This window comes from Pholcus phalangioides, unplaced genomic scaffold, assembly GCF_987345545.1.
Source record: "Pholcus phalangioides strain wild (caught in Gottingen) unplaced genomic scaffold, Ppha-v1.0 ptg000007l_1, whole genome shotgun sequence".
In the NCBI taxonomy this organism is placed as follows: Eukaryota; Metazoa; Arthropoda; class Arachnida; order Araneae; family Pholcidae; genus Pholcus; species Pholcus phalangioides.
The window spans coordinates 48,858,015-48,913,660 of NW_028301600.1; the positions used below are offsets into that span (position 1 = coordinate 48,858,015).

General features: G+C 36.1%; 2 protein-coding genes and 2 non-coding genes across 4 annotated transcripts; 2 read left to right on the forward strand and 2 right to left on the reverse strand.

Annotated features, from left to right (window-relative positions):
* Nucleotides 1-3,246: 3,246 nt before the first annotated feature.
* LOC149085411 (uncharacterized) lies at nucleotides 3,247-5,429 on the forward strand. Its single transcript, XM_089233409.1, has 2 exons — nucleotides 3,247-3,339; nucleotides 3,950-5,429. The coding sequence occupies exon 2, from the start codon at nucleotides 3,954-3,956 to the stop codon at nucleotides 5,355-5,357; it is 1,404 nt and encodes a 467-aa protein (XP_089089535.1). The 5' UTR covers nucleotides 3,247-3,339; nucleotides 3,950-3,953; the 3' UTR covers nucleotides 5,358-5,429.
* Nucleotides 5,430-16,153: 10,724 nt separating this feature from the next.
* On the forward strand, nucleotides 16,154-48,946 carry LOC149085412 (glycerol-3-phosphate acyltransferase 4-like). Its single transcript, XM_089233410.1, has 15 exons — nucleotides 16,154-16,559; nucleotides 20,455-20,560; nucleotides 28,039-28,154; nucleotides 29,054-29,096; nucleotides 30,151-30,205; nucleotides 35,249-35,314; nucleotides 36,312-36,386; nucleotides 39,769-39,858; nucleotides 40,687-40,780; nucleotides 42,168-42,283; nucleotides 43,082-43,137; nucleotides 43,313-43,398; nucleotides 46,576-46,704; nucleotides 47,321-47,400; nucleotides 48,463-48,946. Exons 1-15 carry the CDS (start codon nucleotides 16,431-16,433, stop codon nucleotides 48,548-48,550), a joined length of 1,329 nt encoding a protein of 442 aa, XP_089089536.1. The 5' UTR covers nucleotides 16,154-16,430; the 3' UTR covers nucleotides 48,551-48,946.
* TRNAT-GGU (transfer RNA threonine (anticodon GGU)) lies at nucleotides 17,567-17,638 on the reverse strand. The gene has a single exon. It is a non-coding gene; the product is annotated as a tRNA-Thr (tRNA).
* TRNAT-GGU (transfer RNA threonine (anticodon GGU)) lies at nucleotides 17,865-17,936 on the reverse strand. The gene has a single exon. It is a non-coding gene; the product is annotated as a tRNA-Thr (tRNA).
* Nucleotides 48,947-55,646: the final 6,700 nt, after the last annotated feature.

Sequence of the window (55,646 nt, forward strand, 5' to 3'; positions counted from 1 at the left end):
AATTTTTTCTGAGTGCCCTCTTTGCGATTTCGGGACAGAAATCAGAGCTATTGGTAATTCGTCAACTTTCTTTTTCTTCTCTTTTTCTACTTCTTGAATTTTCGGTTCTGGTAACCGCGGTGGATTGTTCTCGGCGACGTTGATTCTCTTGTTCAGCAGATTCTGATAGAGTTTAATTTTTATAGCTTCGGGCTCCTTGCTTCGCAGTATTTTCAACATCTCGTTGTCCAACTCAGAAAGCTGCTCTTTTGTGGTCACATGACGCGATAACAATTGTTCTGGAACCAGAGCGAATTTCTGTGCGTGCTCCATTATCTCGTGAACAAAGTGGCGAGGGTTTGTATGGCGGCTGGGATTAACTGGAACAAAAAACCTCCTTTCTGAATCAGCACGCGCTTTTTCTCGTATAGCGGCGTCTTTTTGCAGGCGAGTTTGCGAAGTGTATTTCTGTGCCTTTTCAGTTTATTTTTCTGTTTTGAGGATAACGGTATGACACCCTTCAAAATATTGAGTGAGCACTCGCAGACTGTCTTTAATGCTGATTTCGGTAATTTCTTCAACAAATCCTTACGTTTATTCCTCGGACAGGCAGAGAGTAGACGAAGCACTTGTTGCTTCGTCTACTCTCTGCCTGTCCGAGGAATAAACGTAAGGATTTGTTGAAGAAATTACCGAAATCAGCATTAAAGACAGTCTGCGAGTGCTCACTCAATATTTTGAAGGGTGTCATACCGTTATCCTCAAAACAGAAAAATAAACTGAAAAGGCACAGAAATACACTTCGCAAACTCGCCTGCAAAAAGACGCCGCTATACGAGAAAAAGCGCGTGCTGATTCAGAAAGGAGGTTTTTTGTTCCAGTTAATCCCAGCCGCCATACAAACCCTCGCCACTTTGTTCACGAGATAATGGAGCACGCACAGAAATTCGCTCTGGTTCCAGAACAATTGTTATCGCGTCATGTGACCACAAAAGAGCAGCTTTCTGAGTTGGACAACGAGATGTTGAAAATACTGCGAAGCAAGGAGCCCGAAGCTATAAAAATTAAACTCTATCAGAATCTGCTGAACAAGAGAATCAACGTCGCCGAGAACAATCCACCGCGGTTACCAGAACCGAAAATTCAAGAAGTAGAAAAAGAGAAGAAAAAGAAAGTTGACGAATTACCAATAGCTCTGATTTCTGTCCCGAAATCGCAAAGAGGGCACTCAGAAAAAATTATCACGCATATAAATAAGCATCCGAACATATTAAAAATTAATTCTAACGGCTCGATCGTTTATAAGAGCAGACTCATCAAAGGAAGCGACATTCGCGATTTGATATCAAGTGTGGTCGGTCGGAGAAAATCACCCGTGGTGGGTCAAGAAATTTTCCTGAAAGCGCTAGAAGAAACCGGAGCTCCGAGAGATTATATAAAAAACCCATTTTTGAAACATATTTGGTTAGAGCTTTGAAATGCCAACAACAGTGGAAGCCGTGATCTACGATCAAAACAATAGAAAGCAGGGTATCGCATGGAAAACGGATGTACCGTCATTCGATTTACCGAGCTGCTGGTCCTACGAATTGGAGAGTAATGGAGAACTGATAAGACACAAGAGAATGTTCGCCATATTCACGATACTGATTGTTATATTATTTACTCTTATAGCAACAACATATAAAAATCAAATGGACTTTGAAAGATGTAATTCCTCTCTTCCGCTGGGAGGAAATATTTTTCTCACGTATTGTAATAAAACCTACGATATACGCTATTTTAGCGGAAATGCGCCCACTACGAAAGCCGTTAATCTCACCAGTGCGCAAATGTATAAATTGATTCACGAGTCTGCTGATGTACAATTGAATAAAAAAATTTCTATTTGAATTCTTGTGTCGTTTTGAAATTGTTTCGCGACATGAAATTCCCAGATGTTTCGCAGCTCTACCATTAAATAAAGTTTAAATACCTTACATGAAATAAATTTAACTTGAAATAAATTTACGCCTGAGAAATTGTTTCGCGACATGAAATACAACTGAATAATTTTTTTTTCGATGAATGAAAATTTAACTCGCGACATAAATAAATTTGATTTGAAATTAAATTTAACTCGGAATAAAATTTAACTTGTAATGAAATTCCCAGATGTTTCGCAGCTCTACCATTAAATAAAGTTTAAATACCTTACATGAAATAAATTTAACTTGAAATAAATTTACGCCTGAGAAATTGTTTCGCGACATGAAATACAACTGAATAATTTTTTTTTCGATGAATGAAAATTTAACTCGCGACATAAATAAATTTGATTTGAAATTAAATTTAACTCGAAATAAAATTTAACTTGTAATGAAATTCCCAGATGTTTCGCAGCTCTACCATTAAATAAATGAGTTTAAATACCTTACATGAAATAAATTCAACTCGAAATAAAATTTACTCCTGAAAATTAATTTGGAATAAAATTTAACGCGCGATAATTTAAAAAAACAACTAACCTCTTTCTTCTTCTTCTCTGACGGAGCATATCCACTTGGTCCAGCTTCTACTGGCGCAGGACGCTTCAGGCATTGCTGGATGAAATTCTCCTCATCCTCAATCATTAATTTTATATCGCGATCACTAACTAAATCCTCGTTGAGACATTCATTGACGAAATTATCGTCATTTTCCAACAATCTAACTAATTCTTCTTTACTTATACCGAAATCGATAAAACTAGCCATTGCGCGAACGTACGAAGCGAAAGCTAAAAAACTTGATGCTGTCTGGACAAAACTCAAAAACGAAGTGAGAGGATCTGCAAAGAAGATGATACTTTTAATGAGATAAAGGGTTAGGAAGCGATAACGAGTCTCGTGTGCTATGCGTCATTACTCGGGCAGACAGTACTCATATAGTTATCAGTGTCGCGTGCAGAATAATCGAAGCAACGCGAGTGATGCATACTCACGTCAATATCATTATCAGTGATTTATGTAACATTGGATAGTGTATCGTTAGATATTGGTACTGTATCAGTGATGCATGCTCACATGAATATATTGTATCAGTGATTCACGTGAATGAGATAGTGATGCTACTCACATCATTATCAGTGATTCATGTAACATTGGATAGTGTATCATTAGATATTGGTACTGTATCAGTGATGCATGCTCACATGAATATATTGTATTAGTGATTCACGTGAATGAGATAGTGATGCTACTGGGTGCACTTTGAGATTCACAGTATATTCCTATACTTATGCTTATCAACTGCAACTGCAGTATATAAACTGCGGGACAGACACAATTCCTTAACTTAGTTCTCTCGCTCGCTTGGATACACTTCTCTCTCCGCAACTTGGTAAGATTTTTTTTTTCTATGGCTTCTTGCGTGTTAGATTTTGAGGGATTCTTGCTTAAAAGTGGGATATATGTTGTTAAGGAAATGGCTTGCTTTGATTTAAGCACAGGGAGAGTATATCACTCTCTCTACAAGCCGCCATTCTCTAGCAAGGAGCTATCCGAAGAAGATTTCCCACAAATGCTCTGGGTTAGCAGAAATCTTCTTAATATTAGATGGGGGGAAGGGCTTTTCGATTATAATTTAATGAAAATTCATCTCACCACTGTTAATAACAGATATAGTTGCATTTATGTGAACTGCAGGCAAAAAAAAAAATTTCTAGAGCAACGATTCAACCTGGAGACAGTGAAAGTCTTAAACTTCCCAAAATCCTTGACTTCTTGCGGGTTTCACCCTCTGCAAAAAGGGCATTGCGCAAGAAGCAAGGTCGTAGCATGCGCTGAATGGTTAGATGCATAAAAATTTAATTTTGTAAAATAATAATAATAATAAAAATTTAAAAAACTTAAAAAAAAAAAAAACTTCTGTTAAAATATATATTTCGCAATTTTTTTTTTTTTCATCTTGAGAGTTGCGGAGAGAGACTGTATGCGTTGTTTTCATTTAGACAGATGGAAAGCCTCCGCTATGAATACGCTCGGAACGTACTGGATACTTCCGTTGCGATACTACACCAGCTCGAATCTGAAATCGTGTACCGTCCAGCAGAGGAATGCGTCTTCAAGTTTGGCGACAAGACTTATCCGATGCCCAGACAGCATGCTGGGTATGGTGACGCTGGCCTACACTACACCTTTTCCGGAATGACCCTCCAGGCCCAACCGTGGACACCTCTCCTCTTGGATTTGAAAGCCGTGGTCGAGAGCATCTCAGGCCATGACTACAACTTTGTTGTCGTCAACCGATACTCTGATGGAACCAAGAGCATCTCCCCGCATTCCGATGACGAATCACAGCTCGTCAAAGATTACCCCATCGCTTGCCTCTCCCTGGGCGCTGAAAGAAAGCTCGTGTTCTCTCGACGGGGGCACCAATCCGTGGACCGAATCCTGGAACACAACAGCCTGCTGACGATGCTACCTCCAACCAACCAGCTGTGGCGTCACGCGATACCTAAAGACCCAAAAGTAAAAGACGTCCGACTCAGCCTGACGTTCCGGAAAATGGTTTCGAGTAACAAGCGCCCATCACCGAACACTCAACCACCATCGGCTAAGAGATCTCGCAGCAGTGGATTCAATAAGGAAGCGCCGCCTCCCAACATCTTTCACGTGAAGGAGAACTTTTTCGTCAGCGTCGTGATCTTCAGTGGTGAAGTGCGCGTACATATTCGAGAATTTTTCGAACGCGATGGACTCATGCACCCAGCTAAAAATGGAGTGACTCTTTCGCCGTACGTGTGGGAATGTTTGAGAACCGAATTCTCTCGTCGTACTATGCTGCAACGCGTTGATAGAACTTTCCTAGTGTCGGAGAACCTGATCGTGGACTACAGCGGTGATGATGTGCTAATTCAAACTCTACATCGCGGGGACAACAAAATTTTCAAGTGCTCCGAAAACCCCCTCAAAATGACTTTCCAGGCAATCGAGGCACTCTTCTGGAGCGAGGATGATAAACCACTTCATACCGTGATCAGTGAGCTCGTGCAGAAAACGCTCTGCTTGGACTATCTGAAAGTGTGTGTGCGCGAAAACCAAACTAAAGGAACGAGTTCTATGGATATCACCGACATTTTGGCTAAATTGGTGAGTGAAAAACTTTTTGCTAGCATCGAAAAAATTGTTGACTGCCATGGGTGTTCCATGGGATATGCTAATCAGTTGGGTCATGAATGTCTGCAGTTGAATGATAATTTAATGTTTTATAAATATTTTGATCATGCTTTAACCCTGATTGACTTTCGCGAAGTCGCTAAAACTCTGGCGGAAAATTACGATGTAGCGGAAAAATGTTTTAATGCGATTGATTTTGATGTTTTGAAATCTAAGATAGAAGAAATTTATTTGAAATAAATGAAAATCATATAAAATGACTTTGTATTTTATTGCTCCTTTGGTTTATTTTTACTTTTCAGCTTGGACATACAAAAGTTTATTTGTGACTTGAAAAAAATTTTATTTTAAAATTAATGAAACGATTCATCTTTGTTTAGTTTAGAAAATAAAGTTTAATTTAGGAATGAAAAAATCATCAGAAAATAAAGTTTAATGTAGGAAAGATCCCCAAGTTAGAAAAAAAAAAAAAAGTCTGAAATTAAACGATAATTTGGGAAAGATCCTTCTCTTTGGTGATATCTTCGAAGTGACGTTATGGGAAAATCTTGGGATAGAAAAAAATTAAGTTAGAAAATGCATCCCTCCAAAAAATAACAAAGTCAGAAAATAAAGTTTAATTTAGGAATGACCCCTCTTTGAAATAATCTCATCACTTGGGATGGAAAAAAAAAATTTAGGAGCATCCCTCCAAAAAAAAAAAAAAACAAGTCAGGAAATAAAGTTTAATTTAGGAGCAAATTTTTTCTAAGTCAGAAAATGAATTCAAAAGTTTAATTTAGGAATGTTCCCTGAAAAAAATCATCACTTGGGAAATAAAGTTTAATTTAGGAATGACCCCCCTGAAAAACGATAATTTGGGAATGACATCATAGGCAAGAACGATAATTTAGGAATGACGTCATAGGAAGCGCCATCTAGCGAGCCTCAACAAGTGCGAAGCACCCATTTGTTTGATGCGCAGCAAGTGGGGAGCCCTATTGTTTGATGCGCAGCAAGTGGGGAGCCCTATTGTTTGATGCGCAGCAAATGCGCAGTCCTATTGTGCACCAAAACCGCTAAAATCACCCTACTCTTGTTGAATGAAATTGATCACAGTTACAAGTTGCCATGATAAAGTCCAACAAATACAGTTCTAAATTTTAACGGTATCTCATTTATAAGTGTGTGTATGAAACAATATTCGAAACCATACTTCGAAGAACAAACAGTAAAGAGATGGCTTTCAAATTTTTTTTTTTTTTTTTTTGAAAACTGAGAGCTGTGTGTGTGGGGAGGGGGGGGGGCATGATTTTTTCGGAAAAATAAACGAAATATAAGAGCATCTCAAAGGGCGAAAAAATTAGTAGTGCCTAGGACGGCGAAAGTCTGAAGTCCGTCTGTGCTAAAAGGGGTCCAGAGCAACCGCCCCCTTGTAAAGATGCTCCCGAATGAAACTTCATCTGAAAAAAATGACAAGTTCTGCGGAAATCATGCAGGCTAGAATAAATTTCGAAGTGGTAGCAAAATCTTTCAGGCAAAAATGTAAATTTATTAACATTTTAGCACGATCAAAATCAATTGCAGTCACAAGGAAATTAAAAAATCTTCGTTGCAACATTTATTAATCGGTATGAAAAATGACTTGATGATAATAGAAAAATTCCGAGAGAAACCCTTAATTATACTAAATGTCAATAAAATAATTAGTTTGATTAAAAGTTTCTGACTGAATCATTGTTATTATTTTACTGTTCTCAGCAGTGTGTCGCCTTCGTTAAACCACCATTTTTACATCTTTCATTGAACCTTTTTACATGTACAGATTCGATGAAAGTTAAAAATTGCTTAAAAAAATATTGTGCCCTGACCAACAATCGAAATCATGATCGAAAATATAATAAATGATATTGTAATTGCGTTTTAAACATTTCCAGTGGGTCAAAAATTATTGGTTTCTGTTCAGGTTCATTCAAATAAAGAGTTGAATGAATTAACAGAATGTAAAATTGTCCTATATTGAATTATAGGTCTTATTTTTAGATTAAAACCTTTAAAAAGTTAGTAATGTATACCCCAGTTATACATTATCTCTCTCCTTGTGTTTTTGCCCTGTCATCATAGGCGTAAATTTATTGAAAATATTGGGAGGACTTGAACGTTTTAAGGGGTCCGAACCCAATATTTCCAATATATAAAAAAAGGGCCTGTGTTCAAGTCCCCGGCAGAGGCCAGATGACTTTTCTTTTCAAGTTCATCTCGGCATAATATCCAGAAAATGTATGTTTCCTTGAATGGCCAATTCGTTTCTATTCCGTTCGGAAAAACTGTGATATTATTTTCAGTGCCCTGTTTCTGAGTACGATTTTGGTCCCTGGTCGTGTGTGTTGTAGGACAATATTATCTTTATTATTACTGTATTATTTAGAAGTTTCTAGAATATTTTTCTAGATTCTAAATATAGCAGTAGTGAATTAAAAATATTTATTAATCTTCGAAATAACTTCCATAGTTTGAGAGCTACATTGGTCCCCAACACATAGATTTATAGATGGCTACGGAGGAGGGAGCGATGGAGGTGATCACCCCCTGCCCTTTCATTAAAAAATTGCATTATTGTCATAGGCGGAAGGGCGAAGGTGGACATTCGTCCCCCCCCCCCCCCCGTACAAGGAGTCTGTATCCACTTATGCATAGGTCCCTTCGAGGTTGGGGCCCTAGGTAGAAGTCCGGTTCTGAATGTGGTCGATTTTGATCTAAGTACTACTAGTGGAAAGGATAAGCTTTGCGCTTTTTTCCGAATACACAAAATAAACTGAAGAGCCAAAAAAACTGGTACAGGCATGCGTATGCAAATAAAGAGTTATGGAACCAATCAGAGTACGGCGCTGCGGTCGGCAACGCCTATATAACACAACAAGTGTCTGGCATAGTTGTTGGATCGGTTACTGCTGCTACAATGGCAGGTTATCGGGATTTAAGTGAGTTTGAACGTGGTGTTATAGTCGGCGCACGAGAGATGGGACATAGCATCTCCGAGGTAGCGATGAAAAATTTGGATTTTCACGTACGACCATTTCACGAGTGTACCGTGAATCCGGTAAAAAATTAAATCTACGACATCGCTGCGGCCGGAAAAAGATCATGCAAGAACGGGACCAACGACGACTGACGAGAATCATTAAACGTGACAGACGTGCAACCCTTCCACAAATTGCTGCAGATTTCAATGCTGGGCCATCAACAAGTGTCAGCGTGCGAACCATTCAACGAAACATCATCGATATGGGCTTTCGGAGCCGAAGGCCCACTCGTGTACCCTTGATGACTGCACGACACAAAGCTTTACGCCTCGCCTGGGCCCGACAACACCGACATTGGACTGTTGAGGACTGGAAACGCGTTGCTTGGTCTGACAAGTCTCGGTTCCAATTGCTTCGAGCTGATGGACGTGTACGGGTATGGAGACAACCTCATGAATCCATGGACCCTACATGTCAACAGGGGACTGTTCAAGCTGGTGGAGGCTCTGTGATGGTATGGGGCGTGTGCAGTTGGCGTGATATGGGACCCCTGATACGTCTAGATACGACTCTGACAGGTGACAGGTACGTAAGCATCCTGTCTGATCACCTGCACCCATTCATGTCCATTGTGCATTCCGACAGACTTGGACAATTTCATCAGGATAATGCGACACCCCACACATCCAGAATTGCTACAAAGTGGCTCCAGGAACACTCTTCTGACTTTAGACACTTCCGCTGGCCACCTAAATCCCCAGACATGAACATTATTGAACATATCTGGGATGCCTTGCAACGTGCTGTTCAGAAGAGATCTCCACCCCCCTCTTACTCCTACGGATTTATGGACAGCCCTGCAGGATTCATGGTGTCACTTACCTCCAGCACTACTTCAGACATTAGTCGAGTCCATGCCACGTCGTGTTGCGGCACTTCTGCGTGCTCGCGGGGGCCCTACACGATATTAGGCAGGTGGACCAGTTTTTTTGGCTCTTCAGTGTATAGTATAGAATTGGAATTACCGTAATATATTATACGGTATGTAGGTAATTTTATTGTTTTGACAATTACCGTCACTATTGCGTATTCTGATTCTCATGGAGAGATCTCTCTCTCGTTATTGGAAAAAGTTTCGCCTTCCCCTTCCCACCGGGACGGCTCGAGACAAAATTTTCACCCATGCGAGACATCGTTTTAGCCGCATCAGTAAAACGACCTTTAAAACTCACGGCTGTAATCCCAGCTAGATGAAATGCATCAGAATTCACATAGTCTTTCTTTGCGAATCATTCCATGCAATATATTCGCCCCTTATACAGCGGCGCGCATTTCGGGTGACCGTATGGGTAACACAGCCCTACAAGGTCACAACTAGCAAAAAAAAAAATCACCTGGGGCAAGTATTAATTTAGGCACCCCCCCCCCTCCTGCAATTTTAAATGGATAAAGAGTAAACTTGGTTGACTTTTCTTGGTCTTGCGCCCGGGGCATCAGACCTCCCCTGCCTTCTCTTAGTTGATGCCCTGATTGCAGGCCCCTTCATAAAGTTCATAGAGGGCATGGGTGGGCCATGGCCCTGCATTCTGACGCAGGGCACCTGTTCTGGATTCATCACGGGCCCCTCTATAGTGAATCTATATTGTGAAAAACAAAAATATTGATGAGAATCGTCCCGGCCGGAACCCTTGTGGGGGCCATGGAGTTGGGACTCAAGGAGCCCAAGCTGTCAATGGTTAATTATCTTCACCTATAAGGATTTTCACATAGACGTCATAACCATCATCAGCATCACTTTTAGGGACAGGCACAGGAGGTTTCACCTAGAAATAAATGTTAGAAGTACCGATTGCACTGTAGAAGTGCAGAAATTCAGTAGAGCTTTTTGTGTGCCACGTGAATAATTTTGAAAATTGAATTGAATTTCTAATTTTTGAAATTTTTAGTTTGCTTGGAGATGTAAAGCCAAGAAAATTAAATATAAAATAATAAGCTGGACCTACTTTTGAGTCGGATATACGTGCAATAACATTGAGAAGATATAACTTTTTATTCATATTTTATCAAGTATGAAAATGAAAATTTGTACGTCTCTATTAATGTTTTAATATTCAACTGCATCACAATCGATGTACTGTATTTTAGGATTGCATAATACAGTCAACCATCGCTTTACGTATAATGCGATTTACGATCAACAAAAATTGTTTCGATTTGCGAACTTGTTTTGGTTCATGAACATGCAAGCCGGAAAAAATTATATTAAGTCCAAAGGAACAATAAAGAAATTGAGAAGTCTATATGGCGATATGGCGGTTATTTTTTAAGTTCTTTTCTTCAAATACGACTCCTCTTATCCAGCTCATGGATCAGCCTGTCATTTTAAACTTTGAGAAGGTTTATATCAGAGAAATTATTCAGAGACTTTTTGAAATAATTTCTTACACAGAATCAGTACTCACCATAGGCGCAGGAACCTGGCTGAGTCCTCCCAATAAATTTTATAAGGGGGCTGAGCATAAAATTTATAAAATCAGCCCCCCTCACTGGAGGGGGGGGCGGGGGGCAATTTCTCAGGGCGGAAAAATTTAGGGGCGGCAGTTTCAGGTGGGAACGACGAATACCGTTATAGAATTATTGAATTTTAAAGTTGTGGGGGTGACTGAATCATGTTTGCCCCGGGGGAGAAAATCCTAGTTACGACTATGGGGCTGAGCCAACACCTACTAGAGAACAAGGCCTCCACACGAAACTTGTGACGTCACTGAAGCAGGCCATCTCACCTATAGCTATTGTGGATATGCTAAGACGATTTCATATACATTTAAGGGGTATTAAGGGGTTCTAGGATATGCTACAAAAGGGTTACGATGGCGCATGCGTCGGCCTGCTATGGGGACATTCAAGTATTACGTCAGCAGATTTTCAGCCATTTTTGACTCCCTCCCTTGTCAGCAAAATTTCGTCAGCAGCTTAGAATATTTCATATCTTCAAAAAGGGTGGTTGATGACGTAAGCAACCTTCAAACCCCCTTCCCCCCTTCTCATCAAAAGCCAGCAAATCCGAAACCCCCTCCCCCTCGATGCTGACGTATTAGTTGAATGACCCCTACATCCAATGGTTATAGGTGAGATGGCCTACTTCAGTGACGCACAAGCTGCGTGTGGAGGCCTTACTGACGTCAGTAAGTAGTCCATTTTCCCTCAGAATATTCAGGGGGAAAAAAATTCCCTGCTCGTGCCAGTATCATCGTTGTGAGGAAAAGAAATGATCGGACTCAGAATTGGCGATTTCTATACCCCACATCCAATCACTATGCGGTATTTGTGAGCCAATCAGGAAGATTCTACGCCAAAATGAGAAGAAACGAAATAGGATGCTGTGTAACAAAATGTGGCAAACTTGCTAGGTAGTCTGAATGACGTTTATGGCAAACAGTGCAGAGGCCTTCTATCTCTAGGAGGTGTTGACTGAGCCCTCAAATGATTTAGGGGGAAAAAATGCGATGTAATCTTCCCTCTCCTGCGTACGCGCTGGAGTCCCGTATGTACGGGACGACTTTAACATCCCTCCCCCAATCTTCTTCAAGCCAGTGCTTCTGACACTCACTGACATCTGGAAATATCAATTTAATGTCCTACATTGCTCTTAGTGCTTATTGATAGAGCTTGGCAGCAAGTGACTTACAGAAGCATGAATTTGGTTTGAGAGAAATTGTGGCCAGATTGTTTTGCAGAAATTTCGGAGCTATGACACTGACGTTAATAAATAAAATTAATTAGACTAGAAGTGAGACTTTGCTTAGACGTCATAATCGGCATCACGTTGAGGGACAGGCACAGGGTGATGCCTATAGAAATTAATATTAAAATAGCCGATTTTATTGTAAAAATGCGGAAATTTAGTGAAGTTTTCCGCAACATCAGTAATTTTGAAAATTCATCTGAATTCTTGGTTTTCGAAATATTGAGCTCGCTTAGAGATATATATATACACGAAGCCCAGAGAATAAAATTTAAAATAATTAACTGAACCTACTTTTGTGTTGGGTATTCATGCAATAACATTGATTTCAACTTTTTAGTTATATCTTTTCAAGTATGAAAGTGAATATTAAAGTCTCTGAATTGCCTTTTAATGTTCAACTGCATAAATTTATATATAGCTTAAGATCTTTTACAAGTAATAATGGCCCGTAAATTACATTGAAGAAATTCAGCAACTTCAATTTTGAAGCCGTTTTTTTTTAACATATTCATTTCTACATTTCTTTAATCTAGATTTATTTCTCTCATGAGCCGCTGAGAAATTCGTCATGTTCGTTACCATATAGGCGTACGCAGAATTTTCTCAAGGGGGAGGGGTTTAAATTTTTTCCTGCGAAATAGCACTATGATCTCGGCTTGAAGGGGGGTTAGAACCCCAAACCCCCCCCCCTTGCGTACGCCAATGTTCGTTACCTTGGGAATGATTTGTATGTCCCTCAAGTACTTCATGGAAAGAGGAAAATATCACGTGATCCAAAAACCTTCATGGGTCCGGCTTTTTCCTGGTATAAGATACAAGTCCGTTCCCTTGTAAGGTTGGGATTGTTTTTCTCTAGGAAAATGTGTTTTCAGTGTCAGTAGTTCAATCCAGTTAAATTGGTTTCATGTTATGCACTTGAGGAAAAGAGGAAAAGCGATGTTGTAAAAATTGACACTAGAAATCTTCGGGGTCGGAGGAACGAATTAATCCATTTTATATTGTTTCCTATGGGAAAAATTATTTCGGTTTGAAAAATATTCGGTTTACTAACGGAACTTACAGATAAGAGAGATGTAGATATGATGTAGAGATGTAGATATGATATACAGATGTAGATATGAAGCACATTTCTCTTTTCCCCCTCATCTACCTGTTCTCTTTCCCCTCTTATGTACATGTATATAATAGAACCTATTTAACCTTAGGGTAGAAGCTTTTTACCTCCTCATCACGGAGGTAAAAAGAACTACTTTTTTCATAGGGTTGCAACAAAGTTTCGTGATGATGAAGAGAGAGGAAAGAAAACAGAGAGACTTGTTTGAATTTATTCCACTGACGTTTGGACGCAATATTACGTACTTGATCGTAAAGTAGTTAAGTTCGTAAACCAAGGATTGACAGTATTCATAATGACCTATGGAATTGTGTATATTCCAATTCAAAAGATCGATACTTTCGACCTGGGAAAAAAAAATCGAAATAACTGGAGCACCCATCATGAAAAAAAAGAAATAGTTTTTCATTTCTAATTTCCTTAATTTAGCAAGTTGACCATACTTCCCGTATTTCCCGGGACAGTCCCTGTTTTTCATTTGTTTTTCTGGCCGTTACGACTTTTTCGCAAAAGTGTGCGGTTTTTTTCCGTTTTTTACACGAAGCCTACTTGAATTTTTATTTTATATTGAAGTCAAACATTGAAATTATTCTTCAACTCATAAATTATTATATTATGATAATTACAACTGTAAATAAGAATATCAATCTCTCACACTTGTCTTGGTGAACGTTTTATTTCGCAGAAATAATTTTAATCCACTGCAATTTGCAGTAATGGTTAGGGTGATCATACATCCCGTATTTCCTGGGGCAATCCCGGCCTTTTCTGTTTTTCCGGCCGTCCTGACTTTTTTTGCAAAAATGTCCTGGTTTTCACGTATTTTCATCGAAGTCAACTCAACTTTTTATTCTTCAAATCAACGATTGACATTATTTTCCCAACTGAGAAATTACATTACGGTAGTTACAACTTTAAATAAGAATATTCATTTAGTATAGGCCTATATGTCATGTGTTTTTTTTAAAATTCACTGCAATTTGCTGTAGCGCTTCATTTCCCGTGATTGGCGACTTTTTTGTGAACTTAGCAATAGTAGGAAAATTTACCTACTTTTGGCATCATTTTTGGCAATAATTGTCAATCTCGTATTTTTTCGTATTTGGATGCCCTATATCCAGGGCTGTCTCTATTCTACCGACGAGACGGCCGAGACGGTAGAATAGAGACGGCCATGCTATATCTGGTATTTTCTTCGAGCAAATACGTCAGCCTAGTAATGCTTCATTTCCAGCTATTGTGATTTTCTGCTAATTCAGCAATATTTGGCAACTTTGTTTACTTTTGGCGACATTTTTGGCGTGAATTGGCATTGTCTGGTATTTTCCTGTGTTTAAAATCCAAATTTCCTGTATTTTTCTAGAGAAAGTATGGTCAGCTTATGCATGAGCTTCCGAGAAAGTCGCCGTATTGGCTACCTTGGATACGGTTTGTTTACCCCTCCAACCTTTGGCCAAACCAGTTTCGAAATAGAGTCAACAAAACATTCAATGTTGAAAGTGTTGTTATTTCATTTATTTTTTTTTGTTTTATTTTTTTCCGGTCAAATCATCGAGTTTATATTACTGGAGGGAGCATCTAGTCGCCGCAACGGCAGCGACATCAAATGCAAGGAAATCACCTGACTCGGGAAAAACTAAGTTCGTGCCTGGCAATTTGCCCATAGAAATGTACAATTCGGTCTGTAAATATTGGGTTTTAAAGATTAAAAAAAGGATAGAGAACTCATCTAGAGATGAAAAAAGATTAAATTATTTATTTTTCATTAATACTGGAATCATTTCTTTCATTAATGCTAAAATTATTTCTTTCATTAATTCTAAAATTATTTCTTTCATTAATGCTGAAATTATATCTCATTAATTCTGTAATTATCTCTTTCATTAATTTTGGAATTATCACTTCATTAATGCTGAAATTACCTCTTTCATTGATTTTGCAATTATCTCTTCCAATAATTCTATAATTTTTCTTTCATTAATTATGGAATTATCTCTTTCATTAATTATGGAATTATCTCTTTCATTAATTCTGGAATTATCTCTTTCATTAATTCTGGAATTATCTCTTTAATTAATTCTAGAATTTTTCTTTCATTAATTTTGGAATTATCTCTTTCCTTAATTCTGGAATTCTTGCTTTCATTAATGCTGAAATTACCTCTTTCATTAATGCTGGAATTCTTGCTTTCATTAATGCTGAAATTACCTCTTTCATTAATGCTGAAATTACCTCTTTCATTAATGCTGAAATTACCTCTTTCATTGATTTTGCAATTATCTCTTCCAATAATTCTATAATTTTTCTTTCATTAATTATGGAATTATCTCTTTCATTAATTATGGAATTATCTCTTTCATTAATTATGGAATTATCTCTTTCATTAATTATGGAATTATCTCTTTCATTAATTCTGGAATTATCTCTTTAATTAATTCTAGAATTTTTCTTTCATTAATTTTGGAATTATCTTTTTCCTTAATTCTGGAATTCTCGCTTTCATTAATTTTGGAATTATCTCTTTCTTTAATTTCTGGAATTATCTTACCTTAATTTTATTATTACCTCTTTCATTAATATTGAAATCATCTCTTTCATTAATGCTGAAATTATTTCTTTCATTAATGCTGAAATTATTTCTTTCATTGATTCTAAAATTATATCTCATCTGGAATTATCTCTTACATTAATTTTATAATTATCTCTTACATTAATTTTATAATTATCTCTTACATTAATTTTATAATTATCTCTTACATTAATTTTATAATTATCTCTTACATTAATTTTATAATTATCTCTTACATTAATTTTATAATTATCTCTTACATTAATTTTATAATTATCACTTTCATTAATGCTGAAATTATTTCTTTCGTTGATTCTGAAAATTATGTCTCATTAATTCTGGAATTATCTCTTTCATTAATTCTGGAATTATCTCTTTCAATTAATTTTGGAATTATCACTTTTTATTAATGCTGAAATTATCTCTTGCATTAATTCTATAATACTTTCTTTCATTAATTCTTGAATTATCACCTTCGTTAATTTTGGATCAGTTATCTCATCGATGCTGAAATTATTTCTTTCATTTATTGTTTTAAATTCCTGTGGATGCTGTAACAAAATGACGGGAATTGTGTGTGTTTTCACCGAGTCACGTGATCTTCCGATGAAAAATGTTGGGGAGACCGCTGACGTCATACTTTCTCCAGTAATATATATATTAAGGAGTTCTAATATATATAAGCTCGATCAAATATATTACTTTTCTTTTTTTAGCGTCAGTGTTAAAAATAAACCGCGACCGTGAAATATTTCGTCATTGTTTGTTGATAAGAGTAGCACGCGTGTGTGACTTCACGTTGGAGTGTTTGGTAGCAAGCATCAGCTCCAATGTACTGGGCTATGTAATATTGTGATTCAAATTTTCGGCAGTTTTAAAGATGGCTTTATTTTTCTACATTTTTGTATTGTTTTCGACGATGATGTTTGGCCTTCTTGTGTTGGCCTCGTTCAATGCTTCTTTGGGCGTACGTAAAAGATTTGTAGAGATTCTTCTCAAGGTGTTTGAGGTATGTTTTGTTTCACATTTTTTAAACATATTTGTTTTATTATGGAAGCATTCTGAAATTAATCAGATTTTAGATTCAAAATCATCTTCTAATTCAAGAATGAGAAGAAGCCATTAAAAAGTAATATTTTGAAGCTCATTAAAAATTTTGTGTCAACTTTTTACGTGAACACGCCCCTATAATTACGTATTAAAAATATGAAGAAAAATTAACGTTGAATATTTGAAATTATTATTTCATTTTTATATTAACGTTTTTGTGTTTGTAGGAAAAGTTGAGTGTTCCAAGAATTAAAATTTCTCTGTCGACCAATGTTGATAATTTAGTTTTTGTTGATTCTGAGGGTTTTTTAAGTGGATGCTAAGTTTTCATTTCCCTGAAGCTACATAAAAATAGCTTCATCACCAATTCTAAACTCTCAAAATATTCACTTTAACATGCTGTGTTTGCATCAGAAGTAACAAATTTCAATGTGGGTTATCATGAAATTTTGACATTTTGTGTATACTGAACTCTAATTGGTAATCGCTCTATGGTCACATATGCAATTTTTCTGTCAAGTTTATTTTTACTATGTTTATGGAATTTCATCAATTTAGCAAAGAGTTAGCTGATTGTGTACTTAAAATTTGTTTGTTAGTTTGAATATTTCAGGATATACATTAATTTTTTTAAACAAAGGGGAATAAGAAAGCATTTTGACATTTCAGAAGGCCATTGATCCACTTTATGCAAATTGTTTTACTATTGATATGCTGAAAAAGAACCTTTTAAGAAGATGGAAATGTAAATTACTGTCATACTGTAAACTTGATCTTTTCAAATTGAGCATTTTATGAATTGCACCCACCAGTTTCTGGGATATTCTAATTCTTCCAAACAAATGTGTATACATGACATGAATGTCGCTCTCCACTTGTTAATACAAGATATACAGAAAACTGGATGTTGTGAAGATATTTATTTTTCGAGATGTTAATTTTTTAAGGAAGGAAAAAACTCATCTCTGCCTCTACCGGGAGTCGAACCCGGGTCCCTCGATTACCGGACGAGTGCTCTGACCACTAAGCTACAGAGGAGATAGAGATTTTCCTTCGCTAGAGCGTATATGTGCCGAACGGAACCGTGCAATGGACGGTGAACCGATCAGCTAATAGCTCATGGACGACGAGCCACCAGATGGCTATATATATGACATGAATGTCGCTCTCCACTTGTTAATACAAGATATACAGAAAACTGGATGTTGTGAAGATATTTATTATTCGAGATGTTAATTTTTTAAGGAAGGAAAAAACTCATCTCTGCCTCTACCGGGAGTCGAACCCGGGTCCCTCGATTACCGGACGAGTGCTCTGACCACTAAGCTACAGAGGAGATAGAGATTTTCCTTCGCTAGAGCGTATATGTGCCGAACGGAACCGTGCAATGGACGGTGAACCGATCAGCTAATAGCTCATGGACGACGAGCCACCAGATGGCTATATATATGACATGAATGTCGCTCTCCACTTGTTAATACAAGATATACAGAAAACTGGATGTTGTGAAGATATTTATTATTCGAGAATGTGTATACCATATTCACAAGTATTCTCACTTAAATAAGTGAAGTTATTTAAAGTGCAAGTTTTGTAAATAGCCCTAGTTTTTTTTCTGTGCTGCTCAGGGTAAACCAGTTTGACAGGTATTGGGGCTGAGTTTAACGTCTTACTTTAGCACAAAATGTCTGTGGTAATATCCATCATTATTTAAAGCATTGTTTTCAGTATTGATTCATGTATCAAGTGACAGAAAAATGCCAGAAAGTTTTTTTTTTCAAAAATTATTAAAAATGTCAAATTTTCAGGTTTTTTATTGTACTAAATATTTATTTTGTAGTTTCCTATCAATCGAATTAAACATTCTTTTACATATTTTTTTTTTTTTATATAGTGTTTTTCAAACTTTTGTTACCCATGGCTTCCTTGCTCTAGTCAACATCTGTCCACAGCTTCTTACTATTAGCCTAACAAAGAAAGAGAACAATAGTCTTTAAAGTACCAAACCAGCCTATATCAATATTGACAGCTCATCACAACACCCCTGACAATGGTTGGTGGTCAGCGAGGGTGCAAGGGGTGCAATGCAACCGGGCAGCACCCGAGACCTTTGTGTAGGAACATACATTTTTAAAACTTTTTATTGATTAAAAAAATCACAAGAGACTGTCACACCTCTTAGCCATACCTTGACAATGAAGACAATGAGAAGACTTATGGGGACATAATTCCAATAAGAATGAACTTCCACGGGGCAAGTGTGCAATTTTGTGCCCTCAGCTAGTAATTTTTCAGGAGCAGGCAAAGAAAGAATTTGAGTTCTCACTTGTCCAGGCAGGAGTGTAGCCAGAAGTTTCGTTTGCGGGACACCACTTTCATTTCGGGGGGACCAAAGTGATAGAACAATAGATTTAGCCATCTTTTCCCTTTTTTTTTTGGTCATTTTCTCACATTTTGGGGGGGGGGGAGCTCCGCCACGCCCTTGTGTCCAGGGCCTGGAGCACCAGAACACTTGCATTCCCTAAATTTCTGCCCTGGGAACCTTGGAGTAGGTATTTTACATTAACAAAGTTCAATTCTGTGATGGAGATTTGAGTAATCTTGAGATTTATTTAAAAATTCAAACCCAGAAGGAAGAAAACGTGACAGAGCTCATCAGTGTAATATGAAAAAATTTGTCTGAGATAATAAAGAACAATGACAAATATCTCATCCAAAAAACAGAGCACTTTCTTCAAAAGCAGGATGTATGATCAAATGCATTTTGTTGGGTAAAAAATGGTATGTGGCTATGTACTGTTAAAAAATCATGTTTATCCCAAAGTCCCCTGGGCTGAAGCCCTTTCAGCCTCTCACCAGGGTGATCTTTAGGGGTGGCAAGTGAGCTTGAGCCATCCCTGACCATGCCTTTTAGTATGAATGTCTAAACAGTCTTTGTTACATCCCTCTCATTCTTCCTTTCTAAACTAACAATGTTTCTTTCTTTAACGCTTATCTCTATGAATCAAGGTATGGTTGTGGTAACCCAGGTGGATAAGAAACTTATAATATATAAGTTTATATAATAATATTATATAAACTTATAATATATAAGTTTATATAATAATATTATATAAACTTATAATATATAAGTTTATATAATAATATTATATATTTGTCCTTGTCGGACCTTTCCTGACAAGAAAGTATAATACAAACTGTGGTAATATTATGGCAGAAAGTTCCCCAATAATGGGTTTTACAAACATACCCCTTAGTGAGATATAGGCTTATATGTAAAAACATAATTATACTGAGAAATTGAATTTTCTGGATGTTATGCTAAAACTAATATTTGGAAAGAAAAGTGATTTGTCTCCTCCGGGAATCGAATCTGGGTCCCCTTGTATACTTGGCAAGTGTGCTAACAAATGCACCAGAGACACACATATAAGGAATTGAAAAGTGTGTCTGGTGTATTGGTTAGCCCACTTGCCCGTTATGCAAAGGTACCTGCGTTCGATTCCCGGAGGAGACAAATTACTTTTCTTTCAAAATATTAGTTTCGGCATAACATCCAGAAAATTCAATTTTACAGTATATTTCGGGCCGAAAACATACCATCTCTTAATAAAAAAAATTATGTTGAATGCTGTCACTTAGATTTGGCAATAAAATCTGAAGTTCCAGTCTAATTAACCTTCACATATGCAGAAAACGACCATGATGCAACAAAAATGATCAAACGATAAATCATGATGCTGTTTAAATTTTTCTTTCTATTTTCTAAGTTATTAAATAAATTACTTTATTTCCAACTTATAAATATTTTAAAATACAATATTTTTTGTTTTATTTTTTAAAATCTATTTCAGTTTGGAAGAAAGAGAATTATAAAGGAAAAAAGACGAACAAGATCCAAGATGGTTCGACTGAACTCACTTGAAGATGAATCAATCATTGCAGATTTAGATCATTCTGGTTAGATTTTATTCATATTAATTCTGAAAAAATTTTAGTAGAGAATTTACACAGGAAGGTTAGAAACGAAAGACGTTTTTATTTTATACACAATGTAGGCTACATAAAACATTTTATGCAATTGTGGTGGGGTGCTATCTTGCTATATGATGTAGTTCGCTCATTTCTGTCTAATATGCAGATGGAAAAGAAGCTCCTAGAATGTACAAACTGTCAGGTTTGATGCCAAGACTCTTCATTGAAGAGTCTGGGCTTTTTGCAAAAAAAGTCTCTCATCGTATTCATTCATTTTGCATAGAAGGCTCAAAAGCTTTGTGAAAGAAAAATAGAGGTATATCTGAAGAGCAATTCTGAGGCAGACACACATTCATCAGGATTGATGACAGTAATCCTGATAGAATCCACCTCCAATAAAATATTTATTAGCTTAGTCAGAAAAACTGTGAAAAAAATCTTCGTTTACCCAGACATTTGCAAGCCAAGTCATTCATTGGCCAAAGTATCAATGCAGGCCTATATATGTTTTTATCATTATTTGTAATTCTCATTCAATTGAGATCCCATTCTGAATCAGATTATTATTTTAAGTTATTGATGAGATTATTATTTTAAGTTATTGATGAGATTATTATTTTAAGTTATTGATGAGATTATTATTTTAAGTTATTGATGAGATTATTATTTTAAGTTATTGATGAGATTATTATTTTAAGTTATTGATGAGATTATTATTTTAAGATCATTGTGATGAACATATTAATGAAAATTATAATTTATCATGCAAGTCAAATTTAGTATGTATGCAAACTTTTATGAGAATTGATTAAAGTATAGGTCTATAGATTTGTGAGGCATACATACAGATGGACGGCATTTTGTATACAAAGCTGATAGTCACAGGGTCATTAATACGTGGGCTCATCTGTAAACAGTTTATTTGATCATTTACATTAATAATTTGTTTCCTAATTTATATATGTAAAAGAATAAAAATGGCAGTCAAAACATTATTTTGCAATACTAAGGGAATATAGAATTAACCTTTCATAAGAATTTAACTTTTAACACTTTTGGGTCTGAGCTATTTTGACTGTTTGTTCCTGTGGACTGAGGGTTTTTGATACTTTTCATGATTTTTTTAAAAATACTTAGAATATATATATCATAACAGCTTTTTTAGCTAGAAATTTAAAACTCTTTTCTCTTTCATAATATAGCAATTATTTAAAGGTATTAATAATTAATATTTAATGAGAAATAATTAAAAAAAGTATGTTTTAAAAAGTTCAGCATAAAAAAACATAATTTTTTAACAAAATTGCAAACAATTCTGAATAAAAATTTACCCAAATGTTGTACAAATATCTAAACATAGTTTTTATTAAAAAAATCTTGTAAAATTTGCTTTAGTATGGTACGCTTCAAAACACACATTTGCACACAGAGCAACACCACAAGGTTCGTAATAAGTTCAAGTTTCTTTCCTCAATCTTTTTCCAGTTTCTGCCTTTGATTTGCCCCGTTGCATCATCGAAAATGAATAATAATTTTGTAAATTATACATCCTAAAACATTTGAAAAAAAATAAGTAATGTACACAAAATTGTTCAAAAGCAAACGATCAAATATATTTACCGGTGCTATCGTCTCCATCCGAGAACTTATATTTTGAATCCCATTATAAAAGCGAGCTGGTATTCTGAATCATCTGAATCTGATAACTTTGACAAAGAATTGTGTGCTAATATATCTCTAAGTTCAGCCAAATCATTGGCATCTAATAAGTCTGAAAATCGCTTTAGACATTGCGAAACACAACAAACATGGCTACCTTACCTAGGAAGACAAAAGTGTTTCAACTACACTTCTACATCGTTTCATAAAGCTACATCCGTTGGCTGCTGCCATCTATATATTTTTTTGGAACAAGAAGATTTATAGATTATGTTTAAAAACACTGGGAACATATATATTCAGCCATTTTATAGCTACAAAAGTTAAAAGTTAAGCCAGAGTCAGACTTAGCTCCCTTGAACAAAAACAGCATCCCAAGTCAGGCTCGGACTTAGACCTGAAAGTGTTAAGAATCAAACCTTTCATAAGACATCACAATTATATAATTCTGAAGTCTTATGAAATGTTATGATAGTCTGGAGGTGTGAGAGTTGAAGCTGTGTGACATACACTAGGACAGGAATTGAATCAAATCCCATGCCAGCTAAAGATGTCTTATTTATATGCAAATACTTTGACTTTTGGAAAATAGATGGTGCAATACTAAATTCACATGCTATTCTTCTTATTGTCATTTTTTTTTTTATTGTCTTCAAAGACAATGTAATTAGCATTTTTATGATGTCGATTTTGAGGCATATTAGGACTTACCATAAACGTCTTTGATCACATTATACTATTACTTGAATTTGGATATAGAACTATAATTGCAAAACTTTGTATGAATTTTCATTCCTTCAAAGTGAGCTGTAATTATGCACAAAGGGTATCTGTTGTTGGATAGAATATTGACTTTTAAGCAGTTTCTTTCACCCACACAAGTCTTTTCTTTATACAGTTCATCAAAATGTAGTTTTACTTTTCTTATTCTTTTTTTCCGAAACTCACGTGTAAGTTTAAGATTTGCATGTTTTAGATGTTTCTTTTTTTTATCAAATTTTTCCCTCATATCCTTGACTTCTGTTTGGTCATTTTACAAAAGAAATTATAATTTTAGCTTAAACAATGTGGAATTAGTTTTGAAAGGAAGCTAATCCTTCTATGTAGCACACTTGGGGAAGGGGGGGGGGTCACTAGACCTTGTCTCCCCCCCCCCCAGTTTCCTCATAGCTAATTTCACTTGGCAGAGCCCAGTGAAATTCTTAAACCAAGAACCAATGATGTTGTTAAGACATCTCTGGGTACTGATTCTATTCTGAAATCATTTCCAAATCAGAATTTTAAAAACTTTGATCAACAATCAATTATTAAACATTTCTGATAATTTAACAAGTTTTTTAAATTTTTCATTGCATTTCAGAAGTAATATACAATGTGTCCTGTAAGACCTAAATTGTCCTTTATCTCATCAACCATTTTCTGTGTAGAGTTATGATTGTAATTTAAAAAATACTCAAAATGTGTAACAGTTTTGAGAGTGAAAATACATTGTCACAAAATATAAAAAAAATCTAAATTTTTATCCAGACACCCAGTCTTAAAAACCCAATTAGAAGAGTTTTTTCCCTGTCTCTCTTGAGGCAAACAAAATTTTTTTACGTTTCTGAGTGCAATATCTGCTGGGATATTTTAATTCAAAAATTTAAGAAAAGTTGGAAAAGAACATAATGCCTTCTCTATAGATGGATCTAGGGTAGAGAGCAATGAAGGCATGTGTAGTGCTTTCAATGACTTTTTTCCACCAGTCTTCAATAGTGAAGGTGGTATTCAAAGTACCCGTGTGTCATGGGATGAAAAAGTCCTCAATGAAATTCAAGTGGAAGATGCGGAAGTCTTAAAACTTCTAATAAATGTATGTGTAAGTAAAGAACCAAGACCAGATGATATTTATACTAGGGTCCTTGGGGAATGTACTAATGAATTTTTGGGGCCAGTTTTTTGCTGATTTACAGAAGTAGTGTTGAGGGTATCATCCCATAGAGGTTGAAAGATTGCTAATGTAGTTCCAGTATTTAAAAAGAGTAGTAAAGAAAAGTATCAAATTATCGTCCAGTGAGTTTGTCACTCTCCCTCTCGAAAATTTTGGAAATTATTATCAAAAGGCATTTGGTGAAGTGGATAGATGAGAATAACGTGTTGTCAGAAAACCAGCATGAGTTCAGGAAGGGGAAGTCACGTGTAACTGGCCTCCTTTGCTTCCATGATCATGTGATTAAGGCTTTGGGAAAAGGCAAAAACATTGACATAGTTTATCTTGATTTCCAAAGGGCACTCGATCAAGTGCAACATGGTAAACTCTTGAAGTGTTTACATGAGATTGGAATAACTTGTTGAATTGGATAGAATCACATGGTTTAGAGATAGGTCACAACAGGTTTTGGTGAATGGAGAATTTTCTGATTGGACAGGTGTCTCAATACTGGAGTCCCTGAAGGAAGTGTCCTTAGGCCCATACTTTTTCACTTTTTATTGATGAACTCAATCAGGGTATAGATGGGATTGTCAACAAATTCACAGATGACGTGTAGCTAATGGGAGTAGTCTGGAATCCAAGTGATAGGGAGATGCTCCAGATGAACTTGAATGTAATTGCAGCATGGGCTAATGACCTTCAGTGTGGATAACTGCATAGTCACTCATTTTGGTTTGAACAACCAACTTTTCATTTATGAGTTGAATGGTATTACTTTCCCGAATGCAACTAGGGTCACCAATTCGGGAATTCTCATTCACAAGCGGCTTAGGTTTTCTGAACAATGTTCAGCCATGGTTAAAAACCAAAATAGAATGTGCTTGGTTTGATTCTTAAAAAAGTTTCTTCACGTTCTCCTGAAGTCATTCTTTTGCTTTTCTGAGACTTAGTTCTTCCTGGCAGGGATGTTTGTAAGGTTTAGGAGATCATACCTACAGAGGGACATAGACTTGATTGATGGTGTGCAGAGAATAGCTAGGTTTGCTCTTGTTGACACACAAGGACTGTGAAGAGAGACTTGATTTCTTGAAAATGTGTTTGCATTGGAGGAAGGCAGGTGTCAGACACTGAATTGCATATATGTATGTACGTTCATGCAATTAATAATCACAGTTATATTACAGTATTTATTTCTAAAACCTGATATATTTTAATTGCAATTGCTTATAACAAAACTACTTTATAACAAAATGATTATAGTTTTTTAAGTTTGTCCTAATATGAAATTCTCTAAAAAACTTAATATTTGTTTTAAAAACTTTCAATCTTATGGATCTCCCAATATAACGTCCATTTTCTGTACAACTAGAGTCGTTATAATGAGCGTTGACTGTATTTGGAATTAAGTAGTGTGTGTATGTGTTGATGTTATTTTGGCTTTTTGGTACAAATGCAGTAGTATTTCACCAACTTGAGCTTCAGTTATATTATGACAGCAAACATTTTGTGTATTTACCCTTCCCACCTCCGGGAAAAGTGATTAATAATGAGACGAGAAAACTGAGAAGATGAACAAAAGCATTTGCTATAAATCCTCGAATGAATGGATTGAAATTAATGAAGAGGGGTTTTCACATGTGTGCATGTTATAGTTAGTCCTTCTATTCTGTGTTCTCATTTAAATTCAACTAAATCTGTCCAATTTAGGTAAATTTAATGACAAGACAAGACAGAATAGAAGAACTATAGTGTTAGAATAAGTGAGTAATGATAAATTTTGTTTTGGATAAGTTGTCCAGAATGTCAATCGGTCAATCGACTGCTTTGACAAAGGGACACCAGTATCATTTAGTAAGGGACAAATCCAGGTTGTGGTGTTTTAGGAGTTTTCTCTACAAAGTTGTTAATAAATGGAATAGCTTACCTTCAGGGTGTGAATTCTAACACAATTGACACATTTAAAACGAAATACGGTGAACATATTAGGATAAATTGAGAAGATATCCATACTTAGACTAAGACAACCTTAATCTTTTAATGGGCAGTGTATTATTGGGTTGTTCGGAAAGTAATTTCTTTTTTTTTAATGAAAATGAAAGACTATTTTCTTATAGTGAATAAATATTTTATTGAATTATATATTGTCCATTCTAGTCCAATACCTTTTGCCATCCTCCTGGCAGTAGCATGATTCCACGCTCATAAAATTTTTGTTTGCTGGCAAAAAACTGATCCAGATGATTTTTGATCTCCTCATTTGAAGTAAAGGTTTTGCTGTCTCAAAAATTTTGTAGAGACCAGAACAAATAATAATCAAAAGGTGCCAGATCTGGAGAATATGGGTGGCAGTATATCCCATCCCAGCTGTAAAAGCTTTTGGCGAGTTACCAAACTTGTATGAGGTCTCGCATTATCTTGGTGGAACACTACACCTTTTCTATTGATCAATTCTGGCCTTTTCTGTTTAAGTGAATCCTTCAATTTGTCTAGCTGATGACAGTACACTTCAGAATTGATCGTTGTGTTGTCCGGTAGAAGCTAAAAAAAAACTTTTTACTTTTTCTTTTTCATTCCATGATCTCTTGCATTTAACATTGTTGTAGACAACCCATTTCTCGTCCCCAGTGATGATGCGCTTCAAAAATGTATCATTTTATTGACATTTGAGAAGCAAATCACAAACGTCAATGTGACGACACAAATTTCTTTCTGTAAGGACATGAGGAACCCATATGAGATTAAACCTAGGTGTTTCAAATGATCATGAATGGCCAAATTCGATAAATTTAATCTCTCAGTGATCTTACGAGTTGTTATTTGCCGGTTTGCATAATTAATGCCTTTATTGTGCCTTCATCAGCTTTAACAAAACTTGACTTCCTTCCAGAACTTGGTGCATCTTCAACATCAAAATTGCTGGATTGAAATTTTGCAAACCAGTTTTGGCACTGGCATTCTGTCAATACATCTTCTCCATACACATCGGATAATTTTTTTCTTGCTTGAATAGCATTTTTACCTTTTCTATAGTAAAAAAGTATAATATGCCGAAAATGCTGCTTTTCACTTTCCATATTTGAAAGGGCACCAACCAAAAACTACTGCGTAGAATCAATCAAACTTTTTCACAAGTGAGCCTTGCTATATCAGCTGTCAAAATATATAGGCCTAATGATTATGCGGCTTAAGTGTGAAGTTGGCTTTGAAAAAATACAATTAAGTCCTCTGTTGGAAAAAACAAAATTAATTTCAGAACAACCCAATATATTATAATGTTTTTTTCATGATATATGCTCTTATATTTGATTGCTTTGTTTTAGTTATATTTGGCATGTATATTTTTTATGAAAATTCCTTTCCAGCCACCACGTTGGGCAATTTCCCTGTCCTGGCCTTTGTATTTGTATAAATAATAGACAAGCTTATTATGCTGTTCTTTCCCACCTTTTATCCAATTTTTGAATTCAAATATCTCTGTGAATATTGCGCTTAGATGTGTGGAATTTTTTTGTTGCCTCAGGAGATAACAACTTTATAATTGGTTTTTTAGGACAGGATATCCGTATAAAAATTTAGATTTATTATTTTGTGACACTGTATTTTCACTATCAAAACTGGTAGGAACCATTCAAAAATTTTAAATCTCAAACTAGTTGAAACCATTCCTCTACAACAGCGGTTCTCAACCTTTATTGACTCGTGGAGTCCTTTTTCCATAGACCTTTTTTTTTCAAGTTTTTTACAATTCAAATTAACTGATTTCTTTTCTTTTCCTGAAGTGGCCACTGAGCACTGTTGAGAATCACTGCTTTATGATGAACGGTTGTTGAGATAAAGTCTTACAGGACACCCTGTATAGTTGAACCTAAAAATACATATTTGATATCCATAGTCATTCAAAGGGAAGAACTACATATTGGTCCATTGCCGAGGAATAAATCATTTAATTCTCTTCAAAAAGACTTCAATTTTTGGGACATATCCAATTTTGCAAAAACAGGAGTTGAGGTAATGTACCACACATTATATTTTATATGCAATTCATGTACATTTTCCTGTAGCATTTTTTCTTTTTGGTCATGTGCTAATTTTTTTTGTCCTCTTTTTCTCTCCAAGTTTCATCTTCATTAAACTTCCTTGAAGCCTATATAATTGTTAGGATATGGCATGTATCTACATCATTTAATATTTTTATAGTGGCACAAATTTATTTTTAACACTTTTCATAGATGTACACAGAAGAGAGCATGGGGGTCAGTGACCCCCAGGTCAAAATGAAATGTTATTTAAAAATTGAAAATAAAATTTCAACTGAAGAATGTTCTAATAAATGTCCTTCAATTTGAAAGGCTATTTTTTGGTTGGTAACTCACAATTTCTGAGATTACCCGTAACCTTTCTCTACATCAGTGTTTCCCAAAGTGGGCAATATTTCTCCCTTGGATGGTCCAGGGGGCAGTAGAACTATGGAAATAACAGAATACTTTGGGTTGACTTGAGTTGGGAGCAGTGGTAGGAAACAATTTCTGAAGGGGAGCGATAGAACATAAAGTTTAAGAAACTGCTTTACATGCTTCATCACTGTACACCCCATCTGCTCACCAAAAGGTAGATTCTACATATATCCTTAACTCTTGTTATTTTGGTTATTTTTGCCATTCAAGTTTTTTGAATCTGTCTTTTTCTTGAATAAATCTTCTCCACCCGACCAATGTGAGCTTCCTTTTTTATCACTTAAGTGTTAGATTTACAAAAGTAATTGAGATGAATATCTAATTTATATTGTTATATTGACCCATTGTAAAACTTCAAGCCATCAGCTGAGGTTTGAGGTTTTTCATACCAAATCCATGTATTTTTTTGTTTGATTAATTTTTCAAGTTTAATAAGTTAATTATTTATTGCAGTCCATTATTGAAGATGAGGTCACGAAGCGTTTTTCTGCTGAAGGTTTGTTATTTTTATACTACTTTAAAACATAAATAAGATTAACCAGAAATTTTTTGGTTTAGTTATTATCAGTATATAAATGATATACAAATATAATGATTTTTGATAGTATGATATAATTATCTTAATTGATGATAATATCTTACAAAATATCAAATATAATTTATAATTTTTGTGATAAGATGAATTTTTTGTTTTGCTAGCTTGAGGTCCATGTCCTCTTTAATGTTTCCCCTTGTGACTTACGTAATTGAGTAAGAGAAAAAGAAACTGTCTTGCTGAAACAAATAAATCTCTTTTGTTCCTAAGATTACTCGTCTCTTTGAAGTTCAGTAAAAGATTGCAGACAAGTAGAGCTTGAAAAACTGGTCATTAACCACCCGATTGGTTTAATGATATAGTGCTGTTTATTCTATTCAGAGTTTTTTCTATAACGCTTGTATTGAGACACTGAAAGAGTATCTTAGTAAGTGTGCGTTATGTAATGCCGCTGTTTCCATAAACTTGTCCAAAACACAAAATATCCGTTTCTCCTGGTGTTTTCCCATATCATCTGTGTATCATGATCTGACTCTGAAGTGGAGAAATTATGTTGTTACTTTTTAAGTCTCATCGTTTGCAAACCAATTTAAATAATTTATACCACCTATAAGCCAGCAAGTCAAAATGCTCTGAGTTTTTCACTAGCTGCATCCATCCAAAAAAAAAATTTAAATGAACATAAGCATTACAAAAGCTATATTAAATTATATTTTTTTCGAAAACAAGTGACTGGAAGTATTCAAAGAAATACAGCATATATGATAATACAAGAGAAATTGTATCAAAACAATTTTTTTTTCACTCAACCTTTGTGGAATGAATTTATTGTTTTGTTTCTCACATTTGTGTCAAGGTTCAGATGTTTTTGGTTTTCATTCAAATTGATTTTCATTCAATTGTTATTTTTTCATTCAAATTGATTTTCATTCAGTTGTTATTTTTTCATTCATTTTTGTTATTTATTCAATTACAAATTTTTTTTCAGTTTAATTTCTATTTGTAATTTGCTTAGAACTTTCATCTTGGAATTTGTTGACAAGAACAAACAGAAATTATGCATTCATAAGGTAATTTTATTTTCATTAATGTTTTCATTAATATTATTGCTAGTGAATGAATGCAAAAAATTTGATAGTTTTACTGAAAAATTTAATTACCAAATTTTGATAGTAAATTACAAATACTGTATGGTTTGTAAATGAATAAAAATTTGAGATATATTTTACTTGAGTTTTAATTTTGTATTCATTAACTGGAATTTTTTGTTTACCTTTTTGATTATCATTCTAAGAAATAATGTTCAATATTCACATTATAGCTTTATATAGATATATATTTTTTTTGATTTGAGATAATTAATTCATTGGATTATTTTTTTCATTGTTCTCAGTTTATCAAACACATAAAGTTTGATTCATTGCATTTCTGAACTTAGAAGGAGAAAAAGAAAATATATACCGTGTTCACTCGCATATAGAAGAAGGTATGATTTAGAGAAAACTGATTTATTAATGCAATTCCTTATTTCATTCAAATTTCATTCTTATTTCATTCAAATTTCATTCTTATTTCATTCAAATTTCATTCTTATTTCATTCAAATTTCATTCTTATTTCATTCAAATTTCATTCTTATTTCATTCAAATTTCATTCTTATTTCATTCAAATTTCATTCTTATTTCATTCAAATTTCATTCTTATTTCATTCAAATTTCATTCTTATTTCATTCAAATTTCATTCTTATTTCATTGCTAATAATTCACAGATATTAGCATAAAATGCACATATTAAGGCAAACAACTGCATATATATTTTCTTAACACCATCTTTTGTCCACTCACTCTCTCTCCAATGTTTTGCTACAAGTCTCCCTCTTTCCCACTCTCAGTCCAGAAACATTGTCCTCCGATCCATCGAGTGCATTTGAAATGAAACATTTCCTGAATGACTGATATCAGCTTTAGAGATATACTCTTTCATGGAATTGGCACCCACATAGCAAGCTTTGAAGCATTAGCCCATTTGGAGTCAATTCACAATGTTTGGCAGTAAACCAGTTCGTATACAGTTTCCTCATGCAATCTTCAAATGGCTTGTTAGGGCAATTATTTATGGTTTATTATTGTTCAGTGACATACGTGTAAAGGGTGACTCATCTCTAACGATTGGTCGGGCAGTGTGCTATAATTGCAGCATAAGCTTTAGACAGTTAAAAAAACTAACTAAAAAAACAATGAATCTTTCGCTCACATGTATATAGGACAATTTAGGTTTTTGAAGCAGTGAAAATTGAATGAAAACCTCATCCTATATGCGAGTAAATGCAGTACTTGGAAAATTTCTAGGAGAAATTAAAGAGTACAATTTACTTTCTTTTTAATTTCTGTAAACTACAATGTGTTATGAATCTACTTAGGTTATAAGGTCATTGAAGTGTAATTTATAAAGTAAAAAAATTATATATGATGTTCACATAAATTTATGAAATTTTTTTATCGATCATTAAGGAAATACCTGAATTAAAAAAAACTGGTTGCATGTTTCAGCAAATTTAACCCCTTCGCTTACAAATTATTGACAACAAATTTGGATGATCTCTATTCTTATGTCTTCATTGAGACACAGTGGTGGTCCATGTACTGGTTAGGAAGAGAAGAGGATGATCTCTATTTGATGAATCAGCAATGAATATAATAACCTTGTCCTAACCTAGCTGCACATTAGAAAAAGGAAAAGACTGAAAAAAGCGGAAGAGAAAAGGAAGAAAAACAACAGAGTAAAACTTTATAATACACTGCTGGCCACCCAAATTGCAACACCAAGAAAGACAAGAGATATCGCAACAATATTTATTTTGTAGATGACATGTTAACCAAGCATCAAATGATTAAATTTATAGACTTCTGTGAAGTGTGGTTCCTGCCAAAATCAGTAGCCAGAGTAGCCACCATTGTTGCAGATCACCGCTGCCACACGCCTCGGCATTGATTCAAAGAGACTTTGGATGTGTTCTTGGGGTACAGCAGACCAAGCAGCTTCCACGCGTTGCCAAAGTTGATCTGGTGTGGCAGCTGGGGATGTAATCTGGGTCAATCGTTGAGCAACCATGGACCACATGTTTTCTATCGGCGAAAGATCCGGAGAGCAAGCTGGCCAGGGAAGCAATTCAATCTGGCGATTGACGAAGAACCTTTGGACAATGCGTGCCACGTGTGGTCGCGCATTATCCTGTTGAAATATGGCTGTGGGCAAGCCCTGAAGGTAAGGAAGGACAACTGGCTCCAACACCTCGGAGATGTAGAGCTGGCTTTTTAAAGTACCGGCAATGCGTACTAGAGGAGTGCGAGAGTGATATCCAATACCGCCCCATACCATAATACCCGGTGCAGGACCAGTGTGGCGGTGCATAACGCAGCTGTTCAGCATCCTCTCTCCACGGTTTCTCCAGACTCGAATCCGACCATCGTGGTGTTGCAGACAGAAGCGTGACTCGTCAGTAAAGACAATTTCATTCCATTGTGCCGTCCACATCCTTCTTTCATCGCACCATTGGCGGCGGAGACGTCTGTGGTTCTGCGTCAAGGGTAGACGAAGCAATGGACATCTTGCGGACAGACTACTCTGCTGTAAACGGCGTCGAATGGTACGCGCAGACACTGGATGATGCGGTACAGACTGAATGTGCTGTGCTATGGTTCGTGATGTGGCTGAGCGATCCGTCACTGCCATACGCACAATACGCCTGTCATCACGTGAAGTGGTGCACTGAGGTGGATGCGATCGAGCACGTCGGTCCGTCGTACCCTCCTGCATCCAACGATCACATATCCGCATTACAGTTGTTTGGTTTCGTCCAACACGACTACCGATTTCCCTGAAAGATAATCCACAATCTCGGTAGGCCACTATCCTTCCTCTGTCGAACTCGGATACTTGATCAAAAGATGATCGCTGTTTTCTACGAGGCATAATCGATCGTTTTTTTGAAAAAGCCACAAGAAAAACACAATTGCCGTACTTCAAATCGTCGAAATCTCCAAGCCTTAAATAGCGCTTTGAAGTGGCACCACAGGCGCGCGTGATGTGCGTCTGCGCTGAAATTCTAATCATTTGCATATCTCACCTCCGCTAATGCATGTAGTAAATTTCATATTATTTGCATGCTTCCTTCAGGGTGTTGCATTTACGGTGGCCAGCAGTGTAGATAAGCAGATAAAAGAATAGGTGTAAAGTAGATTTCTCTTTTCACCCTCACCCTACCTCTTTCACTCTTATATGTATATAGTAGAAAGATACAAAGCCACAACAGACAAAATGCCCAACAAGGTGGCTGAGAAAAGATGCCAATAACAAATATGGATGTCATCTATTTTAAAAATACAGCAACCCAATTAAAAATGCAATTATAAACAATATATATACATGATGAAATATTATACAATGCCCATAAGTACGCTTATGGTTGTCTTATAAAATGTCTATCTTCATAACTGAAGCCCCGTGTGCCAACAAGGACACGCATAGTTCTTCTCCGCATCCCTTCAATCATGTCTATGTTCCTCTGTAAGTAAATGCCACATATTTTCATTGAAATTTACCTCCTTCCCCCCCCCCCCCCCGTGGCCCTTACAGGAAGGAAGTGCGACAGGGCTCCAGCTTGAAGGCTCCAAAGCAGGGGGTGGCTCAAGCATACTTGCCGCTCGGCAGCAAAGCCTGATGTGCTGCCCTTAAACACAAAAATGGCGAGAAGCCGATAAGTCTTTAGCCTATTTTACCCTGCAATGAACCCAATTTTCTTTTTATTAAAGCACACACCATTGTTTACTGAACAAAATGTCAGTGACCATATGTCCCATTTTTTAAGAAACTGTCTTGCGTTTAGATCCAAGATAGTTTTACCGTTCTTAATTATGGCAGATAACTTGATCCACATTACAGCTCTTATTGGTGAGCCATCATTACCATCCCCCAACAACCTGCAGCAGAGCTCTTTGGCTAGGAATTTTGGCAGTCCCCTGTAACCCCTTTCAGACCTCTGTGCCACCAATGTAAGGGTTGCTTTTTCTCACTGTAGAATTATATGTTTTTTACCTCAGGGAGTTAAGCCCTGACTTGAAGGATTGTGTGTTTTGAGTTAGAAATATGGTGAATATGAACTTTGTGGGCTTTCATCAGATGGCAGCACTTGAGTTTTTCGGGGGGTTTTCAAGATGAAAGTGCTCCCGGGAAAAGTGATTTATAACATAAAATTTAATGAGGATTATTGTGTTTTGAAGGAGGTTAAGTGATTTCTGCTGTGCTGCTTAAAGGATTAAACTCATCTCTCTTGGATTCAAAAGATAGTGCTCAAGTACACTTGTACATAGCAGTTAAAAATTTGTGTGTGTGATATTTAAAAATAAATTTTTCACTCATACATATCTGTTGAATGAAATGCATAACCAATACATATGTGGGGGAAAAAATCAAAACGAAGGGGAAAAAATTACATGATTACAAAAAAAACCCCTTGGATATGGTAACCCAGGTTGATAAGATACTCGCCTAAAGTACCAAAGGATGTTTAGAGGTGTCGCAAGTTTGATACCCGGTTCATCCTTATCAGAAACTTTCCTGACACGGGAGTGCAACAGAAACGACATGACCACAGAGAAAGACTGCTACCAAAGGAAGTCCCATGCAGAGGGGTTAGTGCATTAATCTCTCGTTGGGTATAAAAACAAGCCTGCCGTTCGGAATCTGCAATAGGTCCCCGTCTAATTAGCCCTCATGTACAGAAAATGATCGTGGTGTGACAAAAATGATCAAACAAAAAACTTTGTGGGGATGAGGAGAAAGGAAAGAAAACAGAACTTTTTTGGACACAATATTATGCCCTTGATCATAAAGTGATTAATAATCTAACTTGAAAGAAAGTATGCAGGTCGTAAACTGATTGAGAGTATGCAGGTTTGCATTTATATTTTCTGGAGAGTAAATCTTTCCATTAGAGAAGTCTAAAAATGTAAAAAAATAAGTCTTGGATTATAAAAGATATAATTACTCTTGATTTTCAGATTTTATGTATATTTCTTGTATTTTGAGTTTTAAAGTTTTTATTTTTTTCAAGTATTCGGTTGTCCGTCTTATGGGGTATTGGCTGGATACTGCGTTACTGCATTTTGCTACCAATTAGGTGAGAATTTTCAATATGCTTATTCATATAATACTTAAAGTTAACCTTTTTTGGTATTGAGGTTTTCTGTATTTGATTGGTATTTTATAGTTCTTACTTTCTAGTGGTCCCTGTTTCCACAATTGCAAGAAGCCCCCCCCCCCCAGATTGTCCCCTGGAAGGAAGGGCCTAGAAGGCCCGTGTTTATAAGCTATCCAAAAAATACAAAAGCTAACATCTAGGTGCCTTTCTGTAATTGTAAGGGACTGTTATAACAATGAAGTACAGTTTCTCCCTGATGCCACTTCCACCTCGAAATAGGGCTGCAAAGGGTTAAAATACATGATATATCTGTTGAATCACTTGTGAAACTTTAAGGGTAAAGTTATTTTTCATTTTTATATATTATCATTCTTTTTTTCTATTTATCATATGCTTGGTCTAAATCAAAGGTGGCGAACCTTTTTCCAAGCCATGCCACAATAAAGATTATTTTTGATGTGCGTTCTTACTATTTACGCTCTATGAAGTTAATCAGGATAACAGTTTTGGTAAGTCAGCAAATGTATGCTTAAATTTTTGGCCCACAGGTTGTGGGGAGCAAGAACTGAGTAGATGGCTCACTTTCCCTTGTGGAAATAAGGCTCAGTGCAAAGTAGGAATCTGTGATTGAACATCCACAAAATAACAGAATTAACTGAAGAAATGGTGTATGAAGTGTGACATTTATGTGCATAATCATGGTAAAAAGGTAGACCTATTTTTAATTGCACAGACATATTAGGCATCTAAGAAGAATGCATATATCACATCTTGACTCAAAGTAAGGCTTTAAAATATTTTTGGCAGCGTGTGTTCTATGTATACTCATCACTTATTAAAAATGCCGGAAAGTGCTCGTAGTTGAACCACTCCAAATAATATTTCTTTTCTATGAAAAAAATTGAATAGTTTTCTCTTTTAATAAACAATTTTTATTCAAACATTTGTATATGAGTATGTGAACTTCTCTTTTCAGAATTTTTATCACTGTGTTTGGGATTTTTTGGTTGGTTTGTACTACTGGAATCATTGGCTGTATACCTGATGGAAAGTGAGTGATTCATTTCAGTTTATTTCTTTATGGATTTATTTAACTCCAGGCTACCACCATATTGTAATTTATTGCCATTTCATTCCTAAGGAGATTAGTTATGTCAGCATTGAAACTTTTTTGTTCCTTCATCTTTTTCCTTATATGATAGTGCCTTCTTAGTGTAGGTGCTATTCATCTTTCTGAGAAGAGTTGGCAACTTGCTGACCAGTATAAGACTTTTCAGTGTTTTAACATGTAGAAATGTTTCATTTTGGCAAGGTAAAGACATAATTCATCAAACAGTCAATGGCATACAGACAGTTAAATCATTAAGATGATCTGTATCCTGGATGTCCCATTTTTAGCACAATATTTTGACTTTGATCTGAGTGGGGTAATGATAGATGATTCACCCTACTGTTTGACAATAATGGAGATGGCTAGCACAATTTCATGTTTTTTCAAAGGAAAAAATCCCCCATGATTTTACTTCTAGTAATAAAAAATCCCAAATTTTCTTTTTAAAAAATACCTTTTACCGTATTCTCCCACATTAGCTGGTATGCAGAGAAACAATGAGAGACCAGCATGTCGGGAATACCCATATATGGGACTATAATACCTTGATCTAAGAATTGATTAAATTAACTGACATTAACCTTAGTTCTCTGCATTTTGGGATCCTTTTTGCTCTATGAACTACATTCATAAGTATTTTACATTTGCTATCATGAATTTCTGTTTATTTTAAAGGCTGAATGCTAAGCATATTTGTTCACATGGATTAGCTGAGTTGAATTAAAAAATTGGTAGACCACAAAGTATTTTTGTATTCTTCGATCATGTGTTTTTGAGATTTGAATAAGCAGAGCAAAATATGAAAAAATTAAAAAACACATGATGTTGTGATACAAAAGCGACTGCATACAACTTCAATGTCTGAATGTACAGAGAAACATGCAAACTACAGTATCTGTATTTCGTATTAGGTTGACGATAATTGGGTTAGAGCAGTTAATAAATGCTCACTTATCATTATTATTATTATAAAATTCTTGGGAAAAATGTATGTAGGCTACATTGAAAACTATTTTATTTATTTTGATTCACATATATACTTACAAAGGAAGGGTCTATAGGTGTCATCTCAAAAAAGTTTTGAAAAAATTACCACTAATTCTACTCATTAAAATATGTATAAAAATATCTGGCGGAATTATTATGGGTCACTCAAAAAAAAAAGTAAATATTAGTATTTTGAATGCCAACGGAGGCGAAGAATGATAAAAATCCCACAACCCTAGAATGTTAGTGACATTCAAACAACACACGATCAGGTACAGCATATACAAAGAAAGAGGGAGAAATAACTGGTTTCTAGAAGAGAGAAGCTGAAAGGGGAAGAAAGAAACATGCGCAAAATTAAAAAAAATTATTTTTATGCATTATGCTATTTTGTCTTCCATTCGTTTCTTTTATTGTTATTGCACCCCTCCCTCTCTCTTCTGTTCTTTTTCTTCTCCTCGCTTAGTATTCAACTGAAAACAAAAAGAGAAGTTAGAAAGTGAAAAGATAATTTTATAGATATCGCCAAGAAGTGTGAGAGGTGATGAGTAGCCAATCATTATAATGTAGTTTTTAATAATTTTTTTCAGCTTAATCTAATTGAAATCTGCCATTTTTTTTAAAATGTGTTTCTGGGTGAGATGAATGTACTTTAATTTTTTCATAATTTTTTGAGTATGACACCTTTGGACCCTTTCCTTGTCAGGTCTTAATATAAATTTATATTAGTCTTTTCAATGCATTCTGTGAGCCTTATTGAACGCTGCTTTTTCCCTGCATGCCAGGAATGGACCAGACACTCCGACATTTGAAAAGCTGGTGTCCCCTGATTTTTACAGCATGCTGCTAATGCGGGGGGGGGGGGGGGATGCAGTATATTTATCTGTGTACAGAATTCAGTCAGCTAGAAAATCTACCCAATTATCACTCTCCAACATCTGCAGCTTTGTTATTTTTATTTATTCCTAAAATTATTATTAGCATTGATTATTGGATGTAATTTCCCTTTCTAAAGTCTGCTATAAAATGGAAGTATCTCTGTTTTTATCTTTAGCTAGATTCTTTACACGAATTGGAATATTTTATTCTATTTAAAGAATATTACATAATTCATTGATTTTTATGTTGAATGCAATTTTATTCACTTCGTGATTCTCACTTTATCTTTTAGTTCTACTCATTCAACCATCATAAAATGTAATAGTGATGTAAAAAAATTTTTGATCCTTTTTCATTAAATTTTTAAATATTTTTACCCATAATTCTACATCTTTAACCTTTTTGAATCAAATGCTATCAAACTATTGGTAGTTTCATGAAGTAGAATTTGAATTAACTTTACCACTGTTATTAATTTGAAAACAAAATTTATATATCAGCAGTGTAACTTTTTGGGTTTTTTGGCAAACAATTAAAAAGTCTGTTTTCTCCTTAAGTCATCCCTATATTTTTTCAGTGGCTTAATTAATTTTGGTCTAGAGCAGAGGTTCTCAAACTTTTACCACCCGCAGCTCCCCTTGCACTAATCAAAGCTTATTCATGGAAAGGGCCCTATTGAGAGCATCATGGGACCCTGGGAAAAGTGATTTTTCTGAGACATAACCTGGCATATTCTCGAAAATTTCAACTAGTTCTCATTTTTGTGAAGCCCCCTCTTCTCTTGAGGCCTCTGGGCCATGTCCCAGGGTGAAAAATAAACTAAACTATAAATGGAACTGCATAAATACTTTTATACTCAATAAAAATAACAGCAAATACTCCCAACCCACGATCCTAAAAATTTAGTAAATTGAGTTTGATGTAAGGAATATATTAAGGAACTATCCAAACACTTAGATAATTGCTATCATATTTTTAATAGGCACAGTATATTCTTTTCAATTTTTTGAGATTTTTTTATAAAATTTTGGTGTTGCTGCATACTAATATAGATTAAAACAATATTTAGTATGGACATTTTATCTATTTTTCATTCATCCACCTCATTGTGCAATTTGCCTGTTGCATTCTTTATGTTCATATTTATATTTGGAAGTCTTTGCCTGGACCACATTCATAACTGTTTTGAACTATGAATTAGACACTACTGTTCAAGACATTTGCTATACACAGTAATTTCTAGGAATAAGCAGTGGCTTTTTTTGGTTTTGAAAGTAAACTTTTTTGGCAGCAGCTTTTATGCAACATTTTTCATGGAATTTTTTTTTCACTGCACTTTTCTCCAAAAAAAAATCTAAATGAGAACAACTTATTTCTCAATCAGTTTATATGATGAATGAAAATTTTCTACTCTATTCATATATCTGATCATGTAATTATTATTGTTTTAATGCAGGATAAAGAAATGGCTGTACTGGCATGTTAGTCTGATGTGCTTTCGCATTTTAGCACGCTCATTTTCAGCTATTGTTACGTATCACAATAGGTAGGTACTATTCATATTCAATCTTCGATTTAAAAAAAAAATTAAAGCTATTTTGAATGCAGTGAGAGAAATCTATACCCAAAGCTCTCATATCCCGAGTAAACAATTTTTATATGGGCATATTAACCAGTCAGTTGTTCAATTAATTTCTCCTTTTTCCTTTTCTAAAAGTTTGAAGCTAATAAAGTGAATTTTCCTGATTAAAATGTATTTCCCCATTTAAAGGGTTAGAACCAGAGACATATTGAGGGCCAGAACAGATACAAATTGTAATTAGATCCATAATTGTTTAGTGCATAAACATATAATAATTATGTATGATACATCACAAGTCAGTCCAACTTCCATCTACTGGAATGTAACTCATCCTTCACTTACGAAAAGTTGCAGAGTGGGACATTTATCCGTTGGTCACATTTTGAAAATAGGAAAAGAGAAGTGTTTGAAATTGACTTATTATAATTTGAGTAAGTGAAAGTATATATACAATGTGTCTCATAAATAGAGGGACAAACTTTAAGGGGAGGTAGAACATGAAAAGGATTGAGAATTGCATAGGAACCCAGGACCAAAAACGTCATAATATGTCACTAGGGGCGCTTTTCATGACAGCACTGGAGGGGAAATATGTAATTTTTTCTTAATCAAGCAGTAGTCACAGTAGGTGCAGCATTTTTTATTCCTACAAAATATATATAAGATTTACACACAGTACTGGCTGGAATTTTTAAAGTAAAACAAATTTTAACTTGTGTATTTAGTTGTGTGTGCTATTCAAATCCTGATGCCTTGTGCTATTACTCATATTATTCTATATATATTGTATAGAGAGAACTTAGCCAAAGGTGGAGGTATATGTGTAGCAAATCATACATCCCCCATTGATGTGGTCATTCTTGCCTGTGATAATTGTTATGCTTTAGTAAGTCTGATACCCTTTGTCACTTTTGTTTTGTTTTCAATTTGAAAACAATTGTGCATTTTAATCCTGCTTATAAATTTATCTATACTAAGTAATATAGTCTATTGTAGGCAGCATAGCCTTTTTTAGGCAGCATTAACCTCATGTTTTTAATTCAAAAGTAAATCTTGTATTACATTCTGATATCTTTTATTCATAACTTAATTTTTCTCAGTTAATCCAGTTTTAACTGTTTTCTAATTAGTTTTCATCTGGATGCCATTATGTATGCTTTGACAACTAGAACAGTTTGTTGCATGATAGTTGAACTTCAATTTTTTTTTATTTCCATATAAAAGTATATGATTTATTAACTATAATCACATTTTCTCCAAAAAAACATTAATAAAAAAAACTGATAAGATATATTTATATATTATAATAACATAAAAGAATACAAACATGCTGTGCAACCAAAATAAATTACATTCTAATACACAGGTTAGATTAAACAGAAGCTTAAGTTTAATGCATGTTGTTTAGAATAATGCTTTTCTATATTTTCTTTAATTTTATATCTTTTGCTTGCTGTCCAAATAGTTTACTGATGCATGCGAGTAGTCAGAATCTTTATGACTACTCGCTATCATGATAGCAGTTTTTCTATAAGAAGAAAATGCATATTTGCCTCATTTCTCGATGAGCTATTATGGCACAATATTTTCGGCCATATAAATTAAATGATGAGCATATAGCTCAGACAATCTGTGATGCTCTATATCAGTGTTTCCCAAAGTGGGAAATATCACCCCCTCGAGGGCCATTATCAGGGAATTGTCCAGGGGGTGATAGAAGTTACGGGTATAATATAGGATCCTATGGGTTCGCTTAAGTTGGGGGGCCGATGAGAGAATTTCTGGAGGGGGGGGCGATGGGACAGAAAGTTTGGGAAACTATGATCTATATCTATGCCTATTGTTCAAATTCTATTTTTTTATATTTATCACATTTTGACAAACATACTAAAGTGCCAACAATAGTTAGAATATATATTCACTGATATGCATGCAGAGATTCAGCAAGTAGTAGTACAGTGAAACCTGTACAAAATGGAACATCAAATAGACTGAAATAATATTCTGTTTTAGACATATTTCCGTTTATAAAGATAGATTTCTGTTTTATAAAGGTGCAAATAAAAGCACTAATCATTGAATACCGACTATATTTTGATTCCATTTAAGACAGGTTTCTGTCTCATACAGTGTCCTTCTTAGACAGGTTTTACTGTACTATGCTTTCTTTCATACTGGCATGGAAATTAAAGCAGTTTTCTAGATGCATTAGAGGTTACCAAGTATATTACAGACATTCTGAATGTGAAAGAATGTCTACAATTTCTTTCTAGGTTGGTCAGCGTCAAGGGGGGCTGCTGGGAATTTTGCAGCGAGCTCTGAATCGAGCAACTTCCCACGTATGGTTTGAACGTTTTGAAATTAAGGACAGAGCACTAGTCACACAAAGGTATATAGTTAAAAAATTTAGAAGTTGCGTATGAAAAATTGTGGATTGGTGCCTATAATATTCATATAGGCGTTACAGGAGGTTAAAAAAATATGACTAATTGTATTTTGTTTGAATATTTGATTCAATTTGTTTTATCCTAGATCTTTAAATGCATTCAGTGTGTCTACCAAAATGGAAAAGTCGCGAAGTCCTGGAAGGTTTACAAAACAAGAAAAAAGTCACCAAAGTCAAGAAAAAGTCACAAATAAGAAAGATGACAGCTTTTGTTATGAGTAGATTTCCCCCCTTCAAGTTTCTGTGCTTGATTTTACAGTTGAAAACCATGGCTCCTTATAGATTAGATTATCAGATTCCTGTTATCGTGCAGTGGTGGTTGGCTGAAAATAGTTTTCCCTGGTTTTCTGACTTTAAAGCATAAATGGAAGTCTATTTCTATTTAAAAAAAAATCACCACACAGTGAACAGCAGAAAAAACTGAGTTTTATATTGTAGATCATCATTGCAGAAAATCTCTGACATCTTTTATTTTGTAAACAAAAGAGCTATTCCGCCAACTAATGTGTATTAAATCACCAATCTTGTCAAATAAATTGAGAAAAAGTCACAATTTTCTTTTGGGTATCTTTTCTTTGGGTAACACACTGTGATTTTTTCAAGTTTGAAAAATCTTTTTCTAACATTTAATTTTGTATGTTCTTTTAAAGAGGGGGGGGGGGAGCAATGAAATCATATAGCAGCATATATTTTTATTAACATTTTTGTAAGATATAACAAAAGAAACCATTTTTTTTTCAGGTTGAAAGAGCATTGTTCTGATCCTAACAAGCTTCCTATTTTAATATTTCCCGAAGGTATTTTTTTTTTATTATATATACAATCATCGTTGTCATCATCTCTGAAAATTTTTTTGGAAAATTTTGTTTCAATTTTTTTAATCACAGTTTTTCACCTGACCTTTGTAGTTTTTCCCTTTTGTATATATTTTATTTAGGAGTTAAAATCTACTGTTTTTTTTTTTTTTCACAGGCACGTGCATCAACAATACATCTGTAATGATGTTTAAAAAAGGGAGTTTTGAAGTTGGTGATATTATATATCCAGCAGCTATAAAAGTAATAATCTTGATTTTCAAAATAAAATACAGTACTATACAAGTATTTTTCAGTTATTAAAAAAATAGTTTATACAATAATTTTGTGATACTTGGCAGTCCTATAAAAATACTTTAACTTTAGCATGCTCGATATTTTCAACAAATCAATTGTTGTTCTGTAATAAAATGCATTAACCCTTTATCTACCACATTATGAAAAAATGCAATGATCATCATGTAAATTTTTTGGCATGTTATTTTAGTTCTAATCAACTCTTCAACGTCACGCAACATAGTAAGTACATCTGGCCCAGACTTCACATGCAGTCGAGTGCGAGTGCCATAGTCACTATGTCGTGGCAGGCAACTGCTTATCTTAATTTTTTAATCCATTATATTGTTTCACAATCTCTGCATGTTTGGTATCATTCCAAAGAAGAATAATGTGGATTTGTACAATCATAACTATTATAGGGTCAAGAGCATTTTACTAGCTTTTAGCTACTGCTCTTCCTGTCCTAGTTTTCTTCATCACATTATAAATTAATGACTGTTCTGCTGTGGCCATTCAAATATTTTTTTTTCTCATAGTTTTTTTAAATATTGTAAAATTTTTAATTTAACTGTAGACTTTAGCTTGTTTAGTTTTATCTTGATGGCATTTTCTTTTATCATATTTTATTATGAGTGTTTTAATTATATAAAGCTTTCAACATTTTCTTTCGCACTCTTTGAACATCGCTGCTTATAAATTTGTTCCTGAGAAATGATTATATGTGCTTTTCTTTCCATAGAAGACATGTTGCTATCAGAGACTTGAACTAGCTGATTAAAGTAAAGGGGAAATTTAAAAAATATATATGTGCTGGATTTAGACCGTCTTAAGACAAATTAGATTTTTCCTATTGATTGGTAGTAGTCATTTCGAAATCTGATTTTTGGCAGTGGTAGAAGATAAAAAAAAATTTACCAAAGGAAAAAAATCATACATTTTAAGTAATACAAGTGATATTATATAACATTATATAAACTACACATTATTTTATAAACATAAAAAATTTCAAATTAATTCAATGATTAGTTTAAAAGTTATTTTTTGCTAAACATCTGAGAACCAGCAATTCCATTTAAATCTCCTATGCGATGGATTCAAGTCTCCTCTGGGGTTAAGGCCTGAAAACAAAAAAATTATTTAGTGCACAATAATTTAATCAACCTGGTACTTGAAAGTTTCGTCAGCACTTTATGCTTACAATAAAAATAAAAAATAACAATTCAAATATGTCGAATTATACATAATAATGAATATTTATTTTACCACAAAAAAGCCATAATTTGTTTTATACATTTGTTAGGGAACATTTTGTAAAAGCAGTGTTTTATTGCATTATACAAAATTGTAATGTCGTTAACACTTTTACAGGGTCAAAGCATTAAACTGAATTTTATTAATTAACATATTTAAAAAACTAATATTGCCACACCTACGCTGTCCTCTGATAATCGTAAATTGGTTATACAACAGGACCGTAGTGTGCATTCTCGGGGCAGACTTTTTCCTTGGAGCCTTCTCTTGAAAGGCTTATTAGTAGATAAAATAAATGAAAAGTTTTGTGGGCCCCCAATTCAGCTCGGGCAGTTGGGGCAGTGCCCCCGATTGCCCCAGCCCAGTTATAACCCTGTTGTACAAGTATTTATGCTTCAAAATATCAACACCCAACAGTGTATGTAAGAGATGTTATAGGGTTAAAAAGTTGGTGGTACTTTAATGTACCTACAGTAGATAAAGGGTTAAATAACTTAGTTGATGCTCGTTATATTGAGTGGTCGCTATATCGCAGTCACAGATCATGAGCAATGTTTGGAAAGGCGACCTATTGTGCAGGTTTGTTGAATCCTCCCACATTTTATGGGGCCAATCAGTTTTTCCTACATTATCTGGCTCGTATGGGGGGGGGGGGATCGGCACCTGCCGTATTGTGAGTTTGAAAGAAAAAAAATCATAAAATTTAACTTCCAAGAAAATTTTGATGGTATAAAATATATGGTTCATGTTATAATGTAAGCAGGAACAATTAAAATTGTATCAGGTTAGAAAATAATAAAAGTTAAATACACATAAACATGTACATGCATAACATGTTAACAAATACTTTTTGGTAACTTTTTCAAAACTTTCAATTCAAAGTCCAAAGATGTTGCATTGTGCCATGTTGAATGAAGGTAAACAAGAAAATGCTGATTATCAGCATGAAAGTATAAGTCTACTTGTATGTGTAGTCAAATTTCAATTAATAAAACATGCAGATGCAAGACACAAAAACTGAGTTATTAGTTCAACTTATTGGGAATTCTGATTTCGAGTAGGGAAAAGAAAGATTTATTAACTCAAAATGCACAGCAGAAATCACTCACTCGAGAGACCTTGACATGAATAAAACATTGAAGGGGGCTGAAAATTACCAGTCATCTTGTATATGTGGGAGTAAAGCTTGTACGTAGGAGGGGGAAGGGTGCATTTGCATTGTATATTCATTCATTATTGAGGGGGCTCTCAAATAGCCTCAGCCTCCGGCACCTACTATTAAAGCCCTTTCAAAGTGCCATATATTTTTAAATGAAGTAAGCTTTATTCAGATTTTCAGCTGGTGCAAACTAAGGGGTATAAGTAAAGTGGTCTACTGAGAAATAAACTTTACAAAATATCTGGGCTTGTCAATGCTAAATTAAGAGCCTGTTAAAGAGGTGGGATATCTTGCCAATTCCACTCAAAAGGTTGAAATAACAGTGCTATTTACGAATATTGCATTAGTAAAACATGTGAATTTACTGGAGATTAAGAAATTCATAAATATAAATTATTTTAATGCAATCATATTTAATTATTGAATGAGAATATTTAGAAATAAACTGGATGTGCATATTATGGAAATGGATGCATGCATGATACTAAATGAATTATAGTAGTCACCCATGGTGGAATCATCCAATTGTCACAAATGATTCATACTTGGTACATTTTGATCACCAAAGAATCCACAAGTTTTTTGATCAAACAATGTAACTTTGTTATCAAGACTCAGCTGTATTTGAACTTGTGGTTCTTTATGGCAGTGAATGATAATCAGATGGAAATCTGCATTGAAACATATTTATTTTGTTTTATAGTTTACTTATAATGAAAATCATTTTCTAGTATGATTGTAGATTTGGTGATCCTTTTTGGAATAGTAGTAAACAAGGATATGTACATTATTTATTAATGATGATGTCTTCATGGGCCATTGTGTGTGATGTATGGTACCTTCCACCTATGCATAGAATGGTGAGTAGATTATTTTATTTCAAATATTCATTCTTATTACCAATTGTGATTATTCTTATTATCAACTCTTAAAGTCGATAAGAACTTCTAAAATTTATTTTTTATGATGTGTGTGTGTGCATTGCAACTCCCACCTTGAGATAATGATTCTTCAATAAATATGTTTTGAACTGTTTTCCTTGTCTTGAATGAAAAATTAAAATTCATACCCCATACATTGGGGCTAAAAAACCAATTATTTTTAATCCTTTGGTTTTAAACTTTTGATCTTCACTATTTAATGCTTTGCAACATGGCATGATCACAAATTATGATTATATATTTGAACACTAGGTTCAGAGATCATTGTCATTAAGAGCATTTAAACCATGTTCAGTTTTAGTTCATCATTATATAACTTAATGCTTATAACTGAAAGTATTTTCTTTCTGCAAGCAATGTTTGAAAATATTTTGATTTTTTTTTTGAGAGCATAACCCCCACAAATACTGCAAGTCATATTATACTTGCATAAAAGTAATAGTTTCATTTTCCATTATTTGATGAATTTTTCATAATTTGTAATTTATTTTCAAGCTTTGTCAGGATTGCTTATAATTTTTTCATTAATTTACAGCCAAATGAAAATGCCATAGATTTTGCAAAGAGGGTTAAATCAGCTATAGCATGCCAAGGAGGTCTTGTTGATTTGGAATGGTTTGTTGGGGTTATATATCTTCAGTTAAATCATATCAATTTTATTTTCACTATTATAATGAAAATTTGATAACTTTGGAAACTATATTAATTACTTTAATTCTCTGTAAATGTGAAATGTGTATTCTCTGTAATTTTCATTGACTTAATTTTTATCTTAACTCAAGTAATGACTGCCAAAAAAAACTTCTGTAATTGCAGTTATAGGTGCTGGAACTTGGGGGATGAGGCCATGTGAACCCTCCCCCAATAAATTTTGCAAGAAGGGCAGAGCCCATGTGAGCCATCCCCCAATAAATTTTGTAAGAAGGGCTGAGTCCTCCCAATAATTTCTGAAAAAACAATGCAATGCACCTTCCCTCTCCTGTTTACCTGCTTGAGTCCCGTAGATGACCAGCAACTTTCAACTGGATGAGGTACATGTGTGGTTTAGTAGTAGTAGCAACTTTCATCCTCCCCCTCCAATGTTTTCTTCATGTTGGCGCCTCTGATTGCAATGAACATTTACATGAATAGTAACACCTGAAATCATGCAAAATATAAATTTCATACGTACACTTTCAGTTTTAGTAAAACTTGATAACAATAATTTTTTTATTTTTGATAAATTTTTTTCATGTTTAGTTCTGTTTGCATTAATCAATCTTTTAATTATTTCATTTGATCAGAGCACACACACATGCTTATAAAAAAAAATATTGACATGTAATTTGCCCCAAACAAGTTAAATTTCCCCCACAACACACCAACTTCCAATACTTAATTTACTTTTAATAGTTGATGGTGTGGCAATATTCAGTTCAAAATACACATATATAAATTTTGTATTTAAATATATTTATTCATATGAGAGAATCACTCTTACAATTGAAAAAATTTTATTCAAATGAAAAAAGTAAAATTGCCACTGGCATGATTATCAGTAAACATATCTCTAATACTGTCTAGTTTTATAAAAAAAAAAAAAAACTATATATATACAGTTTGTATATTATGTAAATAAAAAAAAATTTAAAATTGAGAAGGTATTTTAGTGAGAAAATTCTGAAATCTATCTTTTAGGGATGGCCAACTGAAAAGAATGGCTGTAAAAAAAGAATGGAAAGAACTTCAACAACAAGAATATAGTCGTAAGATTAAATTAACCTGAATATTGAGAAGTTTCGAAAATATTTGGGGCTTGGACTTTGTAAATACAGAATTATTTGATATGCCAAAGAAGTTAATGCAATGAAAAAATTTTTTGTAGATTTTGTAATGTGAATGGTTTAGTTTTGATTCACGAATATTCGTACTTACATATTTTTTTGTTTATTTTACACAAGTTTTATGAGCTGGTTCGAAGACATAACCAGTTTTCTACAACTAATTTTACTGTTTTTAAAAGTTATATGATTTCGATGGAAACACATTTATATACATGCTATTGTAACAAATGATGCAAAGTTTACTTTGCCTGTTATTTTTGGACTACCATAATGTTTCCCTTTTTTTGTTTTGTTTTTTGCAAAGTTTTTCAGAAAAGTAAAACTTTTTCCTACAAGTATATTTCTATTATTTTTGTATTTTAATAGTCTGTCAAATTTTTTGATAATAGTGAAAGGATGAAGTGGGACAAGTAGTTGAAAATCTGAATTCTTTGTCAATATTTATTACATAAAAAATAAGTTTTATATATTACTAAAAGCACAATTTTAAAGCTGTCTTAATTTTATAGAATCTCTATACACTTTTTTGATGATATAAAATATGTTCAGCTACAACCTATACCAGACTACTAAAAGTTTTGATTGAATGGAACTTCAGAATATATTTTATTCACAAGCATAATTTTTAATGAAACTACAGTCAAATCTCATTCAGGGGCACTCTTAAAAGAGCAAAAACATGACCCTGTAAGCTGAATGATCCGATAAATGGAATGAGATATGGTCTCGCTGCTTCTAACCCCTTTTTAATGCATTCATTCCCATATAAAACCAACTTTATGTACACTGCTCAAAACAATTAGGGGAGCAAGCAGAAAAGTGAAGAAAACCGTGGGAGACAGCCACGTATTGGCATACAATGGATAGTACACGCCTATCAATGCGCAATACAGAAAAAAGACGTAAAAAAATTTGGAATTAAGCTTTAATTCTTTGAAAATATGGAAAAAACATGAAAAGATGATTTAGGGCGACAATTTGGTTACATGTAAACGATAAAAAAAGTACTGTTTAGACATGATGCATGAGTTTTAATAGGGCGTGTGGTCTCCTCGAACAGCTAAGACTGCTGCACACCTGTTTGCCATGGATGCGATGAGGTTATCGATCAGACTTTGGGGAATACTGTTCCACTCCTCAAGAAGTGCAATCTGCAAGTCTCGGACAGTAACAGGCGGCCTTGGTCGTGCAGCAATGCGTCGTCCGAGCATGTCCCAAATATGCTCAATTGGATTCAGGTCAGGAGAGCACGCTGGCCATTCCATACGCTGTATTGTTTCAGCTTCAAGCATGTTCTCCACCAGACGAGCTCTATGCAGTCGGGCATTATCATCCTGGAAAACAAAGGAATCTCCAATGGCTCCAGCGTAAGGGATGACATGAGGTCGCAGTATCTCGTCTGCATACCTTCGGGCCGTCAAAGTGCCATTCCGAATGATATGCAGGTCCGTACGTCCGCCTATGCTGATTCCACCCCATACCATCCAACCAGCTCGTCTGTATTGTGACCTTTCACGAACGAATGCTGGGTTATTTCGAGTGCCCCTGTCCCTCCATACCAGAACACGTCGGGTGTCACACTCCAGACTGAATCGGGACTCGTCTGTAAACAGCACTTGGCTCCAATCATGTTGCTCCCAATCTCGATGTTCAGCAGCCCATCTTCTTCGGGCCGCACGGTGGCGTGGGGGTCAACGGAATGCAGACCATTGGCCTACGTGCATAGAGCCCTCCCTCATGAAGCCGATTACGTACTGTTTGGCTGGACACCCTTCGTCCTGTTGCCAAGAGCAACCGTCTTTGCAGCTGCGTAGCATTCTCTGTTCTGTTTTGACGGGCTGTTAACCGTACATACCGGTCATCAGTTGCTGTAGTGGCGTGTGGCCGACCTTGCCCTGGTCGACGTCTAACATTTCCTGTTTCTTGGAATCGATTCCACAGCCTTGCAACAACACTTCTGGTGACTCCAACAGCGTCCGCAACACTATGTTGTGTTTGCCCGGATTCCAGTCTGCCTATAACACGCCATGCCATGGATTCCGGTAAATCACGTTGTTGAGACATCCTCAAGTCACCTTGTCTCAAAAGAACCTTTTACAGTCTTCTGAGCACTGTAGAATTCGATATCGGAAGCTCAATTTTGTTTTGGATGGTCTCCGTTTACCCGCTGTGTGCTGTCAATCTATGTCCACTTAGGGGTCATTCAAGTATTACGTCAGCATCGAGGGGGGAGGGGTTTCGGATTTGCTGACTTTTGATGACAAGGGGGGGGGGGTTTGAAGGTTGCTTACATCATCAACCACCCCTTTTTAAAGATATGAAATATTCTAAGCTGCTGACGGGGGAAGGGGGTCAAAAATGGCTGAAAATTTGCTTACGTAATACTTGAATGGCCCCTTATGGAACAAAATGATGGTCCTCCATTATGTGTTTAATAACTCGCGATCACTACTAAACCTTCTGAAAGTTGTTGCTGTCATTCGGAATGCCGTATAAGCTTATGGAATGATGCTATGGGTGATTCCGAACTTTTCCACCCCATCAGTATCACTTTGGCTTTCTCATTTTTTACAAATGATTTGACCATGGTCTAAATCGTTCAGATGCTGACTACGAGACTGTCTGCTGGCCGTATCAAATTGCTACAGCAATAGCTTATCGTTCTGACTGATACTGACAACGTAATAAGCCTTTCGATTGAGATGCTGCACACTGCATTCGTACTTTATGCCATTCACACTTCCCAGTTATGATTTATATACAGTATGTTTCAAATATTTTGGGCACAATATGAAAATAAGATTTTTAAAAAATTAAATTATTGAGCTTTATGATCGTTTGAATTTCAATAGAAAAAAAAGTGTAACATATAAGACTGAGTATAAACGATGTCCGATTCACCAAGAGGATGTCACTTTCTGCAATTCATACAAGAGTTTTAACAACTGGCTATATGCAAAAATTACTTCAAGAAAGGAAATTCAACTGCCTCTACTTAAAATCGAACCACCGTCACCTTGCAAGTCGGGCGAGTGCGCTGAACCACTACGCTTCAAAATAAACGTGCATTCATCTTCGCATAAAGCCAGGTGTCGAAACCCTGATACCAGATTTCAAACGAGAGAGGCAACGACATCGTCGACTTAATTCTCGCTCGCGACCTCATCATATTGAATGATGACAGCAGAACGCCAACGTACGTGCACCCGAGGGGGATAGGGTGGCCCGACCTGACCCTTTGCAACTCCTCTACGTTGGCGAACAGAGTGCAGCGAGGAGTCAAGCAGTCTTCACAAATACCTGCACACATGGATCAAGGACAGAGCCACGGAACGACGAGTTGCTAATCTGATGAGGAGGTTGAAATGCACCCTTCCCCCACTTATTGAAAGCCTAAAATCCTGCCAGACTAAAGAAGCCTTGGATGAGGTGTCAAAGAATATTATGGGGCATCTGACAGCCGCCTGCGAAGCCACCCTCAAGACCCCTCAGACCAACAAACAAGACACCCCAACACCCACCTGGTGGAACAAGGAACTTGAAGTGGAAAAGAAATAATTTAGAGCCTTCAAGAGAAGATGGCTGAAAGCCCTCGCGATAACGAAGGACCAGACGAGAGAGGGCTTCAAACGAAGGGCGCTTTATACAAAAATGTTGCGGGTAACGAAACTGACGTGGTGGAGAAAAAAATGTGAGACGGAAATCGAAGTATACGGAACAACGTATAAGGCCACAATGAAGCCGAAAACATTCCCACCTCAGGTTATCATCGGCAAGACAGGGAACGAGACCATTCTAGAGGCCGCGGCAAGACAACTGAGAACAGTCTACCCAGGCCCCACAGCAGAGGAGAAACTTGCAGAAGAATAACAATTACGCCTCATACGGATGGGCCCACACGATAGAGACAAACCGTTTTTCAGAGGGGAGCTGCAGAGAATCATCGAGAGACTCAACGTCAAGAAGGCACCCGGATAGGACCGGATTGACAATAGGATTGTTAAAGCTTTACACAAGGCCTTTCCCACGCTCCTGACAAGATGGTTTAACACAGTGTTTCTTAACCTTTTTTTGCCCGTGGCCCCCTTTGAACCATATTTTTTTCTCGTGGCCCCCCTGTCTTACCCAGAGTTTACGGCCCTCATCTAGAAGCAAGATCTTTTTACGCAAGATTTGCTTCCACTATTGGGGATTTCGACCTGACTCCATATGCGAAGTGCTTCCCGTTCTGACTATTATTATTATTTTTTTTTTTTTCCTTCCAGTATAAGTGCATTTCATGCCTTCTGGGGTTATTGTAAATAAAAAGGATACGCAAAATTCTTTATACGTATTGAATTGATTTTTTCAGTGAATTTATACTGAATGAAAATTTTGCAAATAAGATTGGCCTCCAGACCACTGGCCTAGAATTTATTGAGCTCCCCGCTAGTCCGAGTTCTATTCAGGGCCGTCTCAACATCATGGGCCCCCCTATGCAAAGTGATGCTATGGTAGTCTCATAGTTAGCTGGAAATAAGCAGCCTACATATTTCCTACTTATTTTCAAAATTTATAGTACTATACAAAATATCATAAGGTAGGATCCACTTATGGACATGAGACCTCCGGGCATGACCCCTCACAAGAGTGGGACTGACAGAACTGCAGCCCGGGGCCTGATATGGTTTTCATAATTTTTGGTTTTTCGCACTATAATTTAATATAGAGGAGGGGTCTGTGCAAAATGTAGCTGAGGGCCTGCAAAAAAACCCCATCCTAGGGATCCTGCTGCAAAATGCAGGCGTGAGGCACGGGTGGGTCCATACCCTAAGACGGCCCTGGGTTTTATGGGTGGTTTTGTTAGATTCTGTAAGTGAATAGTCACCTTAATTTTTCTTCTCAGCTCTCTGCAGCCCTCCAAACCACTTGCCATGGCCCCCCCTGAAGTATCCCAGTACCACTAGGGGGCCATGTGGCCCCCAATTGAGAACCACTGTAACAGATGCCTAGAGTTGGGGAACTTTCCCCGACCATTCAAGATCGCCAAGCTCCTCCTATTCCTAAAGAGGGGGGGGGGGACCTGGGGTCCTTCCGCCCGGTCTCGCTGCTGTTAATCATCGGAAAGACCCTTGAGAAAGCCATCATCCAGCGGATGACTCACAGAACAGAGACACTTGCTTGGTGGCACTCGAGCCAATACGGGTTTCGGCAAGGCCGGTCCACGGAACTAGCTATCAATGACCTGATGGAGGAGGGAGCTGAACGATGTAGTGCATGGGGCCTTCGGTGGGCTACGATACGGAGACATCTGGAAAAACCTGCGGACACTACCAATTCCAGGCGACCTGCGGACCACTGCGGCAGATATCCTCACGGGCAGAGAGGTGGTAATGGAGACAGACGGAGGAGCGGCACGGAAGACGCTCTGGAGGGGGCTCCACAGTGCTCCCGCTCGGGACCGTTCTTCTGGAATCTAGTATTGGACAATCTCCTCAAGACAAGGTGGCCAGAGGGGGTCAGGGCCCAAGCGTATGCGGATGATATAATTATCACGGCAGCCACGCACACACACCACAGCCGTAGAACGCACAGGTAAACTCGAAAAAGAGGCCCTGACCATAAGTTGACGCTATCCCACCGGAAGACAACGTTCCTCTGGATTTCCAACAAGCGACCGCCCACAATCAGGCTCAAAGGAATCTCCCTCAAGCGGACCAAGATCCTAAAGTACTTTGGACTCAACATTGACGAGGACCTCAAATGGGATCCGCACCTGGCAGCACAGAAGGTGAAAATGACCGAGGTGCTACAGAGGTTGAGGAGAACTGAGGGCTCCCACAGGAAATGAGACGAACTCTATCAGACCGGAGCAGAACGCATAATCACCTACGGCGCAGCCAGGGCCTCAACTAGATGCTTGGTCAGCAGAGGCACATTCTGGCGCCCCCTTGTAATGTTGAAGGAGAGGTTTAGGAATAAAATTTGTGCCCCCTCTGGTCCAGTGCCCGGGGCACGAGACCCGCCTGCTTCCCCCTAGTTGCGGCCCTGGCGCAGCCATATGGTTTTCAAGACTCAATGTCCAATTAGGTAACAAACAGCCTCAATCCAGAGGCCCCATTTCTTGCATATAGCCGGAGCCTACAGAACGACTCCCACCAACACTTTGCAGGTCATTCTAGGAATACCACCGCTCCGGGGCTGAGACTCAAGTACGAAGCAAGAATGACCAGGCTGCTGAGGCTGCGCAGAGCCATAGTCGTGGGAGAAGACACCTTTCAACCGGATCGATACGAGAACCACTGTGTCGGGTGGTCAACCCATCCATCCAAGACACTACCTAGGTACCAGGTGCAGCTAAACGAAACGGACCCCACACCGCAGGAAGTAGAGTACTATACGGACGGACTCGACAGGAGCGGCCTATATACGGACAGTACAACAGACCATTCTCAAGACTTGGAAGTGCAAGCTGCGAGCAGAGAACTCTTTATTCCAAGCGGAGCTACTAGCGGTGCATCAAGCTCTTAAGGATGCAGCCACACTAAAAATTCCGACGCATATCAAAGTCTGATGGCAATAAAGAACCTTTTGACTAAACACAGAACAGCCAGAAAAGCAAGAGAATTGCTCCACAGACACCCTCACATTCGTGTGTCTTGGATCAAAGCTCATGCGGGACTGTGGGGCAGTGAGAAAGCCGACAGATGTGCTAAGGAGGCAACAAGAGATGGAGCGGCTTTAGACAATGCACTCGGCAGCTAAAGCGACCCTATGGAGAGATATGATGCAAGAGTGGCTGCAAGCATGGGATACCGTCGACAAACCAGGGCGGGCGATACACACGAGATACTACCGAGGGTCAGAAACAAGATGAATAAATGGAGAAGGGAGAACACCTACATTTCAACGCACTAGCCGAGAGGTGGATCGCAGCTTTGACAAAGAATATCCTGGACAGACCTGAGCTGACGAGAAAATTGGCAGATCTTATTGCATTCCTGGGGAACAACCCAGAAAAAGCCAGGTATATGGGTCCAGAGAGACAAGAAGCCGAGC

Bases quoted from the DNA above. Each gene is read 5' to 3' on its own strand.
- LOC149085412 (XM_089233410.1), top strand. From the start codon at position 16,431: ATGGCTTTATTTTTCTACATTTTTGTATTGTTTTCGACGATGATGTTT. The intron at 43,138-43,312 runs GTATTTTTTTTT...TTTTTTTCACAG, and splicing joins TATTTTAATATTTCCCGAAG to GCACGTGCATCAACAATACA. The intron at 43,399-46,575 runs GTAATAATCTTG...ATCATTTTCTAG, and splicing joins TATATCCAGCAGCTATAAAA to TATGATTGTAGATTTGGTGA.
- LOC149085411 (XM_089233409.1), top strand. From the start codon at position 3,954: ATGGAAAGCCTCCGCTATGAATACGCTCGGAACGTACTGGATACTTCC.